General features: G+C 50.8%; 5 protein-coding genes across 9 annotated transcripts in view; 2 read left to right on the top strand and 3 right to left on the bottom strand.

Annotated features, from left to right (window-relative positions):
* PSMD3 (proteasome 26S subunit, non-ATPase 3) overlaps positions 1-4,881 on the bottom strand; it is a 12,193-nt gene extending 7,312 nt beyond the window's left edge. Inside the window, exons 1-3 of the mRNA XM_057714539.1 lie at positions 4,172-4,881; positions 1,576-1,766; positions 1-95 (exon numbers count right to left, since the gene is read on the bottom strand). The exon at positions 1-95 is cut by the window's left edge and continues 43 nt beyond it. Coding sequence (XP_057570522.1) covers positions 1-95; positions 1,576-1,766; positions 4,172-4,391 — 506 coding nt within the window. The 5' untranslated portion in view covers positions 4,392-4,881. The remainder of the gene's footprint in view (positions 96-1,575; positions 1,767-4,171) is intronic.
* A 2,119-nt stretch (positions 4,882-7,000) lies between these two features.
* On the bottom strand, positions 7,001-19,002 carry GSDMA (gasdermin A). Of its 3 annotated transcripts, none has more exons than XM_057714540.1 (12): positions 18,860-19,002; positions 17,014-17,232; positions 16,650-16,830; positions 12,836-13,001; positions 11,900-11,996; positions 11,328-11,375; positions 10,911-10,934; positions 10,368-10,388; positions 9,484-9,638; positions 8,890-9,004; positions 8,110-8,183; positions 7,001-7,602 (listed from the first exon to the last, which is right to left on the bottom strand). In XM_057714540.1, exons 2-12 carry the CDS (start codon positions 17,225-17,227, stop codon positions 7,360-7,362), a joined length of 1,338 nt encoding a protein of 445 aa, XP_057570523.1. In that variant the 5' UTR covers positions 17,228-17,232; positions 18,860-19,002; the 3' UTR covers positions 7,001-7,359. The 3 variants fall into 3 exon arrangements, with proteins under 3 accessions (XP_057570523.1, XP_057570525.1, XP_057570524.1); XM_057714542.1 differs by having other exon boundaries at positions 17,014-17,112; positions 18,860-18,976; XM_057714541.1 differs by lacking the exon at positions 10,911-10,934 and having other exon boundaries at positions 18,860-18,984.
* A 14,110-nt stretch (positions 19,003-33,112) lies between these two features.
* On the bottom strand, positions 33,113-34,796 carry LRRC3C (leucine rich repeat containing 3C). The gene is given in 2 exon segments (XM_057716893.1): positions 33,113-34,745; positions 34,747-34,796. Coding segments are annotated over 2 exon segments (840 nt in total). The 3' UTR covers positions 33,113-33,955.
* An 11,795-nt stretch (positions 34,797-46,591) lies between these two features.
* ORMDL3 (ORMDL sphingolipid biosynthesis regulator 3) lies at positions 46,592-53,211 on the top strand. 2 transcript variants are annotated; one of them, XM_057716986.1, is made up of 4 exons: positions 46,592-46,711; positions 49,969-50,167; positions 50,987-51,138; positions 51,563-53,211. In XM_057716986.1, the coding sequence occupies exons 2-4, from the start codon at positions 49,994-49,996 to the stop codon at positions 51,696-51,698; spliced, it is 462 nt and encodes a 153-aa protein (XP_057572969.1). In that variant the 5' UTR covers positions 46,592-46,711; positions 49,969-49,993; the 3' UTR covers positions 51,699-53,211. The 2 variants fall into 2 exon arrangements, with proteins under 2 accessions (XP_057572969.1, XP_057572968.1); XM_057716985.1 differs by lacking the exon at positions 46,592-46,711 and adding an exon at positions 47,109-47,278.
* Positions 53,212-55,289: 2,078 nt separating this feature from the next.
* On the top strand, positions 55,290-66,397 carry GSDMB (gasdermin B). Of its 2 annotated transcripts, XM_057715847.1 has the most exons (10): positions 58,243-58,370; positions 58,600-58,777; positions 60,579-60,750; positions 61,459-61,543; positions 61,906-61,947; positions 62,941-62,967; positions 63,721-63,881; positions 63,988-64,126; positions 64,474-64,544; positions 64,993-66,397. In XM_057715847.1, the coding sequence occupies exons 2-10, from the start codon at positions 58,623-58,625 to the stop codon at positions 65,134-65,136; spliced, it is 996 nt and encodes a 331-aa protein (XP_057571830.1). In that variant the 5' UTR covers positions 58,243-58,370; positions 58,600-58,622; the 3' UTR covers positions 65,137-66,397. The 2 variants fall into 2 exon arrangements, with proteins under 2 accessions (XP_057571831.1, XP_057571830.1); XM_057715848.1 differs by lacking the exons at positions 58,243-58,370; positions 61,459-61,543; positions 61,906-61,947; positions 62,941-62,967; positions 63,721-63,881 and adding an exon at positions 55,290-55,527.
* Positions 66,398-68,190: the final 1,793 nt, after the last annotated feature.

Here is a 68,190-nt window from a genome sequence, read left to right as displayed (position 1 = left end):
AGCTGGAGGTAGGCTTCCACTTCGGGCAGGAGGGGAGCCGACGCAGCTTTTCCTGTTCGGGGACGGAACTGTAAATCGGCTTCTGTGTCCATGGGCTGGAGAGGACGTGAGGTACCGTGGAAGAGCTCAGTCAGATCAACCAATCAAGAATTTCTTAAGCACTCACTATGTATTTCAACAAATATTTATCAAGTGCCTGCTACGTGCCAAGGTTTCTCTAAGTGCTGGGGATATAAAGATAAAGATGACACGGTCTCTTTCTGAAGGGAGTCAAAGAGGCGGGCAATACAATAAATACAGAGAAGGGTTATAGGAGTATAACATCCTACAGGATCCCTCGGAAAGCCTACAGTCTAAGTAGAGATTAAACCACCATACCTGGAACCACTGCAAATTCTATCAGGCAGGGTTTAATAAAGTGATATAATTCTAGAGATAAGATCAAGAATAATGAGACAGGGAGTTCCCTGGTGGTCTAGTGGTTGGGATTCAGCACGTTCATTGCTGTGGCCCTGGCTGAATCCCTGGTTGGGGAACTGAGTCCCGCAAGCCACGTGGTACAGCCAAAATTAAAAAAAAAAAAAAGAATAATGAGACAAAAAATTTTTTTTGGTGGGAACAAAGGAATTTGGGGGAAATTGATATATATATACATTGTACTTATTTTCAGATCTAGTCACCAAAACTGGAATAAGGTAAAATAGATCAAACAATAATCATGGTGGGTGATTTAGAGATGTAAAGGTGAAAAACATTCCAGGTGGGTTTGAGGAGGGAGGGGTGCTTTTCCCCTTTCCCAGACAGTACAGTCTTCACTGTCTACCTCAAGGGATTTTCTGTGTTTTCACATCTATGAAACAGACTGTAAGCATACAGGATTTTAGGGAGATGAAGGTGGTTGAAAGGTCAGTGGGGTTTGAGAAGGGGCAGAAGCTGAACTGTATCATGAGCTTTCATAGTCAGAAAGAAGGAGAGGTTTCTCCTGGCACAGAGACCACTACCACCAGCAAACTAACTTCATCAACATGTACTTTGTGCCACACACTGTTCCAAGGGCTCCCTCCCCCAACAAGTCTGTTCAGTGCATTTACCAAATGAAGAAAATGAGGCACAAGGAGGTTAAGTCATTTGCCCAAGTCCCACAGGTACCAAATGGTAGAGTTTGGATTCAAATGCAACACTCCCTCCAAAACCTGTACTCTTAACCACCGTTCTATACATCCTCCACGGTGAAGCAAAGGGCCGGTGGAACCTTCTCCTAGGCTAATGGAGACATCACCAAATTAGAGGAGAGGGTCCATGTTGGGGGTGATGGGAAATGAGTGTGGTTGGAAGGGTCTCGATTCCCAGTTCCTTTTCCTGACTCGGAAGAATGACCCTACACAGGGCAGAAGGACGGTCCCCATGTTAGAGGGCAAATGAGTATTAAGAGGGGCTGCTTTGCTTCATGACTCTGCTACAGCAGGTATCAAGAAAGGTCTCCAGAATGGGAAACAGTTACTCAGGGTGGAATGTGTGTGCATGTGTGTGTCTCAAGCCAAGCCTATATCCTTCACGCTGGCCTGACTCACTCACCTCTTCCAGGAAGGGTAGCAAGAAGTCTCGAGTCGCGTTGTTGGAGGTAAAGAAGCCATGCACAGCCTTGTACAGAACGTAGTGGTTGAGGCGGCGTGATGTGGAAGGCAGCATCCGCAGGGCCCTTAGCACAAATCGAGGCTCCTTGCCCGAAACTGCCTTCTCCAGCTGTTTCACGTGCTCCTTGATGTCTGTGGAGGACCAGGGGAGAAAGGTGTTAAGTCCAACTCCTCCCAGCCAAGCAGCTCTAGGGAGCCTCTTACAAATGGCAGGATGTGGCCAATCACCTCTTTTGCCCTAACAGGGTTGAGCAATACTCATGGATGCCATACGTTGATTTTAAGACATAACCAAGAGACAAAGAAAAATTAAAGCTGGGGTGGAGGAAGGAATAGAGGGTGACGGAAAAAGCAAAAAAAACAATGAGAAACAAAAAACATGGAAATTTAGAAGATCTTCAAATAGGAAAAGACTTTCTAAACGTGAACAATGGGGGAAATCACACGTACACACAAAAGACTGATGAACTTGACTTCATAAAAAATCTTCTGATAACTGTAAACAAAAGAAAAACATCTGCAACAAATGTGACCAGAGATTCATATTCTTGTTCTACAAAGAGCATGTATAAAGGATTAAACAATCAATAAAAATGAACACGAACGGACAATACAAAGAGAGGAACAACAAATAATAGACGTGAAAAATATATTTCACTAATATTCAAATAACCTCCAGCAAAAACATCTTTCAATTACCATTCTAGCAGTATTTTAAAAATGGTAACATAGAATATGGAGTAAGCAGGACGTTTCTGCTTGTATAATGTAAATCAGCACAGTTTTCCTGGACAATATCTACCAAAAAACCTTAAAAACATTTACCCTGTCAACTCAGGGATCTATACTGAAAGAATAATTATAGAGGTAGACCAAAAACTTTGGCACGGAGATGATGGTTGCAAAGCTATTTATAACAGAGGAAAATGGAACCAACTTAAATGTCCAGAAATAAGGGAATGCAATCAATTAGCAGTTTCTTAGTTACCTTCACATTCTTAGCACAGGGTGCCTGGGTCACATTAATGACATAACAGTGATAACAGCTTATATTTATGGAGGGTTTTACTATGTTTTCATCATGCATTAGACACAGTTCTAAGCATTTTAATCTTCACAACAACCCAATTAAGTAGGTACTATTACTTTCATTTGTAGACATGAGGAAACTAATTGCAGAGCTTATATTCTTAGCCACTGTATCAGTTATTCAATAAATGTTTCTGGAACACAGTGAATGCTATGTTTATGGATATGTTAAATGAAAGCACACAAAATCATCTGTATTTAGTTATGCCTTGTTCCAAACTGTATATATAAATTTGACCTCAATTATGGGAGAGCAGCTCAAAAATTCACAGGAAAAAATGTTAACCATGGTTGTTGTTTTTTCCCTGCTACTTTAGGCCTCTCATATTAAACAAAGTGTTTATGAGAAACATCTGTATATACCCGGTAGGTAATGCTGAATGGCGCCTTTGCCACTGGTTGACTATCGCTCTTTTACATAAAAGGATCTTTACTAGATACTGAAGCCTGCTGTCCAACTTCACAGTAGGAACTGATGCAGTCAACACTATCGCATCCTCAAAACACCACCCAGGAGCATAACTTTGCTGACTTCAACGTTCTGAGCTAGTTTCTCATGCAGTTAAGCAGAGAGAAAACCCAATAAAGAGTCTGGTCCTACTTAATCCAGAACCAGAAAACAGCACCAGGCTCACAGTGGGGAGCTCTCACTCTACCCACTCTAAATGTGGACACGATGCTCTAAGTAGGAGTGAAAATATAAACTTGGAGGAACAAGAAGACGATAGGAAATTGGGAACAGGCACCTAGGAGAAAAGAAATGGGGGGGGGGGATTAGTGTATAGTTTATGTGGAAGGTGAGTATTAGGAACTCAAACAGGACACCTACAAAGTTGAAAGTGTGTAATGTGTTTAAACTGTTTAGAAACAAAGTAGGAGTAAGGGCTTGAAGGGAGAGAAAAAGAGCAATGGGATCGTTTGGGCACCTCAATTACAGCAACAAGGAAGCAACATACTGGACAGAACGGGCTCTTTTAGAGGAGTTGCTAAAGGTAGTTAAGACAACAGAAACCATTCCTAAAACGCAGGGGCCAGTATTCTGCGTCATCCCGACCGCCTTCACACATAAACACAGGCACTGATGTTTTAGACAGATCAATCATGCACTGGGGTCACTAGAATCAGTCCGGTGGATATAAATGGAGTGATAAGGTCAGAGAAGAGAACTTAGAAGAGAAAGTCTATGGGCCCAGTGAGACCTAGTTCTAGGTGCAATCCCCGGTGGGGGGAGGTGTGTGCGAAGGGAGGAGTCCTGAGCCTAGAGAGAATGTTCGCTTGTCTGGGCTGGGGTCGAGAGTGTCAGGGTAGTAGGGGCGGGCACCTGGGGGTGATCCCAAGGAACCCCCAAGTCAAGGTGGTGGAGGCTGAGCTGGGTCCCAAGAAGAGGCTGGACCACCGCGGCGCTGTCAGCCGTGATCATAGCACGTCCCCGGCCCGGGCTCTCGTACCCTCCAAGGTGACGGTGTCCAGCTCTCGCTGGGAGTGCTCAGCCGCCGCAGCCGCCGCCTTGCCATCGGTCTCCCCGGTTGATCCGCCACCCGCCGCCGCCTCCTCCTTCATCTCCACATCCTGGGGGCCCGGGGGCGGCGGTGGTTCTTGTTCCCCTCCGCCGGGCGGCGGCTTCGCCTTGTCCGCGCCGCGGCGCCGCGCCGAGCCCTCCTGCTTCATGGCGCCCGGGGTCGCGGCCTAGTCCGGGGACCGAGGCCGGGGCCTCGCGTGAACCCTCGCACCGGAGACCAGGAACCGAGCCGGGCCTGCACACGAGCGCGGGCTCGCGTCCGGCCGCACGATGACGGAGCAGCTGCAAACCCCTTCCCGGCGCTGGGCCTTCTGGGAAACGCCAGGCCGAGCTGGCCGATGGCCGAGTCATCAAAGGGGAAACAAGTCAACCGCCGAGGTGCAGGATGGAGGCGGATCTTCGCGGAAGGAGCGGGGAGGAGCCTCTGTGAGTGTGGGGCTTGCTTTGGAGCGCGCCAGTGTGTTGATTTTCTTTCCTGCTCCTCTAGAGTGCATTTCCACGTATGTCCACAAGAGGTCACCTCAGTCTCCAACTGGGTTACCGCGGACTCTAAGAGCACCTCACCCAGCCAGGAGTGGGTAGGGCCTATCCGAGCGCAGGGCGTGATGACACCACGAGTTGCTGGGCGGGTTTCGTGCCTAAATTCGCTCGATTTGCCCCCGGCGGGGGGTCATTTTTCGAGATTCGCGCTGTTGGTCCTCAACCGCCGCCTGTGCATCCCGCGCGAGGGAAGAAAAGAAGCTGCGAAGGGATGTGGAGCTAAGCTGTTGGGCTTAAAATAAAACCGAACTGGAGACAAGGAAGAACCCTATGGGATTCAGACTTCCTTGTCCGAGTTTAGCTAGTGCTGAAAATAAGGCATAACATTTATGCAGCCTGGGAGTGCGGATGGGAGCAGAGAGCATTTGTGTGTGATTACTTAAGTTTAATAAAATTTAGGAGTCCGCTCTGTGAGGCCCAGGGCTAGCACATTCAGGGGGCGGGGTGGTAAAAAACAGCTCCAGAATGTAGTCTGCTGGAAGTTCTGCTCTGGGTTGCAGTGTATTGTGAGGCCAGAGTGAGGAGCTTCAGGGGGTCCGCTGGGGCGCCTGTATGCATCCAGACAGACACGATAGTGCAATGGGGGACAGAATAATAGCGCACCTAAGAATCCCCCGGGGAAAGAAATAATCCTGTCCACTTATTTTTCAAAGGAATCCTCCAGCGATTCTGTAGGAGGAGGAGGATACAGGTTCCAGTTTCTTAAGACACAAAACAAAAACTCCCTTCCTATCTTGGAACTTTCATCTCTTCCATAAATGGAAGTTTTGAGTTTTAGACCAGGTCAGACCCTGCAAAACAACCTAGCCCTGTTGTAAGGTCCTAGAGGGCAGAGAATATGTTTTGACCATATTCTCTTCTATATTTATACAGAGAGAGGTTATTCTTTGTATTCCTCCTTTTATGCTATTGCAGCAAATGGCTCCTTACACTAAATAGCCACTTGCTAAATGGAAAAGTGTGTGCTCCAGTTTTAGGGAAAAATGCCTTGCTCAATTCCTCTCTAACTGTCCCCCTGCCCCCAGGACTGGGAGATGGATAACAGGACTTTTGAATCATCACTGGAATAAACTCATTAAAGCCTCCTCCTTATAACACCATATCTGTAACTGAAGGTGGGCGAGAATGGTAAAGGAAGGAAACAGTCGGGCTTTGTTGTTCATCTTTATGAGGTTACCCTTCTGGATAGTTAGGGTATTAGCTCACTGCATTATTAAGTTTACATCACAAGGGAAAAACGATCAAGTCAGCAGTTAACTAGCCAGTAAGTCCTTGAGCAATATAGCGAGGCCTTGGAAGATGCCCCAGAATGAAGGAGGATGGCTTAACACAAAACTTTTGGCAGTGGGTCATGAATTCTCGGTAGGTGAGGGAACCAGTCTGGGTAGGGGGTGGCTAACAAGGGGGAGAGTCTGACTCCTGGGGCCAAAAACCTTGGAGACATTATTCCCCCCATAAAACTGTTTTAAAAGAGATTGCTGAAAGATGTTAAAACCCAGCTTTAGGCAGACGAAGCTGGTATGAACCCAGCAGTCTTACAAGACTGAATGTCTATATTAGCCTGTCCATATGCCAAACCTACCCACATGACTTCCTCCCAGAACCACCCTAACTGAGGGGAGAAGGAAAGATGAAATGAGAAGATAATATCATGCTTTCTTTTTTAAAGTTTTGGTTCAGTCTTTTTCTTGTGTACTACTTATTATTTATTTTTTACTTATTTGCATTAAAAATTTTTTTATTATTATTTTTTTGGCTGCACCATGCAGCTTACAGGATCTTAGTTCCCAGACCAGGGATTGAACCCCAGCCCCTGGCAGTGGGAGCTCAGAGTCCTAACCACTGGACCACCAGGGAATTCCCCTGCATTTTCTATTCAATAAACTTGGAAATTGTCTTCCTCTTGTTTTGTGCTTGTGCCACATATTTCTAGGTCTTTCTTTGCCTTTCCTACTCCCTCAACCCAAGTCCAGAGGACCCCAAAAGCTCCTCTTTGAAGACAAACTGCTTTGATGATCTTCTGACTTTAGAATCTAGACTCTACATTCTACACCCTCATAGTTCTTCTCCAAACATTTTCCAGCTGGTCTGAGGACTGCATGATGGTATTCATGTACATATAATCTATACATAGTATAATGATGTCTATATCTTTTTTTCTGGCACAAATTAAGAATTTCCTTAGGGTAGATTCTTTAAAGAAAAACACCAAAAGACATTTTACCCAAGATGAAATAATATTTTTTTCATCAATTCCAGTAAAGCTTGATTTTTGGAATCGTAAGCGGGAGGGGTTGGGCTAGGAAATTAATTTTGGTTTTGCTGAAATGGTTCATAGTTTTAAAAGTTTGAGTATTTCCACTTTTAGAGGCTTTAAGCATTATTGGATGCTTTGAGGAGCCACAGGGGCAGGGGGATCTACAGAATTGGACAAGTGGAAATTGGTTATCTTGGGTGATCAGCTAGGGTTTCCATCATTCTCAGCCTGGTGACTCTGAAATGCCCTTGGGTGTCAGGACAGGGCACAGTGAGGTAGGGAAGGCCTTAGGGAAGCAGGAAGCCAATGGGATAGGCAAGTTAGGAGGCCTTGGTCAGTAGCTGCAGGAGGGAGAGGCCAGCATAAAGGGCACAGAGGCAGGGGAGGGTGTCTGGGTCCCATGTGTACTGGGGGCCCGATCTCTGTACTTCCAGGCCACTCAGCCCCACTAGGGCCTCTGTGAGAGTCAGTTCCTCTTCCCCAAGGGAGGAAAGCAGCTCAGGTTGCAGGGGGAAAACACCCTCTTTATCCTGGAGGAAACTCTGTTCCATTGTGCTCTCCACCTGGAAGGAACCAAAGTAGCTTGAAAAGAAAGTGAAAACCTCTATTCCTTTTTTCTAACTCATAAAAACCACAAAGAGGGCTACCATTCTCCTACTATAACCCCTTTTGTTACATTACATGACAACTCTGTCTGGGCCGTGTAACAATCCTGAACAATGGCAGCGCATTTATTTTTAGCCCCATTTTACAGAGGAGTAAACTGAGGCAGACTCAGAGACATTAAAATTTGCGCACATCGCTTGGCTAGGAATGAACCAAGCCAGAGTTTTTTGTCTCTTCTCCCCGGATCAGGCTGAAAAACCCAGATAGTTGCCCAGAAATGCCCTCTTCTACCTCTAGTTGTGAAATAGGAAACAGGAAGAAACATGGGGAGAAATGAGAAGTGGGCATGAGCTCCTACAGAGGCCCTGTAGGCTGATTCTGTCATTAGGCAACATTGTATCTGTCCACTGGTTCTAGCTGACTGCCTCCCCAGCTCTCCCAACATCTGCCATATTTTTTCTCACCAGCTTTAGCTGCAAAGGTAAGATCTTTTTCTCCGTGGATTTTACCAGTAGCTTCTGTTGGGCTTCACTTAGCTCTGGAGAAAAAAAGCAGAGAAAGAGATGTATCTTGTTGGTGCAAAGGGGACTACAGACTCCAAATGGGTGTATTTCCAGAATGTCAGCATTCAACTCATATGTTCAGGCATGGTCGGATGCCTGCTCTAGGCCAGGCACCTTTGCTGGATGTGTTAGGTAAAAATCACCCTCTCTTCACTCAAGGAACTTGCAGTCTAGCGGAGAAGACAAAGTAATGTGCAATTATAATACAGGCTGTTATGGGAGCCAGAGCTGAGGGTCTACTTTGGTCTTGGTGTTTGAGAGCAGGCTTCTTGAAGGCACAAACACTTCAGCTTACACGTGATGGACCAGAGAGTTTTTCAAAGTTGGGGAATGTTTCTTGCAGAGGGAAGAAGAGAATTCAGGGGCAAGATCAGAAGATGTTATCCTCAAATGAAAGCTAACAGATATTGATATAAAAGTGATGAGCTTGGCTATATGCAGAAGTTTTAAATATGGGGCTGAAAAACTAGGGTTATTTCCCAGCTTCTGAGAGCAACACTAGGCTATGGTGACCAAGTGAAGCCTTAGGAATGAAACCAGTTTTTAAAAATGTAGATGTAAACTACTTAACTGCAGTATAATTTGCCTGGCATTTATTTATGTGCCTGTTCATTCATTCATTTGTAAATTCATTCCTATCACTGAATAGGTATATAAATGAAGACCTCACTCCCCAATTACCTGTTAGGGCTCCAAGGAAATAGAGGACGGCACCCACAGCCTCCTTTGCGAGTAGGACATCTTTGGGGAGTGCCTCCAGGGTCACTTCATGTCCTTTGTCTAGAGCCCCTTCAAGCTGTGGGGAAAGGTGGGTGACTGTGTAAGATAACCTGGGTAAAGGGCACAGTGCCTGGCACATAACAGTCCCTTGAGATGTGCTAACTGTCTCCATTTCCTCATTTCTTTTTCAATGTATCAAGTCCGGAAAAGTATTGGACTCCTGGGTTTCTTGGTGTCTGAGCCTTGGATTCTGGAAAGGAAAGGTCCAGCTCCCTTCCAACATAGGGTCCTGCTGGCCCGCTGCCTACGCTCTGTCCCTCAGGAGGGAGCAGTGCTTTGGGGGAATCCGCACAGTTTGCCCTTCCCCAGAGGGACACCGGGAGCAGTGGCGACCCTGGCAGCCTGGAGGGCACTTGACCGGCCTGGGGGAAGGCATCCATTGTCCATTCCTCTGGCCACTGACCACTTTCTGCCAGATCTGCTGCACCACCCACATGGACCTCCACCAAAAGCTTTCCTCCTCCTGCACCTCCTACCCTTCCCTTGGGTCCTCACCGTGAGCTCCAGGTCTTCTAGCTCCTTTTTCTTCCCTAGGAGTTTGCTGAGGGAGCTGAGCAAGGAGCTCTTCCCTTCCGGGCTCAGCTTCTCCACTTCCTGGGTCTCCCTTTGAACCTCTTCTTTTAGGGTCCTGAAGTCCTTGTGTACCTCCCCTGTGGGGACAGTAGATGCGGTACCCTCCCCATCAGTTCAATCAGTGCTCTCCCTGCAGGCCTCCTTCACTCAGCCCCACTCAGGCCCCCGGGCTCTGCTGTGCTCCCCAACCCTAACCCTAACACCCCACCCCAGCAGCGCCCGGCTCTGCTCTCAGCTGGAGCCTGGCCTTTCTTTTTGCTTGACCAAGGAACACAGTTATGAAGCTATCCCTGAGGCTTGACTTGAGGTGTTGGGAGAGGGGTTGGGGAGGGAGAGGGGTTGGGGAGGGCGGGGGGCGGGGGCAGGACCCACATTATCAGCTAAGTCAGTCGTTCATTCTCCCTGAGATCTCAGGCCCCATCCCGGATCAGTAGACAACAGACCTCTCTTTCTCGAAGACTCCAGCTAAGAGTTGAGAAGGAAGACCTATTTTCCCTTCTCAGGAGTTCGTTGACAAAGAAGAGTAATTTTGGTGACTGAGGAAAGACCAGGAAGGGACTGCTCCAAAGGGCAGTGGGTCTAAATCCAGGGAATGTGGGTGGATTAAAGATAGCTTGAACCTTGGCCTGCCCCTCTAGGGGCCTGGCATCCTAGGATATCCAGCCTGAATTGGCAAGAGTGGCTTCCTGGAAGTGGCTCCAACCCCCAGCACCTGGGACGCAGCACTTGTCTTCCCCTCCCTTCATCCCAAGCTTACTTCCACTGCCTTCCTGCCAAAGTCTAGGGAGAAACACAAAATTCCTTACCAACATCAAATGCCTGGATAACTGAGGAGAGAAAAAAAAAATTAGAATGCATCCCTCCAAAAGAGTAGCCATACATACCCAGGGGATGAGACATGAATGAGGAAATATATCCTGTCTCTTGGGACATCCCAGCCATCTTAAGGATGCTCTTGCTCCATTCGTGGGAGGCAGGACTGGGGCAGCAGAGGAGCTAACGCAATGCGAAAAGGGGCACCTGGATTGAGCTGGCATCACTGTGACTCAGTGGCTCCCACCCCAGGCGCTGGGCGGCAGAGATACAGATGGGCATGTGACAGGTATAGTTCCTAAGACCTTGAGGACAGAGGTCGGAGACATCAGACCACCTGGGCATCTTGTCCAAAGTCTTTCCCCTTCCACTGCTTTCTCCTAAGCTATTGGAATTCCTGCCACGTTTCAGAGACAATAGTTTGCTGAGATCTGCTCTGCAATGTTCCTTGTCAGTCGCAGAGAGAAGGGAAGAAAAAGATTGGCTTTTAAAAATTCTGTCAAGAAAGTTGCAGTGAAATGACAGGAAACACTTACGGGTGAACTTCTCTTCTGGCTTTTCTGAAGACAGAAACAATGCACATATGTCAGCATAAAACCTCTTTGTGCCTTTTTATCTAGAGCAGTTGTCAAGGCAGCTTTATCAGTGATCATTGTAAAAACACAGAGCTCATCCGCCCCCGCAATTTGGGAACACACACTGTCTCCAGTGTTTCTGCTTCTGATGGTGCCTTCCGGTCTCTTTCTGTTTCTCTGTCTCTCTTGGGCATATTTCTATGCCTCTGTCTGCCTTTCCTACAGTTGAGGATAGATATTTTTAGGGCCTTGGGAAACAAAACCAGGGGGCTCCTTGGGGGATTATGGTATATACCCTATTAGAGAGTGGAGGATTTCAGCAGATGATGTCAGGGGTAGGGAGGAAGATGTGGAGAGCTGGGAAGCAATTTCACTTACCTCCGGGAGGGAAGGTTTGCATGTTATCATTGTAGATGTGTGGAATATCTGTAAGAAGCAAGAGAAGGGAGGACAGAAGTACTCTTAACAGCGGCCCCAACTTTCCTTTTCTGGTCTCAAGCCTATGGGCTCTGCTAAGGGCTAGGACCCTGCCCTAGAATGCCTCGCCTAATCCCCTGCTGCACCTCTATGGCTGCAGGTAATCTTTTCTTCCTCTGTAAATCCTTTCCTACGATACCACTATTTTCTACCTCGCATTTTAGTATTGGTGTCTGTGTCTGTTTCCTCCAGTGGCCCCAGACTTCTCGAGAGCAGAGGCTGTGCTCGTTCATCTCTGTACTCCTTTCTCCCAGCTAATACGGTGTCTAGCAGTCAGGAGATGCTCCCAGAACCCAGGGTTTCCTCACTCCCTCTCCAGAGCAGCCCCTGCAGTTCTGCCTCTGGCGGCTGGACCACCATACAATATACTGAATATACTCCTTTACTCCTTCCCTGACGTTGCCACAGGAGGGGACCAGGATGCCTTAGAAGTGGTGCGGGTAATTCTTGTCTTAAGGGGAGAACATGCTCACCCCACTCATCTTTGCCTTTGACCATCAGCTGTCTCACTCGAAATGCCAGGACGCAGCCCTTGGGGATGGTGACAGCCTCCTTGTGGTTTGCGGATCCCTAGGAGTAGACAATGAGGATTTGTGAATCTGCAGAGATCCTAAGTATGAGACATTGGGAGTGAGGGCGGGGGCAGCAAATGGAGGGCCAGGCCCGAGAGCCTTTGGGGAGATCAGAAGTTGAGAACCCTTCAGTGGTGTCCCCGATCGCCTTTCCACCTGGTGGAGTGAGCTTCAAAGCTCTTCTGCTCATTTCCGCTCACCATCCCTTTAATGATCTGTTTCTCTCTTTCTGGTTCAGACACATGAAAGAACTGGGCAGACCTGCTCCATCACCTGCCTGTGCATCCCTGTCCCACTTTAGAGCTTCCATCCAGGCCCTGGTTCCTTCTTCCTCTTCGCCGTCTGTCCCATGCTCACCTACTTCAGGAAGCCTTCCGTGACTAATCCCTACTCCCGGTTCCCACTCATCTCTTGAATATTTATACAGTATAGATATAAGTATGTAGGGCACCACTTATTTACATTGAATTTGCCAAGCCTGTGTTCTCTGGCCTTTAACCTCTGTGTCTCCTTCCTGAGACAGAGAACTTTCTGACAGCAAGGATGTCTTTCCTGCAACTAAGAGTTTCTCCTTCCCTGGTAGCTCCCTGTGGCATCTGGCACAGGAATCTGCCCACGTGGGCACCATTGACCATAGAGATGATTTGTTTCTGGCCAACTGGGGTCTGGATGTTGACAAGCAGGGGGAAGGAGTGGGTCCTTTACAGTATCCTGGCTGGGGGAGGGGGGGGCGGCCCACTGATCAGGCAAAGCAATGCAGCCTCTGAGGGTAGGCTGAATGTAAGTGTGTGTGTGTGTGTGTGTGTGTGTGTGTGTGACAGAGAGAGAGAACCTAACCTGTAGCCCCAACGGGGCAAAGAATGGGAGGGAGAAGCAGCCCTCGGCCTTGCCAGCTCTCTCCAGGGTCACCTCCTGCATGGTCTCCACCACCTCCATCACCACGTACAGGTTCTCTCCTCGACTTCGCATCTCCTTCAGGAACGGGTGCTCTGCCGTCAGCTTCCTGTGGCCCGAGAAACATAGGGGGACCATCCAGAGCTTTTCCTGGTCTGGGCCCTGCCCTTCTCTTTTCTGCTGTCATTCCCAGGAGCGAGGCATGGTGGTGTCAGGGGAAGCATGGGGACTCTGGAGTGAGACAGGTTGGAACCCAGCTCTTCCGCTTCCTGGCAGGGCAGCTTCTCTGAGTCTGGGATGCTTCATCTATAAAATGAGGATAATGACACCTACCTCCAGGGCTGTTGAGAGACACACTAGGTAAGCCTCAGGCAAGCACCCGGCCCAGAGCAGGGCCTCGTGGCTGCTTCTTTCTCCCTTGGATTCCCCTCCTTTCTCCCCGTTCTTAGCCCTGTGCATCTCTCCTGGGGTCCTTTCTCTGCATTTTTTTTTTCCTGCGGTGCATGGCTTGTGGGATCTTAGTTCCCTGACCAGGGATGGAACCTGTGCTCTCAGCGGTGAAAGCACAGAGTCCCTTTTTTTTCTTTGGATCTTTATTGGAGTATAATTGCTTTACAATGTTGTGCCAGTTTCTGTTGTACAACAAAGTGAATCAGCTGTATTTACACATATATCCCCACATCCCCACCCTCTCGAGCCTCCCTCCCACCCTCGCTATCCCACCCCTCTAAGTCATCACTAATCATCGGGGTGATCTCCCTGAAGCACAGAGTCCTAACCACCGGACAACCAGGGAATTTCCTCTCCTCGTCTCTCTCTCTCTCTTTTTGTCATTGGAAATTATGGATTTAATTTAATTTAATTTAAAATTTTATTCCTCTCTCCATCTTTTATCCTCTCCCTTGCTACTTACACCAGTTCCTTCTCTCCACTTGCTTACATATATAAACATGTTATTTGACCTTGCTATTTCCTCAATTATCACTCTGTTTCTTTCCTTCACTTCAGTGGCAAATATCTCACAAGACAGACCCATACCCACTGTCTCCACTTCCTCACTGTCCACTCCAAAATTCTTTACAGGTTGGCTTCTGTTTTCACGCCTCAACTGAGATCACAACGACCTCCCCCCCACCAGAGTCAATGACCTTCCCTAACTCTGCGCGACGGTGGACCCTGCTGTCCGAGCCCTCCGGGGGATGCTGCTGTCTCCTGGCTCCCGATCCCACTTTGCTGCCCAGGGTTCTGCTCCTGTCTTTCCGGCTCCATCCTGTCCATTTTGTCTGTGCCTCATTTTCTAGGTTCCTCATTTTCTTTGGTTCCCCACAATTTTATGGTCTCTAAGATTCTCTTTTCAGTTTTCTGCTCCCTGAACTCCCTCCAACAGCTCCCCACCCCATTCCTAGAGTTTTAATCTTTAAATTTCTGACCACCATGTATATATCTTCACCTTGACTCCTCTCCTGGGCTTCAGGCCCTCATTCCCAACTACCTTTACCTTTTTAAAAATTGAGATTTAATTGACATATAATATTGTATTACTTTTAGGTATACAAAATAATGAATTTTTTTTTTTTTTTTTTTGCCACAAGGCATGTGGGATCTTAGTTCCCTGACCAGGGATTGAACCCATGCCCCCTGCATTGGAAGTGTGGAGTCTTAACCACTGGACTGCCCAACCTACAATGTAATGATTTGGTATATGTACATATTGAAAAATGGGAATTCGCTGGCGGTCCAGTGGTTAGGACTCCATGTTTTCACTGCTGAGGGTGCAGGTTCAATCCCTGGTGGGGGAACTAAGATTCTGCAAACTGCGTGGTGTGGCCAAAAAAAAAAAAAGAAAATGATTGCCATAATAAGTTTAGTTAATATCCATCACCACATATAGCTATAATTTTTTTCTTTCTTGTGATGAGAACTTTTAAGATCTACTCCCTTAGAAACTTTCAAACGTACAACACAGACTTGTTAATTACACTCACTCTAACTACCTGATGAAGATTCTCAGCTGATGTCTCTGTAAAGGCAAAATGGGAAACGTCCAAAAGGAACTCACAATCTTTCTCTCCAGATACAGTTCTAAGTTCTGTCTTCCTCTTTCTATTAATGTCACCACTTGGGTCAAATCATTTAAAAAATTCTTATATATTTAATTAGTTTCTTTAAATAAAAAATGTATATATTTAAGGTACATGACATGATGTTTTGATATACAGATACACAGGGAAACGATTACTGCAGTCAAGCTAATTAACACACCCAAATCCTCACAGAGTTATCATTCCTGTGAGGGTGGTGAGAGCTCCTGATATCTACTCTCCTAACAAATGTCCAGTATACAGTATAGAATTATGAACACAGGCTGTACGTTAGATCTCCCTTGCCCTGCGACCAGCTGCCAGGTCCATCCACTCTGTCACCCCAGAGGCCTTGCGTCCATCCCACCCTCTTCCTTCTGTCTGATCTTTCCAGCTCAGTTTACATCACTGATGGGCAGTGGAACAGAGTCTTGCCTGGCCTGCCTGCTTCAAACCTCTGTCCCTCATCTTCTGACACCCTTTCTCTGTCTGGCCAGATTAATCACGACACACATCAGAGCATCGTCAGGGTCTCCCTGGTGCCTACAGCATAGTTCCATCTCCTTGACCAGGCACCTGCGTCCTCCATGATCTGGGCCCTCCCTACATTTCTCCCTTGTTAACACTCTTACCTCTTCTGCTCCCACCAAACTGGCTATTCATAGTTCCTAGAGGTTTTGTGATTTCTCACCTGTGTGCCTTTGTAATGCCATTCTCCCAGCCCTGCATGTCCAGTTTCTACCTGTCTTTCCAGGCCTAGGTTGTGGGCTGCCTCCTCTGTGAAGTCTGTCCTCGTTTTCCCAGCCAGAAGTCCCTCTGACCTGCCGCAAAACCCAGGCAAAGCCCTCCAATGGCACTTCCTGCTTCTTGCCTTGGATCGTAGTTACTGTTGTGCATTTTCCCCCCACACTCCGAGATCATGAGGTTCTTGGACAGAGCTGTTCTGGTGCAGCCTGGCATCTAGTAGGATGCCTTGTGCTCAGTGAGGCTGAGTTTACTGGATGATTTCCCAAGCACTCCAGCTCTGTCTTCCCGCCTCCCCAGCCCTCACCTCCTTTCAACCACTACTTAGCTACTTAAAAGTCAGTTTCTTTGTCAAGCCAAACCTCTGAGGGGTCCAGTGTAGACACGGCACCTGCCGGGCCCCTCATGCTGCTGGTGCAGCATTCCTGAGGGCTGCCTGGTGTGAGTCCAGGGCTGGGGTGGGGGGCTTTGTTCACGGGAGCAGAACGCTGTGCTCAAGCCACAGTCGGGAACAGTTGAGACCTCTTCCCTTTTCAGTGTATTTCATAGAGCCTTAGGGTAGGAAGGAACCCTAGAGAATTTTATCTAACACTCTCACTTTTCAGGAAAGAAAACTGAACTCCCAAGAGGAGAAGTGACTTTTCCAAGGTCACACAGCTCATTACTGTGAACACACTCATCCTCGTGGGTTCGTGATAGTGGGGAGGTGGTACTGAAGGTGGTGGAAGGATGGGCGTGGGGTGGGGGAGTGGTTAGGAAATGGCCTGGATTCACCCATAGGCCAGAAGGGTCATCTTCAAGGGCTCCCCTGGGGTGACCACATAGGCGAAGGTCAGTGTGAGGACCTTGCCCTTTAACTCAGGGCCCAAAGCACCCTTTCCACGCACCACCCCACTGTATCCTGCCAACCCTCGAGCCCGGCCCAGTCTCACCTCTCTTGATGCAAGGTCTCCAGAGCCTTGGGTGCCACACTGAGTGTCTGGACCTCCAGGGTGCTGTTCTGGGACAGCACCGCCGTCCCGCTCACGTTGACCATCTTTGGCACGTCGACCTTTCCCTTCACTTGGGCATCCAGCATATTCCTAAAGCCAAAGCTCCCAGAGTCTGTCGGGTCTGCAGGAGGCAGAAGACAAGGGGGCTGGGCTGAAGACAAGAGGCACCCGTCCTCCCCGCCTCCCGCGAGAACTCTCAGCTAGAGGACTCCTAACCACACCGCCTGGGCAGAGCGAGCTGCGGGTCCTCCTCATAGGCCGGCCCCCTCCCTCCGTCCCCAAGCCCATGGCTGCCGAGGCTGACCTGCAGGTGAGCTGCCAGGGGCGAGCACATCCAGGAGGGTGTAGTCGGTGTGGACGTAGCGGGCCCCCCAAAAAAGCGTGCGCTTCCTCTTCCTCAGCACTAGGCAGAAGGGGTGGAAACGCTTGAAGTCTATGAGGCTGTCCAGGGGTGTCAGGTCCCCTCCAGGGTTTAGTTGTCTGACCAGGGCCCGGGTGACATTTTCAAACATGGTCATCGTCTCTGTGGGGGGAGGGAAGCGGGAGAGGGACACGTTGGGAGACCAGGAGCTGAGACAGGTCACCAGGCTCTTGGGGAGGGGATGCCCTTAAAGACACCGGGATTCGCAGAATGTCAGAGCTGAAAGGGACCACAGGAGTCTTCGTTTTATTTTTTTATTTTTTTTGGCACACGGGCTTAGTTGCTCCGTGGCATGTGGGATCTTCCTGGAGCTGGGATCGAACCCGTGACCTCTGCATTGTCAGGCAGATTCTTAACCACTGCGCCACCTAGGAAGCCCTGAGTCTTCGTTTTATGATGAGGAGATGAGGCCTTGGGAGCTGAACCAGCTTGCCGGGTCACACGGTTGGTTAGAGGAGCCAGACCTCCCCTCTCTTCATCAAGGGCTCCTTTCTCACTCCCCGCTCACTGTCTTCACGGACTTGGAGCCTGGCGGAGCATTTCATTAGCCGTGGAAATAAAGCTCCTCTCACACTGCTAAGCCCACCTTGTCTTCCCAGAGAACTGTGATAGACAGGACCTGGGGAGTCCGGGGGATGGAGGTGGCCGCCACCGGTGCTGAGGGGAGGGCCCGGGGGGACCGTGCCGTTCACCCAGTTGCCCTTTCTTTGGGTGGGGGTCACTTCCCTGTACCTTAGCCTCCCTTGTGCCCTCCTCCTGGCTCTCGGGTGTGGGTGGCCCCACTTCCTTCTAGGTACCGCCCAACAGATCCAGACATTTTGATGCTCTTTGCTTTGCCCCCTTTGTTTGTAATAGCTCCTTCCGCAGCTAGAGAATCCCTATTTGTCCTTTAAGACTCACGTTGGGTCACTCCACTGTGACCCCTTCCCTCGCCCCTTCCGGCAGCTGGTGACTCCACCCTGTGTTCCCAAAGCGCCGTGTACATGCCCTTCTGAAACACCTGCCCCCTCATGTTGCTTCGATCTGTTTACCTCACCCTCACCTACCCGACCGTGACCGCCCAGAGGCCAGGAAGTGGGTCTTAATCATCTCTGAGGCCTCAGCTCCAAGCACAGTGGCCGGCACAGACGTGGAGCTTGGCAAATGTGTGTGGGAAGAATGAACGAACAGGTGAATGAATGATTGCGGCTCTGGGAGACATGAGCTGGGGTGAGGGCCCTGGAAAACACGGGGCCTGCGAGAGCCTGAGGTTCACGGTCTCGGGTCTCTGTCTTTGAGGTTCAAGTCTAGCTGCTCTAGCTGGGCAGCCAGCTGATGCAACAGGATTATCCCCGGGGGTGGAAGAGGACACACCAGCTGGCCTGGAACCACCTCACATCCCTGGTGGGCACCTCACAGAGTCAGAAAGGCACCATGCATAGGTGCGTGGGACCATTCTGCCAACCCGACGAGCTCCAATGTGCTTTTCTCACCCCTCATTCCTGGCAGGGCCCGGAAGCCACGGGACAACCTCCTGGCCGCTGGATGCACCTGGGAAGGGCTCAGGGGACTGCTGTCTCCTACTCATCAGATAAAGGCTCACAGGGCAACTTCTCCCTTCCCTCCCCAAGGCCGATCAAGATTCCTACCCCATTCGGCTCTAGGGGGCTCCTAGGCCCTTCGTGTCCACCCAAGTTCTTGTTCATCCCTAGAACACCCCCTGCCTCCCCTGCTGTCATCAAGTTCTTACCAGGCAGCGGTGCTGGGTCCTGCCTGGCAGCTGGGTCTGGGGTGAGGGCCCGGAGCTCTCTGGGTCTGCAGGCTGAGAGAATGACCGTCCCTCACCAGGACAGGCTGCTGCTTTATATCTCTGCGGAGGCGAGGATGTAGGCTTCCGGGGACCCCGCCTGCCCCAGTGACCCCACCCCTCTCCTGCTCCACTTCTGGGAGAACAGCATCAACTCGTTCCATGCGTGCCCTGCCCCAGGCCCTGGCCTCCCGAGGGCTGAGCAGGTGAGTGAGGTGCTGCCAGGCAGGTGCCAGTGTGGGTGGGGGAGCCAAGGCTCGAGGAGAGGAGGCAACTGAAGGTTGGCTTGGTGGGCTCAGAGGAGAGGAAGGAAGGCACCTCGGAGGGGGCTGCGGAGAGAGGCAGTGGGAGTTGGGGTGTGTGTGTGTGTGTGTGTTCACATGCATGTGTGTGTGGTGAGGGAAAGCATCTCTGTTCTGTCATCACGGCCATCAGGAAGCATCTAGGATTCATGGTGAGGCCTTGTGGGTGTGATGAGAGGATAAGAAATCCTGTGTGTCTTCAGATCCCAGCAGCAAGCAGGGGAGCTGAAAAACGGTCCTCTATCCTGCTGCGTGTCAACCTCATCCCATTCGTTCTAGTTCCAGGTACGTATCTATGGCACGGCTAGAAGCGTATGTCTGTGTAGGCAGAGACGAAGATACATCAAATGTTTTTCTGGTGTTTTCTCTTCAGCATCTCTCATCTCTGCGCCTCATGGAATATTGTACGTCACACACACACATATACATAGACAGAGACAGTGGATTTAGTGGAAATGCCCAAAATGCATGTTTGCCATGGGAATTCAGACGTCTCACAATCGGTCACTCTGGTCTTTTTTTAAAAGCATTGGGTCTTCGTTGCTGCATGCGGGCTTTCTCTAGCTGCGGTGAGTGAGGGCTCGTCTTGGCTGCGGTGCTCAGGCTTCTCATTGCAGTGGCTTCTCTTGCTGCAGAGCACAGCCTCTAGGCGGGCGGGCTTCAGTAGTTGTGGCACGTGGGCTCAATAGTTGTGGCTCACAGGCTCTAGAGCGCAGGCTCAGTAGTTGTGGTGCACGGGCTTAGTTGCTCCACAGCATGTGGGATCTTCTTAGTGCAGGGATCGAACCCGTGTCCCCTGCATTGGCAGGCAGATTCTTAAGCACTGCACCACCAGGGAAGCCCCTTAGGTCTTACTCTTATCTCTCTTTTTTTTAATTGAAGTATAGTTATTTAAAATTTGATTGAAGCATAATTTATTTACAGTGATGTGTTAGTTTCAGGTGTGCAGCAAAGTGATTCAGCTATACATATATATATACAATACACATTCTTTTTCATATTCTTTCGCATTATGGTGTACTACAGGATATTGAATATAGTGCCCTGTGCTCTACAGTAGGAGCTTGTTGTTTACCTATTTTATATATAGCAGTTTGTATCTGCTAATCCTATACTCCTAATTTATCTCTCCCCACCAAGGTCTTGCTCTTATCTTAAATCGCTGCCTGGAAGGAATTTTGAAGGGGACTTTACACACGTGGCAGGTCTCTACATGACAAATTAAGACATTTACAAGCAAGGCTCCTATGGTGTTGGGATATGTGTCTGCACATGCACACATGTATAACCTGAATACCAATGAGCCTTCATACTCTCACCTTGAGGCTTTCCTCAGTATCGCCCATCAAAAATGAAATGTGAGGGACTTCCCTGGTGGCACAGTGGTTAAGAATCTGCCTGCCAATCAGGGGACACGGGTTCGATCCTTGTCCCTGGTCTGGGAAGATCCCACATGCTGTGGAACAACTAAGGCCATGTGCCACCACTACTGAGTCCATGTACCACAACTACTGAAGCCCCTGCGACACACACGTGCCTAGAACCCATGCTCTGCAACAAGAGAAGCCACCGCAATAAGAGAGGCCACCGCAACAAGAGAAGCCACCGCAATGAGGAGCCCACGCACCGCAGTAAAGAGTAGTCCCCACTCGCTGCAACTAGAGAAAGCCTGCGCACAGCAATGAAGACCCAACACAACCAAAAATAAAATTATAAAATAAATAATAAATAAATCTTTTTTAAAAAAATGAAATGTGACCTTGAAGGCCATGAAGAGTAAGTTAGGTCTTTATTGCAGGTTTTCTTGAGGGACTGGTGGTGAATGGGGGAGATTAGACCATACCATACTCAGCAAAACTCCTAAAAACTTGACTGTTTCACCTCTGTTCCCAGAGTCTCTTTCAATATGACAGCTGCTCCCAAATCTCTCTCCTCTGTGTCTTCAAAACAAGACCTTGTCCTTGCTGGGCCTCTGGTCCCTACCCCCTATCTTTTGATTCGCCTCCCTTCCCACCCACCCTGGACTCATCTCGTGCTGTCTAATACCTCCTCCTTCGACAGCTCTAACCATTACCTTAAGCAAACATCCCTTCTCCTTAGGAGAAGCAGAGGTGGGAGCTTGCACGTGTGGGAAGGCTGTCATTAGTCATTCTGTTCCTGTCACAAGTGCACATGTATGCAGAAATGGGTGTCTGTGTTACATCCTTTCCATTTCTGTTTTCCTGGTTCTTCCTGGGTTTCTGTTCTTCCTCTCTGTATCTCTTATTCAGCACATGGATGTGATATGACAGCAATCCAGCATGTGGTCCTGGGCTGTGCAGTCTCCCATCCTTTAATCAGCTCCAGAGAAGGCAGCCCCACACCCCACCCTCTTCCCAGCCCACCATTGCCTCAGCCAGACTTTTGGGAGTTTCTTCCTAGTGTCTATCATCCTCCCAAGCCAAGGTTTCCAGTTCAGCTCATCCTCCAAAGATTTGGAGAAGACTGGTTTCAAGAAGTCATGCCTGGGGGCTTCCCTGGTAGTGCAGTGGTTAAGAATCTGCCTGCCAATGCAGGGGACTAAGGGTTCGAGCCCTGGTCCGGGAAGATCCCACATGCTGTGGAGAAACTAAGCTCATGCACCACAACTACTGAGTCTGTGCTCTAGAGCCTGTGAGCCACAACTATAGAGCCCACATGCCACAACTACTGAAGCCCATGCGCTTAGAGCCTGTGCTCTGCACTGAGAAGCCCACACACTACAACAAAGAGTAGCCCCTGCTCACTGCAACTGGAGAAAGCCTGAATGTAGTAATGAAGACCCAAAACAGTGAATAAATAAAATAAATAAATTTTAAAAATTAGAAAAGAAATCATGCCTGTATCTGCTTTCCCTGAAGACCCCAAAAAGTCCATCTAACCAGCTTTCTCTCCTCTGACCTAGAAATCTTGCTCCTTCATGGCTCTTGCGCTTCTTCATTCACTCTGAACTCTACCAGGCCTGTCCTCACTCTCCTTGTCCTGCTCCCACCCCACCTCCGCCCCATTGTACCATCCCCCAAACTGCCTGATGGTGTTTTAAGCAGGAGGCTTTGAGAGTTCAGGGCACAGAGAAGAAATAAGGGCTTGTGAGGTCAGCCAGGTTGAAGGTCTTGTGCTTTTGGAATAAAAACATCCATGCCAGGCTTGTCCCGGTGCTGCTCCTCCCACCCAGGATATCTTGTCCTTTTGTCCTCCCTCCCTCCCACCCCATTCACCACCAGCTCCTCAAGAAAACCTCCAGTAAAGACCTTAGAGATAGGCCACAGAATCCCTTTAGGGTCCCGAGACTTCTTTTCCTCAGAGTTCTTGTTTACATTCAGGGGAATCTGGGACACAATTCAAATTGTGCTGGAGGAAATTTAAGTTGGAATAATGTGTAAGAACTTTTTAGGTCAATTAATAGTGAGGGACTTCCCAGGTGGCACAGTGATTAAGAATCCACCTGCCAATGCAGCGGACACAGGTTCCATCCCATGTCCAGGAAGATCCCACATGCCGAGAAGCAACTTAGCCCGTGCGCCACAACTACTTAGCCTGTATTCAAGAGCCCGCGAGCCACAACTGTTGAGCCCGAGTGCTGCAACTACTGAAGCCTGTGAGCCTAGAGCCGGTGCTCCGCAACAAGAGAAGCTACCTTAATGAGAAGACTGTGCACCAAAACGAAGAGTAGCCCCCGCTCGCTGCAACTAGAGAAAGCCTGCACACAGCAACAAAGACCCAACACAGCCAATAAATAAATAAACTAATTTAAAAAAGAGCAAGACATGCTTTAAAAAAAAATTAATAGTGATTTATTGAAACTGGGTGGTGCATGATGCTGATACAGGCTTTGCTCTCTATCTCCCTCTGGTGGTCAATTAAGGGAGGTAATGGTCGATAATCACCCGCTGAGGTTTGCGCCAAGCTTGTGAAGTGTGTGGTTGCTAGGAGATGCGGATCGGGGAAGGGATGCGACTTAGGGGAATCCGTTCTCTGAGACACACAGAGTGCACTGCAGACCCTGAAGACAGACACAGATGTTGGGACAGGGCATTACTTCCTTACCCATTTTCTTCTTTCTTCTTTTTTTTAAACAGTGTTTTTTCTTGGCGGGGGGGCGGGGAGGGTCCTTCTGTGGCAGATTTTATTTTACTTTATTTTTTGGCCAAGGTGCGTGGCATGTGGTATCCTAGCTCCCTCACCAGGGATTGAACCCGTGCCCCCTTGCATTTGAAGTGTGGACTCTTAACCGCTGGACCGCCAGGGAAGTCCTTCTTTATTATTCTTAATTTTCTCCTCAGGAAGGGGCCAAAGAGGAAAGAGAGAGGGGTAGGCTACTGAAGTTTAGGACGGCGGAAGGCATTGATCCTGGCAAGAATGGGAAGAAGCTGACACCTTGGGAGTTATGAGCAGGGAGAAGTTTTAGGAACGTGCCTGTAGCAGACGGAGCCAACTTGTAGCGTGTGGGAAGGCTGGAGCGCTTGGGGGAAGTGACCCCCTGCACGGACATACTCCCAGACCTTTGCTGAGTGAAAGGAGGTGGACTAGCTACGGATGAAGACAGGCTGGAGTGGTGGAGGAGTAGCAAGAATGTGCCCTGAGGGCGTTGCGTTTTGTATTTCTCTCGGGAGACTTCCCTGGTGGTCCAGTGGTTAAGATTCCGCACTTCCATAGCAGGGGGCGTGGGTTCCATTCCTGGTAGGGGACAGAGATCCCGCAGGCCGCCTGGCATGGCCCCCCCCCCAAAAAAAATTATCTCTCACAGGAGGTTGGAAGTCGTGGGGTGCAGATTGCCCATTGTGAGCTATACTCCCGTCAATAAATTATATGTCTTTTCTGAAAGGAGTAAAACCCCCAGACTCTTAGCCCCTAAAAAATGTTCTTCCCAAATTCTCAAATCAGCTTTGGAGCCCAAGATATCTCCCAAATCCTGGCTGAGCAGACACTGGCCAGTGGCTTGTGACACGTAGTTGTGCTGAAGAACTGAAGAAGTGAGTCAAACTCAATATCAGACTTCAAGGTGCCAGTCCTTGCTGCCCCCAGCCCTCTGCTGCCAGGCCCCCTGCCCATGAGGCTGAAGACGCAGCTGCACCAGGTGCTGGAGCTCCTGTCCACTTCACGGCTGATGAAAGAGATTTCCTCCTCAGCTGTGACTGCTGGGCCCTCCCGATGGGACAGAGGCCCTAGATCCTTGCTGAAGAGACTGGGTCCCAGATGGAGCCTTTGAAGCTCTGGTTCCAGGACAACCTGCAGCCGAAGCTCCACTCCATTTCATCAGCTCCCCCAGGCCTGCACCAAGCCCCACTGTGCTTTCCTCACTTCTGGTTGGGGAAAGCCAGGTGCTGTTGGCCACACCTGAAAGATGGCGAGGATGGCATGGAGGGCACAGAATAGTGACGAGGTGTTGGGCTCCCGGGTATAACGGTGTCCATCCCCTTGTATGTCAAGGCTGCAGAGTTTGACCAGGGCCAGATGACCTTCAGCTCCTCACCCTAAAAACCCCTGACCAACTTGAAATGAAGACAGAAGAGCACTGCATTCCCCTGGAAGAATTTGGTCCAGGATGGTCACCACCTGCACAGTAGAGAATACACATCACTTGATGCTTTGCATTTGGGGAGCCACCAACTTCAGAGGGGGTCTGCAGTAAAATTTTATATTTTTAAATTATTTATTTATTTCTTTCAGCTGCTCCAGGTCTTAGTTGCGGCACACGGGATCTTCTTTGAGGCACGCGGGCTTCTTAGTTGCGGAAAGCATACGGGATCTAGTTCCTTGACCAGGGATCAAACCCAGGCCCCCTGAATTGGGAGCATGGAGTCTTACCTACTGGATCACCAGGGAAGTCCCTACAGTAAAATTTAAAATTTCAGACCCTGCCCCCATCCTTGACCCCTTCTGTCCATTAGTGCTAGAGCAGAGAAGAAATGGGCATAGGTTAAGGATCTGGAGACCTGAGTTCTGTAGAGAGCTCTGCCAAGAGCCTGCTGAGTGGCCCTGGAGAAGGATCTTCGGCTCTCTCGTCCAGAGTGCTCATCCATGAGAGAGAGGGTGGAGCTGGATGTGCTCCCACACCCTTTCTACTGTTCAATTTTACCCTCCTTGTCATCCCTGCTACCCATCTTGCAACCTCAGATCCTCACCAGCTCTGTCTGTTGGGGAAGGAACCCTCTCTCCATAGACATGCCAGCAGCTGCTGTTGTCCTCGCTCAGGTCTGCAGAGGGTAAAGGAGTGGAGACTGCATGAGGGACAGGGGCATGCTCTCTCCCTCTGGTGGGCAGAGGATTGTAAGGCAGCTCTGGTAGTTGGGGCCTGTGTGTGTGTGTGTGTGTGTGTGAGTGTGTGTGAGTGTGTGTGTGTGTGTCTGTGTTGGAGAGCAGCAGATTCAATCCCCTCCAGGAGAGGATAAGAGAAGATTCCTAAAAGGATATATTCCCCTTTCTTTTGGGAAAAATGGGTGGGTGGGGTAGAAGGGCTTGCACTTCTTGCCTTTTCCTTGGCGGTGACAATTGGGTTTGGACCCTAAGTCACTCTGCTTTGTAGCTTGGTACCACAGCTGGCTTGATGGGTATGCAACTTGTGCAGTTGCACTGGGTCCCATGCTTGGTTTAACACTCTGCTGTTGTCCTCTTCAATAGTTCTTAATAAATTTTTAACAAGGAGCCCTGTATTTTTCATTTAGCACTGGGACTTGTAAATTATGTTGCAGGCCCTTCTTGGTACCATTGGGCCGAACTCAGTAGGCTGGTCAGTCACATCAGAGACTGATCCCATCCTCACTCCCGACCCTCACTACTCAGAACTTTCAGCACGTAGAGGATGTATCCAGCCAGTATGGAACTGAGTTTGCTAGAAGTCTCCTGCAGTCATTCAGGACTGAGTCCCTGGGCCTGCCCCTCGGACTCCCAGAACCTCTGGCTTGTGAAGATCCAGGGCCCCATCCCCTGGCAGAGAGATGGGAAGTGATCAGCTAGATAGTCCATCAGTTAGTGAGACAGGGAGCTCCCTGAGGAAGCGGGGAGCAGATCTCCCCGCTCAGAGTGAGGATTCCCTCAGGGCAGGAGCCCAGTCTCTCCCTTAGCATAAAGAAGCCTCCCCCGAGCGGACGTGTTGGCTGAGATCTCCCTGGAGGAGGCCAGTCACGCCCCACCCAACCTGCATCTGGCCCCTGCAGCCTGTAGCCCCGCCCCAGGCCGCCCATATCCGCCCCCACATTAAGCCCCTCCCCTCGCTCCTGTAGCCCCGCCCTCACCACCCGGTCCCGTCCCCGGCGCGGTCTAGCCATCACTAGTTTAGCTCCGCCCCTATCCCCAAGGCCGTCCCCAGAGTCCCAACCCCGCCCCCAGCCGTTTTACGCCCCGCCTCTCGACCCTTCAGACCCGCAGTCACCGGAACTCCCTCATCACCCCGCCCCCAGCCTCCCGCAATCCCGCCCACTCCGCTCCAGCCCCGCCCCCGCCGTGTCCCACAGCTCCCTCAGCCTCCGCGCCGGGACCAGCAGCTCCATTCCTTCCCTCAGCGCGGCTGTCCGCCGTTCCCGGTCAGGCTCTTCGGCGCCTAAAGCTCCTCCTCCACCTCAGCCTGTAGCTCCCGAAACCCTGTGGGCTCCCGCGGGACCGGCTCAGGCCCAGACACAGCTATGAGTGCAGGACAGTGGTGAACAGGACCCTACTTCGCTGTGTCTGCCTCCACATAACGTCACCCAGAGGGTCCCCTCACCCCCAAGCACAGAGGACCCCTTCTGGGGCTTGGTGTCCTGTGCCTCCCTCAAGTACCCCTCCCCAGGGAAGGAGAATCAGGGCAGGGTTTGGTGTGGGGTGACGGGGGAGCTCAGCTCCTTGCAGTACTTTCTGACGGGTGTTGAGGATCCTGCAGAGGGGAAAGGGACACCACGGGTGACTGCGACAGAAGCACGAGGACTAGGGAAAAGGTGTCCCTTTGCCCCGCGGTGCAGCCCTGGGTGGGTTCAGCCTCATCCTGCCTGGAAGAGCATGATGGAGGCTGCGGGTAAAGGCCCCAGAAAACCGTGGCTGGGATCCTGGTCATCACTACATCCTGTCAAAGTCTGAGAGACCCCTCTGCATCCCACCCACCATCACCCCAAGGTTTTGAGAAAGGGCTCTGGGCTTGAATTCCTCACTCGACCGGTTTCTTTCCTTTGCTGGAGAAGGGGGGTTCTTTGTGCCCCTCTCGCCTTCTAAGACTTTGTCCACTCTTTCCCAGCCCCCATCACATTATAGGGTGGGGAGGGAAGAAGAGTCATTCAACTTCTCTCACCTTCGGAGAGGAACCGTTTCAGGTTCTGGTCCTTCAATAGGATGTCTTTGGGGGTCAGAAATGGGGCACTGGCTGTCACTGACTCCCTGACTCCTCCTTCCCTTTCCTGGCCGGCTCCCCTCACCACATATAGCCACATAGTGTGGTCTCCGAGAGGGGAGGAGTGGTGGGAGGTGTATGCTTTAGGGAGCTGCACAGAAAGTGTTGAAAGGGGCTGAGAAGGGGGCTGGGGTCATCAGTTGGTTTGGGGGGCAGAGCCTAAAGAGGAAATGGAAGCCCCCCAGCTCCCAGATTTCAGCCCTGAGACTGGCAGACCGACCTTGGGCTGTCTGCCTCCCCTCCTCTCCTTCATATTAACCTGGCTTCCACCCGGGGCACCCCCCTGCTCTCCCCAGTGACTACTGCTTGGGGCAGGCTGATGGTGGTGTTGGGACTGAGAGAGCCCTGGGGAAAGACAGGTCATCAAGGGTCAGTTGGTGGTGGTGGTGGGGAAGATGGGAGAGAAATCAAGAGAGGGGAACTTGGCAGAGGAGGCGAGAACTCTGGCAGGGGGTGGAGCTGTGAGCGGAAAGCACCAGCTGGAGTCTCAAAGCCTGGGTTTTGCTCACAGATTCCCCACTGAATAGCTGGGGAGCCACTGGACTTTTCCAAGGTAGTTTCCTAAACATGTGAGATGGGGACTGCAATAGCAAGTGCCTACCTATTTCATGTGAAATAATAGATGGAAAAGTCCTTAGAAAAGAGAAGAGCGGTATTATAAAATATGAAGATGCCATTATTAGGGAAATTGGATGAGAGGCAGGTATGGATGGGAGAGAGGTACACTAGCATGCCCTAATGATAGGCAAGGATGCAGGGGAGATTCACGGGCTGTGGGAGGGAAGGACTGGGGGCAAGTGTGTGTATGGGCAAGTGTGTGTATGGGCAAGTGTGTGTATGGATAGGGTGGGGCAGAGAAGGTGTCTTGGAGATTCCCAACTCTGAACTGGGCAGCAGTGAGGAGGGGGTTGGAATGGTCCCTCCAGTCTTGCTCCCCTCCTCCAGGGTGGCTTCCCTCAGCATCTCACAGCCTCCGTCACCATGTACATACAGGTTCTCCCCATGCTCCTGAAGCTTCTTCAGCTTCTTGTGCTGGGTGGGGTGAAACTGGCTCTGAGTGGATGGGTCTGTCTTCCGGTCCATGTGTTCAGCTCTCTCAGTGGCACCCCCGGATCTATGCTTCCCTCAACCCAGTCCCTTGGAAGGGAGAGAGAGAGAGAGAGAGAGAGAGAGAGAGAGAGAGTGTGTGTGTGTGTGTGTGTGTGTGTGTGTGTGTGTCTCAGAGGGACGGGAACTGTGGGTTCTAGTCCTGCTTCTTCCCTGACTCCCGTGTGACCTCGGACAACTCATCATCCCTCTCTGGGCCCTTTTGTAAAATGAAGATCCTTGCCATCTCTGATAGCCTGAGCCACCATGGGTGGGGGCATGCCACTTGGTGCCAGCTCCCTTGGCTGGCCTGGAATCCTCAACCTGCCTCCCCACCTCACTCTGCAGCTCACCACTTCTTAGGTTTTCCAGATCATTCACAATGCTGAGGTTTTGGATGTCCATGGAGTTTTGACATTCGCTGCTGATTGTGACAGAGATATTCACCGGGAGCCCTATGCTGCAGTCTTGGTGATCTTGTAGTCTTTTCTTGGTTCTCCAGGATGAACACCATGCCTTTGTGCTTGTTCCCACACATCCTTTGAGAGAAGTTTCCCAGATGGCTTGATTCTGCATGACAAATTTTCCCTGACCCCTAAAGTGAATGCAAACTGAGGGCTGACTTCAAACATTAGTTTTAGTATGAGGACTTGAGGGTTTTTTTTGTATTTTTTTTAAACATTCTAAAAGAGGAAGATAGTAATTATCATTAAGTGCAGAAATGAGTATTGTGACTGGGAAGAGAGAAACTGGATTCCAGGGACCTGAGGCAGGTGTGTGGGTGTGGTGGTGATTGTGGGACGTTAAACGGGGACAGAGACGAGAACAGAGAGGACCATGATGTGCTGACTCAGGTGCTGGAGAGCCATCTTCACCCATCCAAAGGGCTGTCGTGTCCAGGAGAGATTGGGCTACTCTGCACAGCCCCGGGGCAGATCTTGGTCTCTTGGGAGGAAGGAACAAGGAAGCAGCCCTGGTAGAATGAGCATTTTTCCAATAGTCATTCTGCATTATTTACTTCTGCCCTGATGGAGGGAAACCTTCTGTCCCTGAGAGTGGATGCTCCAAGATTTGACCCTTTCTGCAGGTAACTCAAAGTCAGTGAGATTAGTATCGTGCATTTTGCCAACGTCCATAGGCCCGTTTGAGGCAGGGAGAATCATTTGTCCACACAGGACCATTTAGAAGACACTACACATAAATTGGTGCCGCCGCTATGGAAAACAGTCTGGGCGTTCCTCAAAAAACTATTTACAATAGTCAAGTCATGTCAAGGTCCATCGACAGATGAATAGATAAAGAAGATGTGGTACATACATACAATGAAATGCTACTTGGCTGTGAAAAAGAACGAAATGAAATAATGCCATTTGCAACAACATGGATGGACGTAGAGATCATCATACTAAGTGAAGTAAGTCAGAAAGAGAAAGACAAATACCATATGATATCACTTATATGTAGAATCTAAAATATGACACAAATGAACGAAACAAAAGCAGACTCACAGACATAGAGAACAGACTTGCGGTTGCCAAGGAGGAGGAGGGGTGGGGGAGAGATGGATTGGGAGTTTGGGATTAGCAGATGCAAACGATTATATGTAAAATAGATAAACAACAAAGTCCTACTGTATAGCACAGGGAAATATTTTCAGTATCCTGTGACAAACCATAATGGAAAAGAATATTAAAAAAGAATGTATATACATGTGTCACTGAATCACTTTGCTGTACACCAGAAACTAACACAACATTGTAAGTCAACTATACTGCAATAAAATAAATTAAAGCAGAAAAGAAGACACTACAGGGCCCTGCTGCATTGCTTTTTGAGTTCTTAAAAATACTTTTAGTACTGTTGTTCCCTGCTGTCAGGTTGTTGATTCTCCCTGCTGTTGTTCTATCTGTAATGAAATTTTTCCTACTTCAAATATACTGCTTCTAATCGGTTGTATGCAGGAAACCAGAGTTCCAAAATTATTAGGACTCTGTGAAATAAAATTTTTAAAAATAGGCAAAAGAAATGGGTTTGGAGTGAGTGCTCCTGTGAACCTCAGTGAGTGTTTGCTTTAGAGCTTACCATCCAGAGCTCCCCGAAGAGAAAGGACCTATTTCTTCCATTAACCTGGGGGTTCCTTGAGAGTTAGGGTCATAACTCTCCTCCTCAGACTGGGGCTCCCTGAAGGTAGCATCTGCTTTCTCTGCTGCTCCAGGCTTCGCTCCATAGGGCGGGAAGAAGCTGGTGATGGAAGGGCCGCGTGAGGGATTCTCCTCTCCTCCCACCCCTGTCCAGGAAGACAAGCCAGGACCTGCCTTCCTGGGTTCTTGCATCCGAGCTGGATCAGGCATATGGCTGGGCTCTCTTGGTACCTGGAAGCTTTGTTTCTGGCTCCAGCACATCCCGGTGGGAGAGGTTGGTCTTGAGACAGCGTGTCCCCCATCCTCTGTACGAGGCAGAAGGGCCAGAAGCAGGCAACAAAAACGAGGCCATCCAGCTGCCTTGTCAGGGCCCAGGTGGCATCTCAGAACACTGGTCCTATGATGCCCGGTCTCTGGCAGAGATAAGGATGGGGCTGAAACCAGTTATGCCACCCCTTCCTGCCTGCCCAGAGGACGGGCACAACCTGGAGGCCAGGGTGCTGATGGAAGGGCTTAGGGGTTCAGTGACTGTTGTCCCAGCAGGAGCTTCTCTGAGTCTGTTGGGGGCCCCACTTTGTCCAGTCTCCTGTGATGGGCTGGGCTGAAGCTACAGCGTTTGATGTCCCCGTTGCACCAAGTTCTGGCTCAGAGACCGCAACTGGCTCAGGTGAAGGGGTCTCTCCCTGGGGAGGAGAGCCAGTGAAGCACCTCCCTGCCACCTCCCCAGCCTGCCCCCCCATCTTCTGCTCCACGTGTCCACCCTCTCTTTTCCATCCTGTCTTAGTTCCACAGAGGGAAAGGAATTTGAGCCAGAGGGAAGCCATGGTGGTAACTGGTGGGACGTTTATTATCCAGGGCTCCAGGACCCCTCCTGATCTGGGCTCCAGGCAAAGCTTCCCTTCCTGGATCCTTTCCCATCCTGAACTCAGCTCTGAGAATTGGAGGTAGGGGTCAGGGTAGGGGAGCCCACTCTCCGCAGACCTTAAAGATGCCATCTCTGCTGCTCAGGATGACAGGGAGTTGAATGAGCCTCCAGGAATGGGCACCAACGATAGGGACTCGGGGCCCCACTTGTCCCCCACCCTGCCACCTCCATGGGTCTCCACAATGTACTTCCCAGAAAACAGTGAGATGAGTCCCAGCCTGGTTCTTAAAGGGGTGAGGGAGCAGAGTGAGACAGATTCTGATGGAGGGTTTGATAGGGATGGGGCTGGGATTCCAAGGTCCAGGCCAGGATGTGGCTGGGGTGGATGGTCAAAGGTACAGCCTGAAACTTCCCACATCCAAGTTCTTTCCTCTGAAAATGGAGAGGGAGGCCCATGTCTCCTGAGAAAAGGAGATGGGGGCGGGGGGGGGGGGGAGCTGTCCCAGGTTCTTCTGGGATGAGGAAAGTTGAGGTTTCCTGGATGAGGTGAGGAAGCTCAGCCTTGGAGTGGTGGCAGGAGTCTCAGGGATTGAGAAAGGAGGGGGCAGGGCTGGAAAGGAGACTGGGAAGTCAGGATGGGTCAGAGGGATGAGGGGAAGTCAGGGAGTCCTCCTTGCTGCTCCTTGAGTGGCCTCCTGGTCTGCCCCAGACTCTGCCATAAGTTGGGTGGAACGCTGGCTCGGTGGCTCTTATCTTCAGTTTCTACTGGGGCTTCTGAGAGCTTTCCCAAAGTGGCTGTTTCCTCCTTGGAAGCCACATGGGTGAATCACCCTCATAAGGGCAAGGGACAGGGAGTGTCGGCCCCTTTGGGTCCCTTGAAAAGCCTATCTGGTGATAGGGATGTCTCATATGCTCCTTCTTCCAGCCAACTTGGTCTTTCCCCTCCAGCAAGTCTTTTATTAACTTTGGGCACATCTAGTTTCTCCCTATCCCTGCTCAGACTCCCGCTGAGAGAAGAGACCGATTGCTAAGGGAGTACTGGCTCCCTCTTCCTTTGCTTCCTGTGCCCCCCAGCAGGTTGGAGACTGATGCCCTGGCTTTGCCCTCCTTCCCTCCTCTCTGGTTGTCCTCCCCCCAGGACCCCTCCCATCCTCCATCCTTCCATTCCATCATCATTAATGCATAGGCCCTGGCATCCCTGGCAGATAGACTCTAGTGTCAGGAGCTGGGAGGTAGGAGGGGAGAGAGGAGCTGGCACCCAGCCCAGCGGGAGCACCCCCACCAAAGGGGTGGTGGAGGTGGCAGGGAAGGTCTCAACACCCTCCCACTCCTCACTGCGGGGCCACATGTGTTCAATGAAATGAACGATAAGAAAGAGATCAGAGGCATTAATAAAGGGATTTTATTGAATGGTCCAGTGTCGTTCTGGGGGTGGGGAACTCCTCTCTCCCTCACAGCTCTCTAGTGACCCATCCCCAGCTTAGGCAGAGCAGAGACCGCTTTTCCCCCAAGGGAAAGAGATCAGGAAGCTCTTCTGTGTATAAAAGAGAGAGCAGAGACACAGAGAATCTCTGGAAAAGGAAGTAGAGAACCCTAAGCCAGGGGATCTGCAACAGAGGGTACAGGGAGAGGAGCCTGGGGCGGTGAGAGAGGCCAGAAGCGCAGGGGAGGGACTGGAGGGGAGCTTTTCAGCAGAGGCAGAGGGAGAAGAGAGGGGGGACCATTAGCGTCCTTTCTGACCTCACTGCCAGCTTGGTCCCACCATCCCCTCGCCCCTCTGTGCACCCTCTTCTCCAGCCCCCAGTAGGTCTTGCTGCTGCCCAGACATTCCAAGTTGTTTCGCATCTTCTTTGCCTTGGTCCACCACCTTTCAGCTGGTAGTCCCTCTCTTCTGCTCAAAGCTCCCCTCATTCTTGAAGAGTCAGTTCAAACATCCATACCGCGCAGTCTTTGAGGTCACCTCCACCATGCTCTCAAGCTGCCTGCTCCTACCTCCAAGTTGGCACACGTGACCATCTATCGTCATTCTCTGTTCTGTGGTCCCCCCATGACTGTGGACTTGGAAGCTCTGGGTCTCTGAGTCTAGTACAACCCAGGCCTAGAGTAGGCACAAAAGTAGGCACCCAAACCCCCAGGCACCAAAGATGGTGTTGGTGGAGTGAGAGAGGTGAGGTGTTTTGGGGAGACAGAGGAGGAAGGGGGCCGGAGGAGAGGAGCGGGCATAGAGCAGGGGTGTAGGGTGCAGGGCCGGAGGGGTGGCCCTGGTCATCAGACCACTGTGCTGAGGGTGGAGGAGTGCTCAGAGTGCACCGGCAGCACGGAGGCCCGCTTGAGGGGACGTCGGGTCTCATCCCGGTTCTGCCACATGTAGTGGGCCAGATAAGCCACCACGAGCACAAGCCAGCCCCCCATGGTGACCAGCAGGGCCACGTCGGTGCTCCGCCGGCCGCCGCCACGGCCCGTCCCACACAGCTCCCCCTCCCCCACCAGCGGCAGGAACTCCTGCCCCACGAGGTCTGGTCGGGCTTCTGAGCCACACACGATGCCCGTCCCAGTGCCTGGTGCCAGCCTCACCTGCTGGAGCACCTCCTGGAGGGCACAGTCGCAGCGCCATGGGTTGGCGGACAGGTTCACCTGGATCTGCAGCCCCACGAAGGCCTCCACGGGCACCGAGGCCAGCTGGTTGGCGGAGAGGTCGAGGTGGCGCAGTGTGCCCGCCAGGCCCTGGAAAGCAGCCCCTGAGAGGTGGACGAGGACGTTATGGGATAGATCCAGCTCCTCCAAGACAGGCAGGTGCTGGAAGGCCCCAGCCGGCACCGACGTCAGCCGGTTGGCATCCAGGTAGAGCTTGCGGGTATCGTTGGGGATGCCGGTGGGCACGGCACTCAGGCCTGCCTGGCTGCAGCGGAACGTCCGCTCCCCGGCTTCCTCTGCCACGTAGCAGCCCTGGGGAGCCACCTGGGGGCTGGGCACCGGCCCCCCTGTGCCTATCACCAGCAGCAGGGCCAGGAGGTGACTGGCAGGTGGGAGCATGGCCACAAATTGGCATAGTACTGGATCTGGGGAAGAAAAAGCCCCATAAAGGAAGAGTGAGTTAAGAGAATTCCATTCCCCACGCTCTTCCTGAAGTCCCCCTGTGGATTTTTTTTCGGGCCAGGGGCTCTCTCAGGCCTGGGTGGCTTTTTTGCTTCTTTGGGGTCTAAGACACCTTATTGGGCCCTTTGGGTAGAGGGTCCCCTGCGCCTGAGACTCTTGTAGGGTCTCTTTGATTCTGGAGGGCTGATCTATGAAGTCTCTGGGCCCAAGGCCCTGTTGGTCATTCTGGGTCTGGGGACCTCTCAGTGTCTGCTTCTGCTCATGTATTGATTTCCTTCACTGGAATAAAGGCTTTTCCTGCCAACCTACCTGGGTGGCTGCCAGGTGGGCCAGGTAGGCACCAGAGGGCCCGGTTGGCACTCGCGAGAAGGAGACAAGGAGGACCGATCAGCAGAAGGACTTCATGGCATCCAGCTAGGCTACGTGATTCAGGCCCCACCTTCTGTGCCCGTTCACCCCTTTTCCTGGAACGTCTGCCCCTCTGCCTATCCCAGCTTTGTCCTCTCCACCCCACTCTTCCTCCCTGTCCTCTCCCTCCTCCTCCCAGCCTCTCACCCCTGTTGGTGGGAGAGCCTTCTCTTGTGCTGCCCTCTCCCCGGAAGTAGCCTCCCTGCTGCTCGGCTCTGGAGACCCGCTTCCTCCTCCAGAAGCCCTGCTTGCTCGTAGCTGCTGGAAACTGGGGGCTGGAGCCCAAGAGTGTTGGGTTTCCTGGCATGTGACTCCGGGCCCCAGGTGTCGGATACCTGAGCCATGGCCTGGCCAGGCGATGCCAGGAGAGGGCAGATCCCGGGCCCTGATGAGCTTGCTGTGGGTAGACCAGGCCCCAGTTCCGTCCCCTGCCTCGGGCTCCCCTTCCAAGGCCTTGACGTTGCCATCCTCCATCCTTCCTCTCCCAGCCAGGGCTGAGGCTCTGCCTCCCAGAACCTCTGCCCTCTGCCCCGAGCCTGGCTGAGCAGAAGGATCCCTGCTTGGCAGGCTTGGGGGGCAGAACTGGGGTGGACCCCGTCCCACATCCACTGCCTCCAGCAACCTGTCTCCCCCCAGCTCCGTATCTCCCCCACTCTCTTCTGCCCTCCTACTGTGCACCTTCTTCCGTGGTGAACACACTTCCTTCAGCCTTTTCCTTGGAAAGCTTGTCTCTCTCTGGAGGACCGCATCTCCTGGCTTCTCGCAGGGTGCCCAGCCTCCTTGCCTGGCAGGGTGCACTGTGTTAGTTCTCTGCACTGTTGGTAGATGGCCCCTCAAGGAGTTGGAAGCGGTTCTGCAAGGTTTCTGAAGTCCGATGTGGTCATCTAAAGTTTTGCTGCTGATTTTCTCTTCTGGATTGGAGCTGACTCAGGTTCTCTTTGTTTGCTGGGGGCTTGAGCTCCCACGTTGGTACTTTTTTTTTTTTTTTTAATATATATGTATTTATTCATTTGGTTGCACTGGGTCTTAGTTGCAGCAAGAGGGCTCCTTAATTGTGGCATGAGAACTCTTCGTTGCAGGATGCATGTGGGTTCTAGTTCCCTGGCCAAGGATTGAACCTGGGTCCCCTGCGTTGGGAACGCCGAGTCTTAACCACTGCGCCACCAGGGAAGTCCCCCAAGTTGGTACTTTTAACTCTCTCTCATGCCCAGGAGACAAGGAGGGCTTGGATGACTTATTCCCCAGGGCCTCTTGATCCCAACCATCATTTGCAGCCATGCCACCTCATCACACCACCCTTTGTTAATGTAAAGAAAGGGAACAGACAAGTGGGTGTTATAGAGATTTGCACAAAAAAAGACTGAGGTCATATGCTGTGCTGATCTTTCTGAGAAGGAAAACCTTGCTGGATTTTGTAAGAGACTATGGATGACCGGGATCAGACACAGAACTGCAGGGTCCAGTGCAAAATGAAAATGTGGGGTCCTTTGTTCAGAACTGTTAAGAATTTCAACTTGGCAACAGCAGTAGATTGTAAAACCAAGTGCAGGGCCTTTCTGAATGCAGAGCCTGGGGCCCTGTGGCACTGCAGAGGTCACAGGCTCCTGAAGCTGGCCTGTAGGTGACCTTTGAATGAGCAATTTCAGACACGTGATAGAAGCCAGAATCAGAGGGTAGGATATTGGATGATGTTATCTCTGGGGATGTACTCACTACTGACTCACTTTGGTGACATCAACATCATTTCTCAGACTCCCATTTGTCCAAGGAATCAGATAAGACACACTTTCTACACTTGGGCAGGAGAAGTGAACATTTTGTCTGTGGGTTGCTTGTTAGTTAGGCCAGGCACCCTGCCACTGAATACTTGGGGGTCCATTTTGGGATTGGGGCTTGAATACTGAAGAGGAAGCACATGGAACCCTACTCCTCTCACTCCTCTCCCATCACACTGGGCAGGGGCTTTAGCTAAGGCACAAGAGTGAGCCTGGCTGTTGAGGGAGGGAGTTATCTCCTTCTCTGACTAGGGCAGCTGCTAGGAAAGAGTGGGACTGGTGTGCCCGGCACAGCAGCTGCTGGAGAAGCAGGAAGTCTGCGCACCTAGGAGGGTCCAGCCAGCTCATGGACGTGGTCCACTGAGGGTGGTTACGTGCAGTGTCCAGTAGAGAAGGGAGAACAGAGAGGAGGAAGGAACTACACTCAGAACAGTGCACAATGCAGACTGGGGGTTGACGAGGTTGGAGCAGAAGTTCTTCTTTGCCATTCATTCATTCATTCATTCATTTGTTCAGCAAGGATTTCCTGTGAGCCCCATGTTATAAGTAGTACTGTGCTCAAGATTCAGCCCCTGTTCTGAAGGTCTTAGGTAGCAGTGGTTAACACAGTGGTTCACCCCGCCTGCACATTGGAATCCCTCGGGGGAGCTTCTATAATTAGTTATGCTTGGGCTTACCTGGACCACTTAAGTTAAAACCTCTGTGGATGGGGTCCAGGCACCGGTGGTTTTCAAAAAGCTCCACAGGTATTTCTAATGTGCAGCCTGAGTTAAGAACTGCTGGTCTAGAGGGAGACATGGACGTGTTGACACACGTCTGCACAATGCCTTTCATGTGATGTCTGCCAGAACTGACGTGTGAAGCCCAGCGCTGTGAAGCCCAGCGAGAGGTTAAGTCACTGTGGCAGAATCTGCTGGTGTTGTAGGAGGGGCAACATTTTACCTCTACCCAATGAGGGCTTTTCAGCTGGGCCTGAGAATTAAAGTGACATAAGATAGATTGACAGTAGAAAAGCATACACATTTATATGTCTTGGAGGGGGAGGGATAAATTGGGAATTTGGGATTAACAGATACACACTACTATATATGTAAAAAAGATAAACAACAAAGTTCTACTGTATAGCACAGGGAATTATAGTCAATGTATTGTAATAACCTATAGTGGAAAAGAATCTGAAAAAGAATACACATATATACACGTGTGTGTCTGTGTGTGTGTGTAACTGATTCACTTTGCTGTGCACCTGAAACACTGTAAATCAGCTATATTTCACTGGGGATTCCCTGGTGGTCCAGTGGTTAGGACTCCCTGTTTCCATGGCACGGGGCCCAGGTTTGATCCCTGGTTGGGAAACTAAGATCCTGCAAGGTGTGTGGCACAGCCTGAAAAAAAAATCAGCTATACTTGAATTTTAAAAAATGTGTAGGGCTTCCTAGGTGGCGCAGTGGTTGGGAATCCGCCTGCCAATGCAGGGGACACGGGTTCCATCCCGGCAGCCATGGAGCAACTAAGCCTGTGCGTCACAACTATTGAGCCCGTGCTTTGGAGCCCATGAGCCACAACTTCTGAACCCACGTGCCACAACTACTGAAGCCCACGTGCCTAGAGCCCATGTTCCACAACAAGAGAAGCCACAGCAATGAGGCGCCCGTGCTCACTGCAACTAGAGAAAGCCCGTGTGCAGCAACAAAGACCCAACACAGCCAATAAATAAATATAAATAAATAAATTTATTTTTTAAAAATGTGTATTAATGACACAGGAGCCTTCACAAGGAAATGAAGAGCCAAAGAAGTGGCAAAACATTAATACTTTTATACTAGGTTGAATAAAGAGAAACAATTGTGGAGAAGTGACTAAAATATACAGGGAGGCTAGAGGAAGATAAACGTTATTTCAGCAAGGTCTGTGTGTACAGTATTCTCTCAGCTTTGATTCCCCATTGAAGAATGTTTCTTTTCTCCTGATACAGGGAGGGTATCTTTCACATGGGGGTTTGGTCTCCTGTTTTTTGGAAGTAAAGGGGATATTAGAAATGCCCTTGCATCTGCTGTTTTTTAAAAAAACATTTATTTATTTATTTGTTTATTTATTTTGGGCTGTGTCAGGTCTTATTTGCAGCGCTCAGAATCTTCGTTGCAACACACAGGATCCTTCGTTGTGGCGTGTGGGCTTCTCTCTAGTTGTGGGCCAACCAGGGATTGAACCCATGTCGCCTGCATTGGAAGTTGGATTCTCAACCACTGGACCACCAGGGAGGTCCCACATTTGCTGTTTCTTATGTGCCTTTAGCTCAAAATAATCCTTATGCCCAAGTGGCATATTTTGGGGTAGTGTATTCTGCCACCCTAAAGTATCCATTCCTGAGTGCCTTCCTCGATAACACACACTGATTTGGGAGTAGCAACGTACTCAGTCCCTCATGACACAGGCTGACTGGTCCTCTCAGTTTATCAGAAAACTTGTCCACTTTCCCAGCCACGTGGGCAGCTGGGTGTGGCCCACTATGATCAATGACATCTAAGCAGGAGTCTGCTGAAGGGGTTTCCAGGACAGCCTTCGACTTGCTCATAAAAGAGGATGGATTGGACCCTCCCCCTCTCCCTACAACTTTCTTCAGGCTTTGAACACGAAGGGTCAACTGCAGCCATTTTGTGACCTTGAGGCAGCAAAGCAGAAAGGAAAAGTCAAGAGTATTATTGAGATGTTGGCCTGGATATATTGCTGAAACATTCACCCGACACCAGCAACCACCTACCTCCGGGCTCATTATGTGAGAAAAATAATCTCCCGCTTCGGTGCTTTTCAACTTGGCTGCATGTTTGAATACGGGAGGTTTTGAAAATTACAGATGCCTGGGTCCACCTCAGAGCTTCTGATTAAATTGATCTGCATGTGTACAGTGATGGGGACTTTTTAAAGCTCCTTAGGTGATTCTGACAGCAACCCAAGGTCAGAATTATTCCTTTGCTTGGGTTTTCTGTTGCTTTTAACTGAGAGCATTCCTACCTGATACACTAACTTTTCCAGGCTATGGGGGATGGCTTTACCAAGGAGTGACCTTTGAGCTGGGTTTTTAAGCCTGAGTTCATCAGGTGGAGCAGCAGAGTACGTGCAGGATCAGGGAGCATGAGAAGGCTTGGCTTCTCCGAGATGGTAGAGCAGAAGGCGTGGTGGCAAAGGCTGCAGTTAAAGCGCAGAGGGACCAGATCCCTGGAGTCTTGCATACCATGTAAGAATCAGGACTTGGTTCTGTGGCTGATGGCTTGAAGGGTTGTAAAATTACCTTTGATATTTGGATCATGTTACTGGCTACGTGGGGGAGGTATTGGTGGAAGAGAGACCAGTTACTGCAATAGTCCAGGTGGGAGGTGATGAGAGCCTGGGTGGATGCCAGGGCATGGGACTGAAGGGGCGCAAGATCATCAGACACTTGTGCCACTGGGCACGTCCTTTCCCAATTCCCTTGGGCCTTCGATTCTCAGGACCTCACGGCCTCTGAGATCCCTCCGAGCCTGATGTTCAACGTGTCTATGATGGTAGGGCAGGGAAGAGGCAGAGGCATGTCAGGGCCTGGTTCCCAAGTTCAGGGCTCCGGAAAGTAGGCCCTTCAGGCCTCCACCCTGGGCGGGCTGAGTCACAGCTCCTCCCTCCAAGGGCAGTAACTGCACGCCCCAAAGATGTGACCTTGGAGGAAGGAAGTTCAGCAGGCCTCTAGGACCCTATCTGCCTGATGTTGGAAGCCCCCGGGGGCCAGCCTGGGTAGAGAGGGATAATCAAAAGGAAAGGAGGAGGGCTGGCTACTTCACCCATCATGTCAGCCAGGGACCCAGTGAACGCCAGTCTCCTGGGCAGTTTGGGCCAGAGGGGCAGCAAAGGCCTCTGCCATTCTTGTTCCTTGTGGAAACTGACAAGGGTGTACACACCTCATGCTCTCTCATTTGTTCGCCACACCCCTCCTGGACCTCTTAGGCATTGGGGATGCAGAGAGAAGTAGAACAGCCCCCAGGCAATGGGGTAGGATGGTCATGTGCACAAACACGGCCCCCAGATAGCCTAGGGCTGGGCTCTAGCGAAGGTGTCTGCAGGCATCAGAGGAGCTTAGAGGACGAAGCAGTGGATTCTGTTTGGACAGTTGGGGAAGACTTCACAGAGAAGGTGACAGGTGAGGGGTGGCCTTGCAGGACAAATAGGAGTCTCCCAGATGGACAAAGGCATTGTAGGCTGAGACAAGAGCAAGAAAGAGCAAGTTGTGTTCTGAGAGTGGTTAGGGGCTTGGTGTGGCCGTAGTTTGGGATGTAGGGTCCATTACATCCCTTAGCTAACATTTACTGAAAACCCAGTAAATGCAGGAAATGCAAATATGAGTAAGAAATATGGAGTAATCAGCCTTCAGGGGAAGTGGATGTGTAAGAGATAACTTAAATACAGCACCCTCAGTGCAGGAGAGAAGTCTTTACAAGGCACCTATGGAAATGTGAGGGACACAGGGTCGGAGGAGTGTGTTGTGGCCAGGATTGACTTTTGGGAGAAATGCCACTTCCTAGCTGTGTGACCCTCCACAAAATATATATATATATAATTAAATTTTATTTTGCGGGCTGTGTTGGGTCTTTTTTGCTGTGCGTGGGCTTTCTTTAGTTGCAGTGAGTGGAGGGCTACTCTTTGTTGTGGTGCGCGGGCTCCTCATTGTAGTGGCTTCTCTTGTTGTGGAGCACAGGCTCTAGGCACATGGGCTTCAGTAGTTGTAGCACATGGGCTCAATAGTTGTGGCTCACGGGCTCTAAAGCGCAGGCTCAATAGTTGTGGCACACGGGCTTAGCTGCTCCACCGCATGTGGGAATCTTCCTGGAGCAGGGATCGAACCCGTGTCCCCTGCACTGGCAGGCGGATTCTTAACCTCTGCACCGCCTAGGAAGCCTTTCGCAAAATATTTAAACTCTTTGTACAGCAGTTTTCTCACTTGTAAAGTGGAGATAATAAAAATACCTACTTTGCTGGGCTGTTTTAAAGATTAAGAGAGTTTACATATGTAAAACCCTCTGCCCAGTGTCCAGGACAGAGAAACACTAATAATGTTGGCTGTGATTGTCACTGAAGGAGGAACAGTGTTAGGAGGAGGAGGAGGAAGGTGATCTGGGGCAGTGACCGCCCAGAATTTCTGAAGAGGTGGGGCCTGCTAGGGGTAGTAACAAGGCTGGAAGGATGTGACGGGAGCTTTTCTGAAAGCTGCTGTTTTTAGATCCATTGCCCTTTTGATCTGTAATATTTATAGTTTTCTAAACTCTTTTTTTTTCCCCATGAGAGAAAATCTCAATTGTCTGTATCAGAGAATATGCAGATTGAGGGGTTTCTAAAGGACAGCCCACCCTCGGTTCCCAGAGGGAGGTTCTGGTTCCCTGGCCTTGGCTCTGGCCTGGGAGGCCCCCGGCAGGCTTGGCCCTTTCCCTCTGCAGCCTGAAATAGCTAACCACAGGGCTGCGCAAGGGGAGGAGAGCGGAGTGCCCACTGGCAACACTGCCCGTCCCGGCACCTCCTCCTGTTTTTCATCAGCTTGGTAGCTCTCACTCAGTGTTGTCTGCTCAGCACCACTGCCCCCTCCCTTTCGCTGCCACCACATGCCCAGGGTGCCCCCCCCCCCCAACCAAACAAAAACAACTGCCAACGAAATAAACAGCTCTCTGCTTCCTTGCACTTGCTCTGGGTGTGACCTCAACACCTCCCCTTCCGGAAGGAGGGGGGTGAGGTGGGGGGAGCCAGAGGGTAGCAGGAATGAATCGGAGGGGAGTAGGAGGTGCTAAGAGCGGAGGGCTGCCATTCATTCCTCCAGGGGTCAGAAGAAGGGGCTGTTTCTTGAAGGCCCACCTCCTCACTTCCCACCAGGACCATCACCCCGGGGAATGTGTTCCCAGCTTATTGCACTGCTCGCGTTTGCTATCTCGGCCCACACGGTGTATCTGTGGCAAGCAGAGGCCCCACCATCCTGCCAGATGGAAACACCCCGAGGCTGGGAACGTACCTACTTGAGCAGACCAAGCAGCTTCCAGAGGGCAGGGAGAGCCTGTGAAGGTGACTCACTCTGTTTTAAAAACACAAACACTTTTCATAAGAAATTGAAAACGAATAATCTCACATTACACAAAGTTTCAAACCAGAGAATGCAAAAGATCACCCCCAACCCCTCCATCCTAAAGCAAGATCTGTTTTTATTTTATTGAATTTCTACAGCCCAGTAGATGCTCAAATATCACTCAAATGTCCAATGGATTAATAAAAGTTGATACATATAGAGTACGTGCCAGGGACTGTTCTAAGTACTTCACACAATGATTCATTTAAGCTTTACAACAACATGAGGTGGATATCACCATGATCATCAGCATCTTTCATTTCTAGGAACTGCAGCACAGAGAGGTTCAGGGACTTGCCTAAGTCACACAGCTGGCAACTACAGGAACTGGGAGTTGAACCATGGCAGTCTGATGCCAGGACCTTACCAGTGTTGCTCTATTTTGTCGCAGCATAATCGTTAATGCATATGCAGGTTTTAAAAAACTTTATTATGGACAATTTCAAACACAAAAAAGCAGAGAAAATAATGTAAGAAATCTCATGTCCCCATCTCCCAGTGTCTATAATTATCATCTCACGGTCCAACTTGTTTCTTTTATTCCTCTCCCTCATCCCTAGCCTAGATTATTTTGAAGTAAATCCAGTCATCATATCATTTCATCCACACATATTTTAGTTTATATCTCCAAAATATAAGGAGGATTTTTTTTTTTTTTAATTTGGCTGCGGTGGATCTTAGTTGTGGCACATGGGATCTTTGTTGTGGCATGCGAACTCTTAGTTGTGGCATGCATGTGGGATCTAGTTCCCTGACCAGGGATCAAACCCGGGCCCCCTGCATTGGGAGTGTGGAGTGTTATCCACTGGACCACCAGGGAAGTCCCAAGGAAGATTTTTTATTGAAAAAATTACCACAGTACCATATCATGCCTTAAGATACATATTTTATTAAGATCATCAATTTGAACAGTTAGTATTCAAATTTCGTCAATAATTTAATAAAATCTTTTTTTAAGTTGGTTTGCTTGAATGAGGACCCAAATAAGGATTTTGGTTGATAGATTGCTTAATTTCTTTTAACTGTAAATCTCTCCCTCTCCTTTTTTTCTTCCAACTTATTTGTTGAGGGAATTGTGTTTGTTTTGCCAACTGCATCCCCAGGGAATGCTCAGGCTATTTTTTTTTTTGCCATTCCATGGGGCTTGTGGGATCTTAGTTTCCCAACCAGGGATTGAACCCTGGCCTACAGCAGTAAAAGCGCTGAGTCCTAACCACTGGACCACCAGGGAACTCCCAGTTCATGCTATTTTGTATCCTGATCTTTTCGTCTCTCCCAGTGAACATTTTCCTATACTGCCACATGGTATTCACAACCATTTACTATATGACTTCCTACTATGCCACCCAATGGATATAGTACAATAATTTTTTTCTTGGGCATTTGGGGTGCTTTCAGTTTTCCATCGTTATAAGTAATGCTGGAATGAACATCTTCACACATAGTACATGGGATGTACTTCCTTAGAACATGCTACCAGAAACGTAATCATGGCTCTGAGGCCTGAACAATTGTTCAGCCTCCTGGCACATATCACCAATTGTTTGTCCGAGGGGTTATGCATCCCCCAGCACCACAGAAGAGTGCTGTCGTCACTCATTCTGAACAGTACTTAGGCCTAGTCAAGGCTGAAGGATGTTTGGTGAAGACATGGTAATTATGAGGGCAGAGAGATAGAGGAGAAAGATGATGACAGGGATTCAGACTAAATTAAGCAGAAAGTGATCCACAAGTCACCACAAACCTAGAGTGAGTCAGTACTCTGTTCATTCCCATTGTGGGGGAAAAAAAAAACTTTTGATAACAGGAGCTATTAATAGGGCATGGCATGTCCAGTAACCTTTCTGTTAGACTGCGCATTAGTCAGGCCCTTATGTGAGACGTGGATCCAGTCTGAGTCACTGAACTTCATAGAGAGAGAGGAAACTGGCAAAGATCAGAGAGCTTGATCAACTTCGGGGAGGACGGAAGAATCCCAGAGAAAAGTCGAAGGAGTCAAGTAGGCTCACTTTGGGAAAAATAGGAGACATCGCTCTTGCCTCAATACTGCAGAGGCTTCTATGGAAAGGACAACACTCAGTTTTTGCTTATTTCTTCAGAAGGCTGACTATAAGGAAAGAGGCCTCCAGCAACCAGCAGGAACTTCTGTAAGACACAGGCAAAACTTTTCCAGACTCTGGGGTGACTATTTAGGTCTTGGGCTGAGTGCTCTTGGGCTACTGGCCCTGGAAGTATTCCAGAAACTGCCTGTTCTCCTGCTCTTGAGTGGTTCAGATATCCACCTGCTCAGTGCCCATGAGGTGCTTCAGGGGGCCCCACTCCAGCTTTGTGACAACAGTTTCCTGGCAGCCCCCTGGGGAGGGGTGGGTGAGGTCACAGAGGAGCGCTGTGCAGGTTCCCTGGGCCAGAATTCTCCTCTCTGTCCCCTCACCTTCATTTCAGGGTGTTTACAGCCAGTCAGGTTGGCATGTGGTAACATCACATGATCTTGCTATTCCAGCCCTGCTGGGCATACAGTGGACTTAGATGCTGGTTTGGGGGAGTGGAAACTACTCAAACAAGGCCCTCTTGGTGGAGGGCCTTGAAGGCCTTGACATGGAGAGTGGGAGTGACCCAGGAGACCTCAAGAGCCATTTAACCTCCTACAGAGAGAGCTTCCTACAATGCAACAGTTGCTTTACAAACACTCTTTTGAGTTCTCAGAACTTCGGAGGTAGGTTTCCACAGGTATGGAACTGGAGATTAAGACAAGTTATTTGCCCAGAGTTACACGGCTGGTGAAGCAGTGCCTGCTAAGTCTACCTGACAGGAAAATCTGTGCCACAGCCTTTAGAGCATGCAGAGGTGAAAACCGCAGACCCAAAAGCCTCCCACCCAAAGCCACAAAGCTGACCTGGGACTGGGACTCAGGGGCCTCGCTATTCATCAGGGTGTCTTCCCAAGTCACATGTCCTCTTCCGACGTCTAATGTGGGGAGGCCGAGGATGTGACCAGGTCCAGGCCAGCCTGGGTCGGGTGTAACTGAGGAGCAGGCAGGCTGTGGACTGCGTTCTCTGCCCTCCAGACTCTCATCCCAACCAATGTTGTGAAAAGCCCGATTTCCTGGAGGGCCCAGCACGGGCTGAGTCAGTCGGCTTCTGGAGGGCCAGGGCAGAGGCAGCGAGGTGTAGTTTAAAAACTCTGACTTGTCAGAATTTCTGGGTTTCAGTCCAGGTTGAGACCCAGCAGGGACCTGTAGCAAGTTACTTAAAACTCCAAGTTTCCTTATCTGCACAACAGGGCAAAAGTAAACCCCACATGAAGCGCGCAGACGCCAGGACAGGCATTGTCATGCGCCAAAGCAATACCATCTGATCTTTGTTTCTTGTACTATCGAAAGCTCCGTGTGGCCCCAGCGAGGCCTGGGCTGGAGCAGGGGTAAAAACTACAACTCCCAGGAGGCGGCGGGCGGGCCGGCGCTGGGCGGTGACGTAATGGGGGCCGGCACGGGGCGCTGATTCGGCCTGAGCTGCCAGCGGGGTGGCTGCCGCCGCGGCTCATTACAGCTGCTGGAGCAGCAGCGGCCCCCGCCCCCGGGCACCCCTCGCGGGCCTCGACCTCTGGCCCCGCACGGTGAGTCTGGACGGGCGGCCTCGGAGTGGCCAAACCGGGAGCCTCCTGGGGCTAGAGGCGGGGCAGGAAAGGAGGTGGGGGCTGCTGGGGAGGCGGCCGGGGCTGGAGGGGACCGGGACAGGGTGAGCGGAGGTGGAGGGGGTGCATCAGCCGGGGTGGGGGGTGGTGGTGCATCAGTCGAAGGGATGCCCAGAGGGGGAAGTGGGGGCGGGAGACCGGGGATGGGGCGGAGAGAAGGAGCGCTTGGGCTGGGAGTGGGGGGCGGGGAACGGCTGGGCTTCGGGGATAAAGCTTTGGTCGCTTCCAGGGCTGGGTGAACGTGTGGGGGTGGGGGTGGGGGTGGGGTTCCAGACCGGCCCAGGTTCCGAGTGTGAGGTCCCAGGCTGGGGAACGGAGCGGGGGCCCCCACTTCGACTTGAAGTCCCACTCAGAAAACACCAACAATAGTGGGAACTCCGCCTCCTCGCTTCACCCTCTCCCGGTGCTGGTAGGGGTTCACTCCTGAACTCGCCGTGATTCCATTCCTACTGCCCTCCCGAGTCTGGGAGGCAGAACCGGGGCTGAGAGGTGAGCGACTGTGGCCCTGCGGGTTGGGGGGCGAGCAGAATGAAAATGACATTGTGGCGTGCTGCCAGGGACTCCCCCACTGGGGTCCAGGTTGCAGGCTCGGATGCTTTGTGCTCCTCACTCAGAAGGTGAAAGATTTGCTGTCCTGACTTTGGGGAGAGATTAGGAAGTGCTCACCTGGCTGCTGGCTCTGTGGCCTTGGCTTAGGTGTCTGACAGACAGGCTGGCAGGGATAGTTGTGTAGAGAGCCAGAGGGGAAGGGAGGGAAGAAGTAGGAAAGTTACCAGCAAGAAAGTAGTTAACAGAACAGAGTTGCTGCAGGCTCTGGTTTGAGGCAGGTTATGAAACCACATCAGGGACTGACACAGGCGGCCACCTGCCAGCTAGGGCAGAGAACTTCTCAGCTGGAGCTGCTGTGCACTTATTCTACCTCTGCCAGCTCCTTCTCCCCATTTCTCCCCTTCTGGGTCAGGGGCAACTGGTTATTTCACTAATGGAAGTGATGTGTCACACAAAAGTCTCAAGAGTGCTTCTTGCTGCCAGTCTTTTTCTTAGTTTATTGACCTCTTCTGTCTTTTTTTTTTGGCGGGGGTGGGGGGCTTCTGAGACTTTTTGCCCTCGGGGCACCTAGTGTTCTGGCTGCAGGAAGACACTTCCCAGGGCATCCGTTAAGTCATAGGTCTGGGTCATAGCTCCAGATCTCATTGGATGCCCTGTTACAGCCAGAAAGGAGTGTAGGGTCATCTGGGACTCAGCAAGGCTCTCGGCACTCCTGGACAAAATTCTAGGGAGGGCTGGAGGTCTTGCCACTCCTGCACCCTTGTCGGGCTAGGTTAGGGAGAAGTGGGGAGGGGCAGCAGTTTCTGGTCAGACTTGGGGAACTCTTTCTCTCTCCTTCGACAGTAGTTAAGTTCTTCAGAGCCCTCACTTCCTAGCCAGCCTCCCTGCGGCCCCCGCCCAGGTGGAGGCTTTTGCATAGTAGGTGTCCCAGGAGCTGCGTTAGGGTAACTGAAGCCCTAAGGCCCTGGGAAGGTAAACAACCGAGCCAGTCCTGGTTTTCTAGTTCCTTGGGTTTCTGTTGGGCCCAATTATCCAGCTTAATGGGTTGAGCTGATGGGCCCCAGGAGCATCACTACTTTTGGATGCACCCTAGGCCATCTCATGTATGTATGTTGGGAAGGTGTGTTGTGGATCACATTTCCCCTGAGGTCTCTAAGCTTGGAGCTGTCTGAGAGGAAATTTGTTCCCATTATCCTGGAAGTAGGAAACTGATCCTTGAGAATTCCAGCTCCTATGCAGACTCTGATCCTAGCCAGAGATAGAAGGCAACTGAGTCTGAGGGGGTTTGTCGCAGCAGGGTGAGGGAGGTGACTTTCTGGACACTTCCAGGATACCCTCATCTGGGACCCTTTTCTGTATCCCCAGGAAAGATAGGGCTGTTACCTTGGTGATGACCTTAGGATCTTTATCAGACAGAATCTTCCCTCAGCTAGGGAGGTGAACTAGTACAAAGGTGTCATCTGTTCCCACTTCCTGCTGGTTACAGGGCCCTCAGGGATCTCTGGACAGCTGAGCTCTGGACAAGGGGCTGCTCGTTCCCCTCCTTACCTGCATCCAGGAATGCAGCTGGGCCGCATTGTTTCCTGGGCATCAAGGGCAGCCCTCCTGGTTTCTCCTGCTGCAGGGCTTCTGCCCTTGGAGCTGGGCAGGGGAAGCCATGGTGCTAACTTATTCCTGGAAACAGGTGCTGGGAAAGGAGGTCCAGATGAGGACGGGTGGACAGAGAGGAAAAGGGGGCAGGAGAGAGGCCACAGGTGTGGTTCTGTGTCCCTGGGAGAGGTATGTTCATGTGGGAGCTGTAGATGTTGGCTGTGTTCTCTATCCTTGCCTCTCCTCCGGTGGGGAAAAGGGCCCTGGTGGTTTGGCAGCTAAGTGGGTGGCATCACGAGGGTTAGCCTGAGTGACTGCCAAATGGATAACACATCTGGATGCGTTGTTTTGTGTCACCAAGAAGGCGGCTTCCAGGTCTGGGCAAAGGTTGATCTCTAGTCTGGTTTCTCTTTTCTTCCCTTTCTCTCTCTTTCTACCCTACCAGTCCTCCTGGGTCAGGGTGTGGGAGACCCAAGACTGGAGAATTAGGGGAGATGGGTAGAAATAGTGACCCCCAAATATTTCATCTACTGCTGCCTGTCCTCACCTCTTTTTATTCCTCCTGATGGGGAGGGCAGGGGGCATAAGGGTGGAGATGTCTCATAGCAGACCCGCAGTGAGATGGACTCCAGCTGGGATTATGCCGAGTGATTCTTAGGGCACAGGCCTCTTTCTCCCCTCCCCTGGGCTTCATGGGAAGAGGGCCCTCTGGAGGGTGAGATTGTGGGATGGGCAGTGGTTTCTTTGCTCTGGGGCTGGATGCCTCTTGATGACCTATCCACCCAGGCAGTCCCAGTGCCTGAAAGGGCACTGTCCCGACTGGATGTTGTGCAGAGCAGCCTGGTTTTTATCCCAACCCAGCAGTGGGAAATGAGTAATGTCTGCATGGACTTTCTCTGGCCTCCTTGCTTGAGAATCAAAACAGTAGAACTGCTTGGAGTTCTTGGGGAGAGCAGAGCCTCCCTCCCTGCAGGATTTGGAGAGTGTGAGGGGACAGGGAAGGTGGTGTGACCTGTCTCACCTGTGCTGCTTGTTTGCAGAACGTGTCAGGAGAGGGGCAGCAGGATGAATGTGGGAACGGCGCACAGCGAGGTGAACCCCAACACGCGGGTGATGAACAGCCGTGGCATCTGGCTCTCCTACGTGCTGGCCATCGGGCTCCTCCACGTCGTGCTGCTCAGCATCCCCTTTGTGAGCGTCCCCGTCGTCTGGACCCTCACCAACCTCATCCACAACATGGTGAGGGCCTGCCTGCTGCCCGCCTTTGGCAGGGCCGAGGAGTAGGGGAGCCTCCCAGGTGTGGGCCAGATGTCAGGGCGACATGCTGACGACACCTGTCTCCGGAGCCCAAACCCAGCTCTCTTCTTTCTGCCCCACTCCCCCACTCCTTTTTTTTTCTCTCTCGGCTGTACCTCTCGGCTTGTGGGATCTTAGTTCCCCGACCAGGGATTGAACCTGAGCCCTCGGCAGTGAAAGTGCAGAGTCCTAACCACTGGACCGCCAGGGAATTCTCTGCCCCGCTTCCCTTTATTGGAATAAAGTCTGCAGATATGTCCACACCTCTAGGATGGGGTGGCTTGTGGACCTGGAAGATGGGCGATCGAGAGGTGAACTACGTGCCCCAAAGAGTCTGCAGGACCCAGGCGCCTGGGGCAGAAATGCCTCTTCTCAAGTTAGGATCTCAGAGCATCTTTCCCTCTTGCCCCTTTCTGCTCCCTCACTACCTGCTTGCTCCCTGGTACTCTTTTGGTGGGCAAGCAGGGGTCTCATTCCTTCCCATCAGCTTGCCCCCTCCCAGCTGGCACAGGGAGCCTAGCCCCAGGCCGCAGGGGCAGTGTCTCCATGCTGGTTCTGCAGCTGACTCTTCCCTGAGAGTTCTCCTTATTGCCAGGTCTGCCCTCTCACCCGGTGGGTCCCTGCCTGACCTCCAGCCCACCCCCCCCTGCCCAGCAGGGGGGCTCCACATCACCAGGAGCCCATGTCTGTGACTGGGGTGGAGGAGCTGAGCTGGAGGGCCTTTTGCCTTTTGCGTCCTCTAATGAAGGCGCCTCCCTTCAGGGTATGTACATCTTCCTGCACACGGTGAAGGGGACACCCTTTGAGACCCCGGACCAGGGCAAGGCGAGGCTGCTTACCCACTGGGAGCAGATGGACTATGGGGTCCAGTTCACGGCATCTCGGAAATTCCTGACCATCACACCCATTGTGCTGTGAGTGCCTCGGGGAGAGGAGGATGCCAGCGGGAAGGCCAAGGCCTGGGGGACCTGGAAGGCTTAAACCCCTTGCCAGCTGTGGTTCTTGGTGTGGGAATGAGCAGAGGAAGAAAAGTTGGGGTGTTCCTGGGTCTCAGGCTGTGCTCAGGGTGTGCCTCCCTTCGTCCCGCCTTTCCTCTGTTGGGGCTTCCTTCCTGCCAGTGAGTTTGGCCCACAGGCCTGGGGTAGAGCAAAGGGACTGGGTCAGCAGGGGCTTCTTTAGCCAGGGTGGGAGTGGATCTTGCCACCCTACTTCTGTTCCAGGGGGTCTTTCCCATAACTCCTTGGCTGTCAGGAATCTGCTTCCCCCCGACCAGGGAGTGAGGGAGAAAGGGGCCTTCCAAACAGAGTCTTATACCTCCTGCCAACCTTCCCCACCCAGGTACTTCCTCACCAGCTTCTATACCAAGTACGACCAGATCCATTTCATCCTCAACACTGTGTCCTTGATGAGCGTGCTCATCCCCAAGCTGCCCCAGCTCCATGGAGTGCGGATTTTTGGAATCAATAAGTACTGAGGGTGCAGCCCCTTGCCCTGCCTGGGATGGCAGGGGAGGGGTGAAGCCTGCGCTGCGATGCTGAAGACAGAAGGAGCCTCTGGGTGCCGCCAGAGATGGGGCTTGAGCCTCTGGGCCCTACTTTCCCCCTCACGTCCCCCAGTAGCAGACTTGGAGTAGTTTGTAGTGGGTTGGGGTGGGTCCCCCTGGGGCTCTGACCCCTTCTGATTTTTTTTGATCTTTTCCTTTTGCCTTTTGGATAGAGACTCTGTGGGGGTGCTCATGGAATGGGCTGGGCTTCTGGGCTGAACACAGACCTTTGAGGTTGGGACAGGAGGCCAGGGAAAGCCCCTGCTCACTTTCTCATCCTCAGACTGCTAAAGCACTTTAACCCCTGTGACCAGGGCAGAGGGGACGGTACAGCTTCTCGTTTGTTTCACTTTAATTCTTAAGCCTTTTGGATGACACTTAGTGTGTGCTTATATACGTGAAAGCAGTTGCGTGACAGTGCCTCATCCCTCTGGGTAGAGAATCGTCTAATCCAAGCTGGACAGCTCCTGTACAGCCTGCCTGGGGTACTAGGTGGTAGTGGGGAGGATAAGGAGGTGGGTGGTAGGGCTGGGTGTGGATGGCCTGGTCCCAGAGGTGGGGGAGCCAGGGCTGCAGCCACCCTGGCCCTGGTGGATGTGGGGAGGAGGTTGTGGGGAGGAGTGGGGGGTGGTGAATTGAGACTTAGAAGAATGGGGCCATGTAGCTGCAGGGATTGGTATAAGGGGGGGTGGGGACAGACCGAACCTCATTCTTTGGGAAGTGGTCAGGGAGGGGGGCAGGCTTGGAGGTGTCCCTTACCCACAGCGTGGGGGGGGTCGTGGGAAGGAAGGCTGCTGTGGGTTTGAAGGTCCTGGGTTGGCGTGAGGGGGTGGAGATGGGTGGAAGAGGCCCGTGCGTCATCGTACGCACAGGTCCAATTTGACACTGTCTCTGCAGTGGTGTGAGGGGCGCGGGGACACTGGGGCAGACATGATGGTGGTGGGGCCCTTCCACAGCCCTTCACCTGGTACCTCCTCGTGCAGACCAGCGCTGGGGCAGGGCCTCTCGTGTGGCATGCACAGACGGCTGCCCCCAAACGGGTTTGGTGGGCTGCAGAGTCCCGCACGTTCCCTGCTCGAGCAGGACGGTGGCAGGAGCAGGGAGTGACCTGCGGGCGCTGTCTGCCCAGGCGGACGAGGCGAGCGGCGAGCAGAAGCCTGAGCGTGGGCTGGAGGGGAGCCACCTCCTCCCCTCCCCAGTCCGACTGGGGTCTGTGTCTCTTCTGAGAAGGTGTGGGTGCCAGGGCCCTGAGGGAGTGGTGCCGGCGGGGGGTGGGCGTGGGGGGTCACTGGCCCTGTTTTCTGCCTCCCGGTCCCCCCAACCCCCACCCCATGTATCATAGGGAACGTTCACCTCAAAATCTTTCTAAGCAAAGTGTGAATAGGATTTTTACTCCCTTTGTACAGTATTCTGAGAAACACAAATAAAGGACAATGTGTTCCTATTTCCTGAGTCTGGCCTGCGCTTCCTGGAGGGCCCTGGGGGAGGGGCCGGGGGGAGGGCAGTGTGGGAGCACCAGGCCGACCCTCTACCTCGATGGCGGGAGGCCCCGGGGACCGCTGCTCTTCCTGCTGCCTCCAGCAGAGCACGCTGGAGGGGCTGGCAGGGAACTGGCAGAGGCAGCAAGCTGGCCAGAGAGCAGCGCCTCGCTCTGGGACTCCGCCTGGCTGTTCCTCAGACACAGCGTACACCTCTGGGCTCCACAGGCTGGCCGAGCCAGGCTGCGCTGGCAGAGGGGTCGCTTGTGACACGGCCAGGGAGCAGGGGTCAGTTCAGCAATGGCTTCATAAAGAAGCCAGAGTCCCAAGGGGTGCCCAGTCCTTTCCTCTGAATTCCTCCCCCCGTTTCACTTCTCTTCCTTGCCTTGGAGGGCTACATCTTCTCCTGGCCTTTGTGTCTTCAGAGGCGTCTTCCCGCTTCCTCCTCCCCGCCATAGGCATGAGTGGGAGGGGAAGAGGACTTAACTGAGGCTCACATGGCCAGGGGAGGGAGGAGTCTTTATAGTGTGTTCTGTGCAGTATCACCTGTGTATATCTGTTGATCTATCTCCCATCTGCTTCCTGGGTCCAAGAGGAGGGAAGGGTTGGTTTCTTACCTTTGGCCTGTCTGCCTCCAGCCCAGCCATAATGTGGCTTGTCTAAAAGCCTGAGAGGTGGGGCACCTGGCTTTCCGGTTTCTTTTTTCAATTCCTGTTGTATAGTTTCCTGAGACACAGTGGCCAGGAATTGTGCAGAGATCTTACACAGAGGGGACTCTTACACCTCCATTTTTGGTGAGTAGCTGAGGACAAAAACAAGAGATGGGCAGCCTCTGAGATGGACCTGTGGGGCTTGAGCACAGCCTTTCCATATACCCAGAAGAATTCCTAGGTGGGGAGTGAGTTGAGAGTTGGCCCCCATGGTGGAGGCAGGGGCAGAGAAGGGAGCGTGGGTGAGCAGGTGCCTGGGCCAGCCAGAAAGGAATTAGGGGAAGGTGGCCAGGAAGCCTGTGAGGGGGGATCTGGCCTCAGGAAGGTGGCAAAGGAGCCTGAAGAAAGGAAAAGGGATCTCAGGAAGGAGATGCAGAGTGATTGACAGAAGCGGAGAGAGTAAGGATTTGGAGGGAAGAGGGCCTGAAGGGTCCGATGTGGGGAGGACACAAGAGCTACGGCTGAACAGAAATGGGAGAGAGCAGCTGTGTCAGGCTGGACCGGCGGAGGGCCTGTGGAGGGTCCCGCAGGGCAGGCAAGATGGAGACCAGGGGCCAAAAGTAGACTAGGAGAGGGTGAAGGAGAGAGTGGGTGGAGGGAGGTGCCCCAGGTGGGGTTTGGGGGTTCATTTTATTTCACCAAGTATAAGGGGACCCTTCAGAAGGTGACTAGAAACGGAGGAGACAGGACTTGGGGGTGCGGGGCTCTCCAGGGCGCCCAGCTCCAAGCCACTCTTGAGTACAGAGGTAAAGTACTACCTTTTCTCTTTCATTCCCTTCTGAGGCCAATTTATCACCATCCCACTGGGAAATGGTTGGTAGGGGCACCATCCAACTGCCTTGCAGAACAGGAAGGGAGCAAGGCCCAGGAGTCAGAGCCAAGGGAAGAAGTCATCTATTGGGGCTGGTAATGTGAGGCCTGGCAGTCATGCGCCTCATCTCTTCCTGGGTCCTCTGCTCATCAGCACTGGTGGGGGTCTGGCTGAGGAAGGTGGGCCTGCCTTTCCAGCCATCAGGCCCCTCTGAGCAAGGGGGCGACTCTGCTGTGGGAGACACAGAAGACAGGTCTCGCTTTCCCTTTGGGGCAATCCCCACTTTCAGAAGCGTTCCACGAGGGGCAGAGGAGAATCGGCATTTGTGATGGTCATCCCACCTTCGTGTGTAGAGACCATCGCACCTGCTACAGACAGGGAAGGCAAACCATTCCGGTTGGCCTAGAACTTTTGGATCTTTCTCGACCCCAAGCTGCCTAAGGTAGAAGATTTAAAAACCTGAACCAGTATCTCCCTCCCTCAAACTGCAGCGGGCTTCCTTTTCTCAGTTGGTCCAGGCACAATGCCTGCAGTATTTGAGGAAGTCGCCAGAGCTGTGGTCTACCAGATGGACCCTGCTGGGGATATGATTGCTGTCAGAAGCCTCATGGATGCCGACCGATTCCACTGCTTCTATCTGGTAAAGAAGAGCAGACATTTCTTTGGATACCAGTATGACAAGACAGACCTCACCCTAGAGGACATCCTGGAGATGGAAGAGGGCGAAGTGCTGTTTGATAAGCTGGTTCCTGGGCCCCAAGGTCAGTATGAGGTGGATGAGACTTTGCCACTCCTGTTCTACCCACTCTCAACACCCCATTGCTATTAACCAGGCCAACCAGTCAATAAAGAAACCTGTGGAATTTGTATGTACACATCCATACACCTCAATTTAAGAAATGTGTGGGAGAGCTGCATGGGGAGAAGGGAATAGAGGAAATGGAAATTTATTTTTATTGGAAACTATTCGTAAATAGTCTTCTTTCCTATTTTTTTCCTTTGTAAATAATTCGCTTTTAAATTAGCTGAGGTCTTCTCATGGGTTTATAATGTTTATCATTTAAATGGATAAATAAATGGAGGCAGTTTGCTTAGTGGTTAGGAAAGGACTCAGGCTTTAGAATTGGGGGCATCTGGCTTCAAAACCCGGCTCTGCCACAATTACCAGCTGGGTGACCTCTGGACAAGTGCCTTTATCTAAGTTTGTTTCCTCACCTATCAACTCAAGAAGAGTGTTGCAAGAATCAAATGAGATAAATTACGTAAATCATTTACCACAGTGCCTGCAAGAAGGAGCATTGAATAAAATTCGCCCCAATCATTCTGCTGGTGATGGCGACCATTATTACCTCTTCCTGTTCCTGGAGATCATGGCTGAATGGGAAGTTGCTGGTGAGCAGAAAGAACTCCCTAAGGGCCTGAAGACCCTAATAGAGAAGTCTGTTCCATCCCCCTGCTTCCAAGCTCAGTGATTCCTGGGGTTTCTGCGTTTCAGAAGCCCCAGGATAGGTGCTGATGCACCCTCACTTGGAGACTTATTACAGCGTTTCACGCCTCATGGTGAGGAGTTTTACAGCTCAGACATCTTTGCCAAAGCCCATTTGGGTCTCACCAAGAGATGGAAAAGAATTCTAACAACACCACTGTAAAGTTTTAGATCACCTGCCACGTGCCTGGTACTGCTGTTATGTGACCAAGAGTAGTGCCCAGATTACTCGCAGGTGGCAGGCTTTTCCACAAGTGGCATTTAATTAAGCAAGCAAAGGGCTTTTGGAAAATTTCAGATTAGTGTTTTTCAAAGACTCTGAGTCAATTCTCTGAAAAGTGAATTGCCAAGAGTCAATTTACTAAAAGCTAGTTCTCAAAAAAAAAAAAAAAAATCAGTTTGCCAAATGACATGTTCACTGAAAACAGAAAAAAACTTTAAAGCAGGACTAGGATGTTCTACAATGATCATATTACACCCCAAGGGCAGGGGCAAGTTTCGTTATGGAAAAAAAAAGTTGACGAAGTCAGTTAACTTCCTTTAAGGGAAAGTCTACCTGTTTGCATAAAAAAATTCAGAGGCAGAGGTGAAAACAAATTTTTAAAAAATCCTTAAGAATGAGGTGAACTGGTAATTTAGATTGATTTTCAGCAACTTGGCTTGCTCCCTTTTCAAGCAGATTATTATTTTTTTAACTATATGGTATAGATGGTGTACATGTTTTTTTTTTCTTTTTTAATTAACTAAAGACCATACTTTATTCAGATTTCCTTAGTTTCTATCTAGTGTCCTTCTGTGTTCCAGGATCCCATCCATGACATCATATGACTTTTAGTTGTTACGTCTCCTTTGGCTCCTCTTGGCTGTGACAATGTCTCAGACTTTCCTTGTTTTGATGGCGTTGACAGTTTTGAGGAGTACTGGTCAGGCATATTGCTGAACACCCCCCTACTGGAATTTGTCTGATTTTTTTCTTACAGTTAGACCTAGGCAATGGGTTTGGGGGAGGAAGACTGCAGAGGTAAAGTGCTGTCCTCATCACATCATATCAAGGGTACCTACTATCAACATGACTTATCACTGTTGATGTTGACCTTAGTCACCTGGCTGAGACAGTGCCTGTCAGTTTTCTCTGCTGTCAAGTTATTCTTTCCCCCTTCCCCTCTCCATACTGTTTTATTGGTTGATTGACTGCTGTGCCAAGTGGCTTGCAGGATTAGTTCCCTGACCAGGGATTGAACCCATGCCCCCTGCAGTGGAAGCGTGGAGTCCTAACTACTGGACTGCCAGGGAATTTCCCCCATACTGTATTCTTTGTGTGCATAAGGTCTGATTTTTCTTTCTCTCTGATAAAGTACACACAAACTTTTACGTTCCTCAAGAAACAAATGGACCCTGAGACATTAGTGTCACACACACAGGACTGATTTCAGGCACTATTTCTAGGTCTGTCATGTTTCCACCAGTTTCAAAATGCAATTTTTCTCTGGCAATCCTGCCCTGCCCCCAAAACCCAGCAGTATAAGCTCTCCCTCCTCTGTAGGCTCAGAAGTGGGAGGTCTGAGAGAAAGGCACTCAGCCTGGCAGCATCTCCACACATGCGCCGCTAACTCTGGGGCAGCAACTGACTTGGAATCCAGGCCCTTATGCAAGCCCTTATGCAAGGCCAGGCAGAGTCCACGTGGGTAGGCAACTTTCCAGAGTTGCCTCACTTTACACCTGCACAGTTCAAACAAACACAGAGATTGAACTCTGCTTAATTTTTATTTCCCAATGGTCAGGGTCTCCTAATTCTTTCGCTTTACTTTTCCTTGTCTCATTCCAGCCTCTTAAATAGTTAAATAAGACTAGCTTGCATTTATTGAGCATTTAGTACATGTGCCAGGCACTCTACGTGCTTAACTACATTATTTAATTTCCTCAAGCACGGGAAGTAGGTACTATTAATAGTCTCCTTCTATAGGGACTTCCCTCGTGGTCCAGTGGTTAAGACTCCGAGCTGCCCTTGCAGGGGGCTCAGGTTCCACCCCTGGTGGGGGAACTAAGATCCTGCATGCTGCGTGGCCAAAAAAAGAAAAAAAAAAATCTCCCTCTATAGATGAGGAAACAGATTCCAAGGTGACGTGACATATCCAAGGTCATTTGATAAGAAGGTGGCAGAGGGGCTACAGGCATGATGACTCCTGGTGAGAACAGCATTGGCCGGAGGAGAGCCACAGCTGGAAGACTTCCTCAGAAGGGAAGGGGATCGTGGAGGGGAGCCCAGGACGGGGCACACCAGGGAGGATTTTCTAGAGAGAGATCTTTTGGGCCAGCCTCCGTGTGACCTTTACCTTTCTCTTTCCAGATCAAGAGGATAAGACCCAAGTTATGGACTGCGTAGACGCAAAGGGAAATTTGGCAGTGAAACTACCCAAAGAAGAAAAAACTGAAGGCGGAATAACCATCTATGAGCACCAGGAGCACGGCATCGAGTTATCGAAGACCCGGATACTTCAGAAATTCCTGGATTCCCTTGACAACAAGTGAGGCTGGATGCGGGCAGCCAGGGGGGAGGAGAGAGGGAGAAGCCCATTTTGGGCGCCAAGGGCATCTGAGGTGGGGGGCCCCTGACTAGTGCAGCCTCCCCTCCCTCCTCCCAGCTCTCCCCAGCCCACTCCTTCACACAAGCACGCCCTCCTCTTCTCCACCCTCAGGAAGCCTTCTCATTCTTCCAGGACCTGCCTCCAGGAGCCCTTCTTCTGAGGCCCCCAATTCACGCCTTTCCTCCAGGGTGATTGATGACTCTGGCGTGGATCAAAACTGGCTGGTTTCAAGAGGCCACTCTCCTCTGTTTTCCTATACTGTGTTGGCCAAATCTGTATTTTGTGCCTGTTTCACTCTGCCTTGTGGCAAGCCAGTGGTTTCCATGTTCCCTTCCCTCCCTGCACTGGGAACAACTTGTGATCAAGGACTGACGTTACTAGCCTCTTTGTTTATCCCCGGCACAGGCTAAGTACTTGGAAAGAGAGTTGAAATGAAGCGCAATGAAATCAAAGTACCCCGGCTGAACATTTCCTGTGCAGGAAATGCCACCGCTCCACCCCACCAGGGTGGCACCAATCAAGTGCCACAGAAGCTCTGATAGCTGAGGGCATGGTCCTTCCAAGGGACTTAGAGGGAGGGACATCACCAGCCTTCCCCCTCAGCAACTGTGCTGCGGTTGGTATTGGTGTCTTCTTCCCTAGCTGGAAAGTGTGGACAGTTCAGGGGAAGGGACCCCAGTGTTCTCCTGGGCTAGCCCTCCTTGAGTGGGGTGGATGCCTTTTGCTTTTCCTTTTTAATTAAAAACTGAAAGGCTGACAGTGAAATTGTACTGGTCCTTTGAACTCACCCTACCCACCACAGTATTGCTGGGGAGCGGCCGCTGAGTGTTTCTGAGGAAACTCAATTTTTTCTAGCATGCCTGTTGTTTCAAGGGTGAGGCTATGTGGAATGTGTAAATAGTTGTGTGGGGAAGGGTAGGCAGAGGAAGGTCTGAGGAGGCAAGGATGTAGGACTTTCTTGGGGGCCTTTTTGTTGCAAATACCTGCACTTCCACCAGGTAGGTCGGTAGGTAAATATAAATATAAATACATATATATTTGGCTGTGTGGGGTCTGAGTTGCAGCATGCAGGATCTTAGCTGCAGCACGTGGGATCTGGTTCCCTGACCAGGGATTGAACCTGGGCCCTCTGCATTGGGAGCGCAGAGTCTTAACTGCTGGACCACCAAGGAAGACCCCCATCAGGCTGTTTTAAGTCACAAAGTGAATTTCCTTATGGAATCAGAGATGCCTCATGGACCCCAAGGGTTGACAAAGCAGCCAGGCCCCAGAGACCAGTGCGGGGAGCTGGAGCCCCTTCTCAGAGAAGGGGCTGCTGTGGACTGGGCAGATGCCTGTCTGAGTGCCACGGGAAGGGCACAAGCTTCGGACTCACACACCCTGGGGTTTGAATCCCAGTTCTATATTTATTAGCTGTGTGAACTCAGACCACTCACAACCTGTCTCTAAGCCTTGATTTCGTTATGAAAGACGGATGCAATCCTGCCTACGTCATAGAGGGGTGGTGAGGCTTGAATGACATGGTGTGTGAGGTGTCTCAGTGCGGGCACACTGTAATCTTCCAGAAGTGCTAGTGGGTTCCCTCCCCGCCCACAGTGGGTAAAGTGAACCGTGATGAGGGTGCTGCGTTCCTTGGTCTTCCGGCCTCAGAAGCACTTACTCTGAAATAGAAACTAGCTGGTGGAGGGGGGAATGTCCCTGGGGGGTGGGGCCCCTCTCATGCCCCCTTTACTCCCTCCAGGAAGCTGAAGACGACACTGCCCCCTTCATTCCGATCAATCCAGGCGATGAGAGAAGACCTTTATCTAGTGACGGAAACTCTGAAGACGATAAAGAAAGAAACCCTGGAAAGTGAACAGCAATATACATTTTGGAACTGGATCGCATGTTTTGGTCTCCACTGTGAACACAAGGTTAGGATCCTGGGAGGCAGGGACTGTGGGAGAGCCAGCCTGGCTCACCCACCGCAGGTCAGGGGCTGCCCACCCAGATGCCAGGCTCTTCAGCTCTTCCTTCAGACCTCTCTGAGCAGTGCTGCCTGCTCCTTGGCCTTCTTACGACTTCTCCTCTTGCCCTAAGACAGGGTGTGGTGTCACTCGTCTCTCCCCTCCTACTCTCTAGTGATGTCCTGTTTTCATTTGCTTCAGAGTGCTTCTAATTACACGGGTGTGTTTTGCTCGTTCACTGACTTCCTCCCTTTCTAGGAGGCAGGAGGGCAGGAGCCATGATGCCTGGAACAGAACAGGCATGTGTGTCCTCCGTAAATTTTTTTTTTTTGGCCGTGCCACGCGACTTGTGGGATCTTGGTTCCCTGACCAGGGATCGAACCCAGGCCCCTGGCAGTGAAAGTGCTGGGTCCTAACCACTGGACTGTCAGGGAATGCCCCATAAGTATTTGTTGAATGAAGTAGAAACAACATGAGTTTTGGGATCAGATGTGGGTTCAAATTTCAGCTCTGCTGCTGTGAAACGGGCTCATTTGCTGACCCTCTCAGAGCCTCAGTTCTCTCATTTGTAAAATGAGGATAAAAATGTCTACATCCCAGGATTGTTTGGGAGATCAGGCAAGATACCTACGTCAAGCGCCTAGGGGTCAGTCAACCTGAGCTCCTTTTTCCTAGCACCAAAGGAAAGTGACCATCGGCCCTGAGAAAGTCGTGGGCTATCGAGTAAGGCAGCTCATCTTCCCCAACGCGGAGAGGATGAGTAAGTAGGGCCTGGTGGGGCAGGGTGGGTGGGGAGCCTGAACACATGAGGAGGGTGGGGGTCTATTCAGCTGGGGTCTATGTCAGCCTGGAGGGGTCCTGGTGAGCTGGAAGGCGGGGGGAAGTTCCAGGGAATGAGAAGGGTGGAGGATTCTTGCTCAGACACCACTGACCCGGGATTTGCCCCAGCATGACACTAATTCTTCCCTAGTGGTGTTAACTCCCGTCTCTCTCCCAGTATTTTTTTTTCTGTTGGGGGCCAGAGTGGGAATATTGGGGAGATGTTAGAGAGAGGACTTTACAGAGAGAGAACTGAGCTTTCTGATAACTGGTCTTTCTCTCTCTTTTTACAAACTGGTTTAGATATTTGTTTCTCGGACAAAAAAGAAAAATCCTTTCCGGAAGGTAAGTGAGCTTCTGGGCCTCCTGTTCATCATTCCAGAATGGGCAAGGATACTATTTTAAAAAGAAGATAACAAATAACCTGGAATTATAGTTATTAGTGCTAAGAATGTAATAGGATGTACCCAGGTGGGAACTGTGGTAAAGGCAGGAGAAAAAGCTGCCTGTTGGAGAAGTAGGTTGGATTGCATGTTGGCCTAGGGTTTCCAGGCTCCGCCAACTTTGATTTGCTCTGTGTAGGTCAGTGTGCTGGATCCCGGGCTCACAGCCCTTACTGAAGGGTTATTGGCCTAGGAAGCACACCTGAATTGCCTGGCCGGTTCTCACATAGTAGCACTAGCACTGAAAGCAGCACTGGACTGGTTCTCAGGGTCTAGTCCTGAGATTAGCTGTATAGCCTCCTAGCCATGGTTATACTGACTTTAAAATGAACTAGGATTAGACTAGGAGATCCCTATGATTCTGAATGTGGCTTCCTCTGGAATTTCAGAGTCTTTCCCTGAATCCAATAAGGACTGTACTGCCTAAAAGGCCTTGTGAAGGAGTAGAGAGAGGTCAGATGGAGTAGAATATTCAAGAAGAATTTCTGGAAGTGGTAGAAGTTGCAGGTTCAGTCCTGACAAGGTCTTGCTAGCTCAAAAGAGACTCTCTATCACTCTAAAGTGCCATAACAGAGGAGTCAGGGGGTAGATTCCAGTTCCTGCCCTGATCCAAATTTGCTGAGGGCTGAAGGGACGGTGCTCCCTCTCTGGGCTTCCATTTCTCCGTCAATCATCTAGGCATAATCCTATGGCTGCCTGCCTCTGAGGGTTAGGAAGGGTCTGTAAATACAGCGCTTTGTCATTCACACACAGTGATGAGGATGGACGCTCCCGGGCATGGGCAGTGAGGGCTCACAGTCCAGAATTCAAAACTTCCACCACTGGGACAAAAAAGTCCACAGGGGGGTGGAGGTGACCTGAGGACTCTCTGAGATCATTCTTCCTCTCTTTGCAGAGAAAGATGGTGGTTCATCTGGGTTAGGTAAGGATGGAAGCCAGCTGTGTTGAGGGTCACTGCACTCCTCACCCTTGAGCCCTCTGGCCTCAGGAAGTGCAACTCAGGTGGGGCAGCTGAGTGTGCGTGCGCGTGTGTGTGGGGGGTGGGGGGGGTGCGGTGGCGGTGGTGGTGGAGCGTGTTGGGAGGAGAAGGGTAGGGCAGTGCCCAAAGTATGTTTCAACCTTAGTCTGGAGGTTGCACCTGTCTCCTCTAAACACAGTGATTCTCATTGGTTGTATATAGTCATCAACTGGGGGGAACTTTAAAAGTGGTGATACCTGAGTCGCACCTCTAGAAATTCTGATTTAATTGATCTGGGGGTGAGGCCTGGTCTGGCATCGGGTCTGGGCACTCTCCAGGGGATTCTCATGCACAGTCATGACTGAGAACCACTGCTCTAACTTCCTCTAAATCCTCACTTCTCCTACTGTGGTCCAAAGCTTCCACTTTGAATGGCAAGGACTACATAAGCTTTGATTTCCTGGAGGTGGAGAAGAATTGAGGGTTGGTACTAGACTGAGGATACGCTGGGGAAGTGGAAGTGGGGTCAGTGGGAGGCAATGCTGGTGGGTGTCTGGGAAGAAGGATGCTTCATTTTAATAGGAAAATATTAGAAGAAGGGAAGATACAGAGAGGTGGTCTTCAGAAGAAGAAGAGATAAAGAATGGGGCCTGGGGGGCCTTGGTAATGGAACTTGCTAGGCTGGGTGGGTTGGGTTCTTAATTTCTGCCTCTCCAGGGAAGTCCCTGAGTTTGGGGCATTTCAGAAGCATGAAGGAGGAGATGCAGGACATGGTGCGAGTCTTCCAGGGTCTGACTGAGGAGGAGCAAAAAGAAGTGCTAAGTTGCTTCACTAAGTGCCTCAGCAAGAATGAAGAGCTGCAGAATCTAGAGCGAAGAGTAAGAGGCCCAAGGAAGAAGTGGGGCAGAGAGAGGGAGGAGCCAGTGGGGAGACAACCTGCTATGTAATGGGACTGGGCTCATCTCCCCCGTCTCCTGGTCCTAGGTGTCTGAGGTCCGGCGCTCCGGTGAGCTACAGGTGGAGGGCCCAGCAGGTCCTCTCATAAACAGCCTTTTTAATGCTGCTGGGATCTTGATAGAGGAGCGCGCGGAAGCCATTTGGGATTTCCTGGATGCCTTGATGGGTGAGGAGGGGTTTGGATATAAGCTGGCGTGGAGGAGGAATCAAATCTTGGGAGAAAGGGGGTATATACTGCCTGTTACATTTTGTGAGGCATAGAACTTCACACTTCAGAAACTAGCCATCTTCCCCGGGATTGAGAGACTGCCTCGTCTTCCCCTGTGGTGCAGTCCACGACCTCCTGCAGGCTAAGAGGAAAGCAGGAGCCCATTTGGAAGAACCCCCATCCAGCACTCCTGGGGGCTCTCTGGAACCTCCTCTCATGCTTGTCCCAGGTCTGACCAGACAGTGAAGCCCCGTCCCACTATGTGCCTCACCTCTCAGCCAACCACCCTCTTTTTTTGCCCCCAGAGCTGTCTGAGGAACGAAAGCTTGTTGCTGAGGCCCTAGATAAGGGGATCCTGCCCCTATTGAAGGACAAGGTAAGACAGCCCGGGCTGAGGGTCCAGGTCCTAGTGGAAGTGAATGCCCATGCTTTCAAGGGACCCAGAAGTCCCAGTGACCAGTCCCTTCCTACTTCACAGTCCTCTGCCAGCTCACGTCTATGCAGCTGGTGTGTGGCAATTTCCTGGACATGTTGTTTCCAGGACAATTTGGGATGGGCTTTTTAGGCTCTGTTGCTTGCCTGTGGGCAAGAGAGGGGGTGGAAAACTGTTAGTCCCAGGAGGGCAGTTGGCCACACCCTGACTGATCAGCAGCGTCTGTCACTATGTTGAGAATCTGAGGCTCTCCAGACCCTGCAGGAAAGAGTGCCATGGTGGATTACTACGTCTGCCACGGGCTCAGGATTAAGGAGTGTGGCCAAATACTTGTCATTTCTGGTATATTTCCTCGTTCCCAGATTTTACAACCTGATGGGTTTCCTTCCAGGTGGAGTCTACCCTGGAGCAGAACTGGGGTGAGCAGCCCTGTGACGTGGGCTGTGACCCTGAGGCACGGACTCTCTGTGCCCTCTACGTTGTTGTCTCCGTCCTGCTGCAGCTGGGTGAGAAGCCGACCTCTGTGTCTTCCTAACAGCATGTCAGCTCTTTAAGCATTCTCCCCACAAGCCTCTGGGTGCTCCCCTCCCCAGTGCATCCTCACCATCTCTATTCCCAATCACCAGAATAATGTCTTTAAAACAAGCCGCTGCCTATGTTTGATATAGCCCATTCACCATGATAATGTCCAAAAGCCAGCCTGGACTGTACACATGAACTCCTGATGAAAAGTGGCAGATGGATCATATGAATTTCCTCTCCTTCTTGAAATCTCAATAAATGACAATAAAGTGATGGAAAAGGTAGAAACCCACAAAGGATAAAAGAGAAATTAGGCAGCAGATGAGGGATTTCAACATCTTCAGAAGCAAGAAAGCAATTAAAGGAGTGCAAGCTAGGAGACGCGGGGCTGAGGGGTGCGGAAGCGTGTAGGAGGAGGCTGCTGCTTTTCATCACGGGCCTTTTAGTTCTATTTAACATTAGCAAAGGCCTAAACAGACATTTCTCCAAAGAAGACATACAGACGGCCAACAAACACATGAAAAGATGCTCAACATCACTAATCATTAGAGAAATGCAAATCAAAACCACAGTGAGGTATCACCTCACACCAGTCAGAATGGCCATCATCAGAAAAATCTAGGAACAATAAATGCTGGAGAGGCTGTGGAGAAAAAGGAACCCTCCCGCACTATTGGTGGGAATGTAAAGTGATACAGCCACTATGGAAAACAGTATGGAAGTTCCTCAAAAAACTAAAAATAGAACTACCATATGACCCAGCAATCCCACTACTGGGCATATATCCTGAGAAAACCATAATTCAAAAAGATACATGTACCACAATGTTCATTGCAGCACTATTTACAATAGCCAGGACATGGAAGCAACCTAAATGTCCATCGACAGATGAATGGATAAAGAAGATGTGGCACATATATACAGTGGATTATTAGCCATAAAAAGGAATGAAATTGAGTTCTTTGTAGTGAGGTGGATGGACCTAGAGTCTGTCATACAGAGTGAAGTAAGTCAGAAAGAGAAAAATACCATATGCTAATACATATATATGGAATCTAAAAAAATGGTACTGATGAACCCAGTGGGAGAGGAAGAATAAAGACACAGATGTAGAGAACAGACTTGAGGACACGGGGAAGAGGGGGAAGGAGAAGCTGGGACAAAGTGAAAGAGTAGTATTGACATTTATACACTACCAAATGTAACACAGATAGCTAGTGGGAAGCAACTGCATAACAGAGGGAGATCAATTTGATGATTGGTGATGACCTAGAGGGGTGGGATAGGGAGGGTGGGAGGGAGGCTCAAGAGGGAGGGGATATGGGGATATATGTATAAATACAGCTGATTTGCTTTGTTGTACAGCAGAAACTGGCACAACCGTATAAACCTATTATACTCCAATAAAGATCGAAAGAAAAATATTTTCAAGACAATGTAATTAAAAGTAAAAGAAATATATACTTGTTGTAAAGCATTTCAGATATTTCTCAAAGTCAAAGGTAAAGGTACTCTGTGATCTCCCTTCTCCCTTTAATACAACCACTATTAACATTTTGGGGTATGTGAACATTTTTTCTACGGGGCAGTTTTAACAATGGTAACTTAAACATGAAGCTAGGATGATATAGCATACCTTTGTTTTGTAACTATCTTGTAAATTTGTAAAAATATTATATGCAACAGGAACTCTCATGAGTGCTGTTGGGGTATAGCTTGGTCCACCACTTTGGAAAACTGTTTAACACTATCTACTAAAGCTAAACATAGGCCTATGACTCAGCAACTCCACTTCCTTGGCATATGTCCAAGAGAAATGAGTGAATGTGTTCACTGAAAGACTTGCATGTACAAAAACATTAAAATAAGAGCCCCAAGCTGAAAACTATTCAAACGTCCAATAGCATTAGGATGGATACATATACTGCGGTATACTTATGCAATAAAAGAGAACAAATTACTGCTACACTTAACAACATGGATGGCTCTCACAGAGAGAATGCTGAGCAGATGAAGCCAACACAAAAACATATTGATGTCTGGGTCCTCTGAGAAGCGGGTGCCAAAATGGAATCAGATATGCAAGAGACGTTTTAGGGGAAAAGCCCGTGAAGAATAAAGGGAGAGGGAGCCGGAATAGGCCTGGAAAACCTTCAAATCACACTGCAGGCCTAAAACCTGTGAAAGGAGAGGAGGAGGGAGAGATTGAGCAGGAAGAGTCTCAGATGGCAGCACAGTCTGAGGGTCTCAGCCAAGCCAACCTGAGCAAAGGTGGTCTGCGGAGGACTGCCCATCAGGCAGGAGGGCCAGGCTCCAGTGCCTTATACTCAGCCTTCGGCTGGGAGTAGCCCAGGGGAGCTGGGGCTCAGGAGGCAGATCTACAGTGGGGTGGACTAGAGGTTCTCAGTCAACTCTGCTTCCTACAGCAGGTTCTCCTAAAGAAAATCCGGGTGGTACCCTCCATGGCCACCACAATGCTGTATGATTCCATTTATGTGAGGCTCGAGAACAGGCAAAACTAAGCAGTGGTGGTAGAAGTCAAAATAGTGGTTATCTTGGTGGGGACAGGAGTGACTGGGAAGGGGCATGAGGAAATCTTCTGGAGAGCTGGAAATATATCAGGATTCACTGAGCTGACATTTGAGATCAGTAGATTTTACTGTAAGTGTATTATATTCAATACATCAATAAAAAAGGCTTAAAAGGCATACAGTATATAATCCCATGTAAATGAAGTGAGAAACAAGCAAAGCTCCATGATGGTGGTAGAGGTCAGAACAGTGGTTATCTCAGAGGGTGCAGCATTGACTGGGAAGGGCCATGGGAGAATCTTCTGGGGCACTGGACATATTTTATATCTTGATCTGGAAAATGCTAACATGGATATGTAACCACATGTTTACATGTGTAAACATTTATTAAGTTAAACACAAGATCTGTGCACTTTACTGTGAGTTTTTAACCTCAATAAAAACTTTAAAAGCATAATATATGCACACGAGGACACATCTGAACAGCACAGAAGAATATAAACAAATTAAGTTTTCTCCCAAACCCCTTAACCCTA

Source organism: Hippopotamus amphibius, chromosome 17 (genome assembly GCF_030028045.1).
Source record: "Hippopotamus amphibius kiboko isolate mHipAmp2 chromosome 17, mHipAmp2.hap2, whole genome shotgun sequence".
NCBI classification, from domain to species: domain Eukaryota; kingdom Metazoa; phylum Chordata; class Mammalia; order Artiodactyla; family Hippopotamidae; genus Hippopotamus; species Hippopotamus amphibius.
This window is presented reverse-complemented; position numbering and strand designations above follow the sequence as displayed.

Coding starts and splice junctions, on each gene's coding strand:
- GSDMB (XM_057715847.1), top strand. CDS start 58,623: ATGGACTGCGTAGACGCAAAGGGAAATTTGGCAGTGAAACTACCCAAA. Junction 58,778..60,578: donor CTGGATTCCCTTGACAACAA/GTGAGGCTGGAT, acceptor TACTCCCTCCAG/GAAGCTGAAGACGACACTGC. Junction 64,127..64,473: donor TTTCCTGGATGCCTTGATGG/GTGAGGAGGGGT, acceptor TTTTGCCCCCAG/AGCTGTCTGAGGAACGAAAG.
- GSDMA (XM_057714540.1), bottom strand. CDS start 17,227: ATGACCATGTTTGAAAATGTCACCCGGGCCCTGGTCAGACAACTAAAC. Junction 16,831..17,013: donor CCCTGGCAGCTCACCTGCAG/GTCAGCCTCGGC, acceptor TGCCTCCTGCAG/ACCCGACAGACTCTGGGAGC. Junction 10,389..10,910: donor GCCAGAAGAGAAGTTCACCC/GTAAGTGTTTCC, acceptor TTCTCTCCTCAG/TTATCCAGGCATTTGATGTT.
- ORMDL3 (XM_057716986.1), top strand. CDS start 49,994: ATGAATGTGGGAACGGCGCACAGCGAGGTGAACCCCAACACGCGGGTG. Junction 50,168..50,986: donor CCAACCTCATCCACAACATG/GTGAGGGCCTGC, acceptor GCCTCCCTTCAG/GGTATGTACATCTTCCTGCA. Junction 51,139..51,562: donor ACCATCACACCCATTGTGCT/GTGAGTGCCTCG, acceptor TTCCCCACCCAG/GTACTTCCTCACCAGCTTCT.